General features: G+C 35.3%; 1 protein-coding gene across 1 annotated transcript; it reads right to left on the reverse strand.

Annotated features, from left to right (window-relative positions):
* Positions 1-6746: 6746 nt before the first annotated feature.
* Positions 6747-60696, reverse strand: LOC132124197 (vasoactive intestinal polypeptide receptor). Its single transcript, XM_059535101.1, has 13 exons — positions 60352-60696; positions 41133-41223; positions 38095-38205; positions 31014-31114; positions 27954-28051; positions 21417-21552; positions 15330-15483; positions 15122-15182; positions 14963-15035; positions 13510-13601; positions 12330-12459; positions 10947-10988; positions 6747-7525 (listed from the first exon to the last, which is right to left on the reverse strand). Exons 1-13 carry the CDS (start codon positions 60403-60405, stop codon positions 7256-7258), a joined length of 1413 nt encoding a protein of 470 aa, XP_059391084.1. The 5' UTR covers positions 60406-60696; the 3' UTR covers positions 6747-7255.
* Between the last annotated feature and the right edge of the window lie 10621 nt (positions 60697-71317).

A 71317-nucleotide genomic window follows, 5' to 3' on the forward strand; every position in this document is an offset into this window, starting at 1 on the left:
AGATCGTCCATCCTTTGAGTGAGAGTGTAACGTTACAGGTCGGCCGATCTGGTTTCATGGTTAAAGTGAACCTTTTCGACATGTTTCAGTGCTATTGTTGCTCAGTGCTCAGCAATGGCACAGAGGCGATGTTGTCTGGGGGTTTGACAGAAGGAGAATGGGATGGTGGGCGGTGCTCGGGGTGGTGACTGAAGGAGGTGACTGTGTAGTTCTGACGTCAACTTTTTACGGAAGTCACAACGGTTTGTGAAAAAGCAGGCTGTGTGCATTTTACTGTGGACTGACTGTTTTGAAATTTATATGGTAGTTAAATAGCCCCTAAAAGAATTTGCCAGGATTTTTCCCAATCCATTTTTCCTTCTTTCCTGAAAAGTGCTCCAGTCTCTGCTGCAGAGAAACACTCCATAACAGGATCTGAGCACATCCATGCTTTACTGGAGGAAGGATGATATTTGTATGATGAACTGTATTTGATTTCTGTCAGACATATCATTTGGTGTTGAGGCCAAATAATTACGTTTTAGTCTCACAACTTTATCCCAGAGATCTTTTGACAGTGCCTGGCCATCCATAGTCGATTGTTTGCTTTAGTTGCACTACCAAGTACTGAAAGCTCTTTTCTTGCTGAACTAATTTAAATGACCACGACTGAACACAACTGAAAGTCAAATGGCGTTGTGTTCCTTTGAGAAGGTGATTCAGAGTGGATTGAGTAAATACAGCTGGAGGAAACAAAAACTGTGTCTGTCTCTATTTCAGGTTGCAAAGCAACAAAATGTGATTATTTTATAGGGGGGTTGATTCTTTAATGTACCCATTGCATATTAGAAATTGTGTGTTTTCAGGAACAGAACTAGGCTAAGCGGGCCTTCAAAGGTTGAGAATCATTGATTTACATACTGCTTTAAAGACAAAATAATACAAAATTAAATTATTTACTTGCATTTACCTACATCATGTCAATGCAAACCATTAGCACCCTCCCGAGCCCTTAGTTTGAAAGCTTATGAAAGTATAGAATATACTAAATGTTGATTGTATAGAACGGTAGGATTTTCTACATAATTGTGTCATTAGCACAGAAAATCTCATGGTACCATAGCCATCCAATTTGGCTTCAATAAGAAAAGCTTAAAATTAATTTTGGTACCAAAATCAATAGTAACGAGGTAACGAGTAACGAGAATCAAGTGCCAGTATGCATGCATTGTATAAGTGGGTTTATGTGTTGGACATAGGGAAGAGCTGGCAAGCATCTGAAAATGACAATCAAAGCCTCACACACAATTACAATGACATTTACCCATCTGCCAACATGAACAAATACCTATTAACCGAGTTATGAATAGAGAGTTTCATTCAGTCAACCGCATATAGTAAATTAATTTTGAACTGGACAATATGTAGCAAATGGTAATGATTCAGATTCCTGCAAACATGCATATCTGTATGACTCATCTTTCTATTCACCCACACCATGAATTCTCTTCAATTAAATTTCACTTTCAAATGTGTGTGGATTGGAACCACAACCTTGGCTTTGAATAGCAAAACATTGATGTGAAATCCCAAAAAGCCTTTGTGTGAATGAATGGCTGAGGGCCAGTGCCAGCATAACATTTTCTTGACTCATAATATACACATTCCTACACTGTGCAATGTTTCTTGGCTATGAAAGAAGACTTTGAAGCTTATAATTGGTCCAGCACACAATTTACAACCAGGACAAATAATATAGCCCATGTTGAAATGTTAAATAGCAGCAGACTCAAACATATCAAGAGAATATTACAGGACTTAGAACCTGCAAGCTATACTGTACAGTCACACAGAATGCAGAATGGAAAAGAACACATGGCCTCTTGATTTGTTTTTAAAAGTTTAACAATTATAATTATAACAATAATAATGTGGCGTGCCTTTCAAGATGCTGCGCAACCGTCAAATACATTCATCTATAGAACATCCCTCATGGTTATTGTAGGCTAGTTAAACTATGGTAATCACAAATTAACCATGCTTTTGCTATAAGCCTACTAACCAGAGCTTAACCATAGTATTTGTAATAAAACTGTGGTTATACAAATGGTAATCGATCTGACAAATAATTTCTTGAGGGATGTTTACATATAAAAATAATTGAAGTAGAATGCAGTAGAAATCAAGAACCTGTTCATTCACACTGAATGCTGATATATATTATATATTTTGATTTACACAGTGTCTTGAAAACCCGATGTGCATGCCGAGATGAACGAAAAGTGCAGTTTCAGGTGTGTGTGGGACTCAAATGCATCTTATCAACACCACGGAGCCTGAGGCAAGTGAGGCTTTCTCTGATTGGATACTGTCTGAAAGCTCGAGCTCCAGTCACGGTTCCCAATCACATCTGTGAGGGTGAACTCACAGGCTCAAGCTAATTACCAGATCATCTCCCGTTTCTGCTGGAATCACTACATTTTTCTTATACTACGCCATGCTTTTACTGCATGGAAGCCACTGAATACAATGTTATACTTCTTTGATTTCACACGGAGGGCACCCAATGGGGGCCATTTCTTACAATTTCAGGTCGAGCCAAGCCAAAAATACAATGGCACAGATTTGGCATTCTTAAAGTAGGTTTGGTCCAGCTCAAAGCTTTGAAACTTGCTGAACAGCGGTTGTGCTGAACCTCCATGGGTACTTTGGCTCATGAATATTTAACAATGGGCATGAATACTGAAATGTAGCTTGCAGCTAGGCACCTGTTAACAGCCCTGATGTGGAAAGCAGCAAAAAAGAGCATCCAAAAGAATGACAAAATACTTTCTGTTTTATTATAAAACACTTCTGTTAACACATTTTCTATTTAGAAAATGTGCTCGTTGTCATAGAATAAGGTATATGTCACTGGCATTATTCATTAGCTTATTTGCATATGTTCCATTGATCATGTAAAACAAAGCTGCAATAAATCGCTGAATCCTTTGGATCAACAAAACAAAATTTCTGTCAGGACGACTATCGTCAGAATGATTGACACAGCATACAGTTTGGTATGGTGGAATGGTTCTTATTCAAATATCAGAAAGACAAGTGCTGACTGTGGTGAAAGGAGGAGTTGGGGATGGAGGAGGGTAATTTGCTCCCAAGCAAGCGATAAAGCTGCTGAATAATACTGAATAGCATTACTGTAGGAATGTCATGATAGGCGTCGTGTTCCTATAGGTAGATGTGGATCAGCTGAGAGTCAGCCGATGCAAACTTGACTCACGTGACCTGCCTGAACTAACGCTATACACTACAATTTAATGGTTCAATCAGGCAGAAATAGCACAATTACAGTTTCCCACTTTTCAAGGTTTATTTCCGAGAAACTTACATTGTATGGGTGAAGGGAGGCTGGGACAGATTAAATTTATTTTGTATCTTGAGCATTCTGACAGCTTTATTTTTCATGTGTTTTGTTATCAGTATAATCAGACCTCAGTAGAAGGATGATCTCTGACTGAAGCGGTGAACCTTTCAAAACAGAAACACAGATAAGAGGACTTAACCGCTGTGGTAGAAAAGAAAAACACATTAGAAATTAAAATACACGCACAAATTCAGTGTAGTAGGTGCCAGGTCTGAGAGTGATTTTTTTAAAATTCTAAATTAATGAGTAAAATATATATTAAAGGAACATCAACAACATAGAAAAAAAAAAGAAAATTTGCAGAAAAAAAAACTTATCATCCTAGATATGTTTATGTAGATAGAACACAAGACATTAATTGGTTGACTGGAGTCATGTGGGTTATTTGTGATGTTTTTGTCAGCTGTTTGGACTCTGTGATACTGACGGCACCCATTTACTGCAGAGAATCCACTGGTGATCAAGTGATGTAATGCTAAATTTCTCTAAATCTGTTCAGATGGAAAAACAAACTCTTGTATGGCCAAAGGGTGAGTACATTTTAATTTAGGAGTGAACGATTCCTTTAAATCTAAATTATTAGAGAGACTGTAACATTATCTGTGAGATGTTGTCACTACATTTATGCCTAAACTGAAACAGGCCTTTGAGAGTGGCTTTTAAAAGAGATATTAGACGAATGACTATATATATATATATATATATATATATATATATATATATATATATATATATATATATATATATATATATATATATATATATATATATATAAATGAAACAGGACCAGCTGACAATGAGGGGAAACCACACAGAGACAAATAATTTCCCACCATTACTGACATGAGTATGTGTTTTTTTTTTAGTGTTTTACTTTAGCAATTCATAATGTTTTCATAATGGTGTCTGATGTTTGAGTGACTGGAAATGGTTTTCTCGTGTCAGGCATCTGCACGTGTATACGTGTGTCATAATGTAGCCACGTTATGGTGTGACTTTAATTAGATTCACAGAAAAGATAGTCCAAAAATGATCAAATTACGTGTTAAGGAACTGAAATGTATGATGATAGCTCATTTCAGTGAATGCAAAAAACAATTTAAAACAAGTTATACATTTTTTATGAATATCTTTCCCCCCCTGTGGGCCACCTACAATGTTTACCCAAAAAATAAGCTTTGTGTATTTTACTACCGAGTAACATGAATTTGTGATAAATATTAGTTGGAGATGATGCTCTGCCTTTGACATTAATAACAAAAGATATTGGAATCATCTTCTCTCTTTTAAAAATTTAAGCCTGTGCAAATTTGCTTTTAGCATTGTTTTTCCAGACCTGTGGTCTCCAGATTTGAGGTTTTAAAGTTTAAAGGATTTTAAAGGGCATGCCATAATCCACATTAACTTGTTTATATTGGTTGATTCCTCATGTTTTGCTGAATGGCAAGGACAATAATAAAAAAAAACCTTAGATAAGGAAAAAGTCCAGTTCCTTGCAGGATGGACATTGAGTTGGCACAATGGATTGCTGCAATTATCCAGACAACTAAACAAAAGCCTCTAAAAGTAGAAAAATGTGTTTTGGTGTTAGCATTTGCTTCTATGCCCTTAATTTCATTTAGTGCTTACCAGAGGGCAAAGGCAGAACAGTTCTTCAAAGGATGTCTGGGATTTGACAGGCTCGGAGAAGAAGCTGTGTATTTTAGTAGAGTGAAATTTACACAGCTAATAATTTATTTAGCTGAATCTCTCTGGGGGGAAAGGACTGTGACACAGGGCTTTTTCTTGTTTTTCTTGAAGGCAGATGGAAAATAGAAAGGATTTTATATGGGAGTATCTGTTGTAACCCAATGGATGAGCAGTTCTTCTGTTAATAGTATTCAAGTGTGTAATTTCTGAGCAATGTAAATATACAGCTCAAGTTGTTTATTTAAAATTAAACATTTAAAAAACAGTGTAAAATGGTTCCAACTTTTACAAAAATACATATAGCATGCATCAAGCTTATTAAATATGGATACAAAAATATTCACGTGTACACACGACTGTAAAGAATTTGGGTCATGCTTTTTGTGAATTTATTACTTGAAATGTACCATATGTGTTGCATGCGGTATATGGACAAAGATTACTCACTTTCACAGCACAGATACACATTTGATATACACAACATCCAGTTTTTCTGCTCTGCACTTACATATTACACTTCACCTAAATTAATATTCAATAAACAGCATATCTACACATTGTTCCGAAACCAGACATAGCCTATACAGCGCAAATTATTAAAATAGGCACCTTTTCCTATGTGCATTTACATAAAGTTCACCAGGTACACTGCTTGCTAGCTTAAAGTGATATTTGTTCTTTTATATATTGAAAATTACACAGCAAACTGCTGTGCTACAAGCAATGTGCACAGCAGTTTTATTTAAAAATTTTATAAGGATATACATTCTTTATTGTGGTAGATTAGAGGTAAACTGGCTAATCACACATTTAAAGTAAAAAATATGTCATCGGACAATATTGGTCTTTAAATTCTTTTCATTAAATATATTACTATAACCTTTTCAAGAAGTCCTATTTGGTGTACATTCCCTTTATATATTCTATCAGATGTGACTGTACATGATTTTTTTACACTCCACTGGAAACAGAAACCACAATCCAGAACTATCTTTATGTGGTGCTGACCCAGTTTGAGTCACTTTCCGGGACTTCACAGGCCGTGATCTGGCTGCAAGTCCATCTTAATGAGAAAAACTGTGAGACTAGAACATTGGTATGACAGGGCGGCCTGCTTTTTCATTTCCCTTTAGCTTGTACATAAACACAAAAATCCTTCTGGTTGAACAAGCACTGCAAGTTACCAGTGAAACCAAAGAACGTAAAAAGAAAATGTTGTCACAGTACAAAGGAAATGGAAGTTTACAGCATTACTGCAAAGACTTACAATTAACATAAGTACTAATTCCATTGTTAAGAATAAACTTGTCGAAGTGTATTATTCCTTAAGGTTAATAATAATCATTGTCAAAGCCTAGTTACAGTTCTATCAAACTCCAACAGCGCCATCCTTGTCATCGTTGATCTCAAAATTTATAGTTTGTTCTTTGCACAAAAGGATTTGACATTAGACCATAAAACCATCAAGTCAGGGTGATACATGGCACAATGACACTCAAACAAGCATGCAAAATGAATGTTGACACCGCTGGGATGACTGATCTGGAATGATAGTGCAGAGAAGGGCATTCGGCTTCCAAATGTGCCTTAACACACACACACACACACACACACACACACACACACACACACACACACACACACACACACACACACACACACACACACACACACAGAGAGAGATCTGAAAACATCATAAAAAAAATATGAACAACATGTTTTGAAGACATATCACATTTGGTCTCTACAGTATATCTCCATATATTGGATATTCAACAATCCACTTTTGGTTGCCTTTTTTTTTTTTTTTAACTTGCCTCATAAGCCAAATATATAAGTGCAGTCCAGGTAAAGAATCCCTAACCTCTTTTTCCTACAGAGTATCATCAGTCATTCTTGATGTTGCTGTTTCTTCAGTGTCTCTGCAGATCTGAGTCTCAAAATGATGGCAAAACTGCAATCTCGCCACTCTCCAGAAGATCACTGTCGCTTTATTTACATGTTTAATATGTTGCAGTCGATGATCATTGCCTGTCCAATATTGTGTTTTTCATACAAGAACCTCATTAAAGACTCCTATGGCATCAAATTGTGCTATGTTCAGCAAATGTAAGGTTTAGCATATCTCCAAAAATTATAATACAGTCTGAAATTCACTGAATTTCATTAGGACACTTCCCGAACGTCTTCATGTCCTTTCACAGTCTCATTCTGGTGACCATAACCCATAGTTGTAGATGCTAAGACTGTGATGGATGTCTCATCTTGACATGCGGACGCACGGCGAGTCTTGGGGCTGCAGCGAGTCAGCATGGAGATCTGCGTGCTGAAGTTGTTACCATTGCTGCCCATAGATGGGTGTTGGTATTTGGTGTCAGGACCAAGAAACCTTTCAAGATGCCATCGCCTCCATTTCCTCTTGATCTCAGCTTGGACCTGAGAAACAGACAAGTTCCGATATAATCAATTGATGGTGGATAAAATGTATTCATTTTATGTATTCATGTATTCATGTACGAAAACTCTACAAGTTACATTACGTTACTCTGTAAATAAGAAACATTACGGAAGTAGAAAAATTGCTTGCAACTGTTGAAGTTGCTTGTAGCACAGCAGTTTTAAAGTGAAATCTCTTGTGACTGGTAAATTGTGTTCAGTTTTTCAGTTTTTGGGATTCTGGCTTCCAATGTTTTTACCGTTGATCAGACACGGTGCAAAGATGCTTTAAAAGTGATTCCAACGATATCATTCCTCTGTGCCGTTATCGTTCTGGTATCGTTTTGGACAGATTCTTGAAACTAACTGATATTTGGACAGATTTTTAAAAAGTGTGTATGCTGCTATCCAAACCTTGTTGTGCACCAAACAAGCAGAGTGAGACCCAACCTTTTAAGGGGTCTCAGTCCGCTTCCAAATAAACTCTGGTTCATGAGCCAAAGACATCCGTAGAAATCAAAAACGAGATGTGATGTCACATACAGCCAAGTATGGTGACCCATACTCAGAATTAGTGCTCTGCATTTAACCCATCCAAAGTGCGCACACACAGCAGTGAACACACACACACACACTGTGAACACACACCCGGAGCAGTGGGCAGCCATTTTTATGCTGCAGCAGTTGGGGGTTCAATGCCTTGCTCAAGGGCACCTAAGTCGTGGTATTGCCAGCCCAAGACTCAAACCCACAACCCTAGGGTTAGGAGTCAAACTCTCTAACTACTATGCCACGACTTAGTGGTTGAACAACTTAGATGCGTGAAGACGCATCCCTAAAAACAACAGAATGCTCAAGCATACCAGATTCTTCTTGTCATAAGTGAAAAAATTATCTCCCCTAAGCCACGCACTCTCTGTTCTAAGTAATAATCCTACCCTAAAAACAAACAATAGTGTTAATTAAAGCCAACATGAGATACAACACATTTGCAGAAGGACGCAACTGTGCCATTTTAGCTTGCATCTAGTATTCTTTACTAGTCTACTATTATTACTTAGTACTGGCTCCACATAAAAAGTGCAATGATGTATCAGGTGAGGTATTGAGTAAGTTTACTTCATCAGAAAAGCCATACATATGGAGCTGGTTATGCGATGCAAACCTCAAACTCTATTAGTTTACAAATCATGCAGTAAATGATAAAAGTATTTTTGAGGTAACATAGTATTGTGCAAGGAAAAGTACAACCCGAATTCCGGAAAAGTTGGGACGTTTTTTAAATTTTAATAAAATGAAAACTAAAGGAATTTCAAATCACATGAGCCAATATTTTATTCACAATAGAACATAGATAACGTAGCAAATGTTTAAACTGAGAAATTTTACACTTTTATCCACTTAATTAGTTCATTTAAAATTTAATGCCTGCTACAGGTCTCAAAAAAGTTGGCACGGGGGTAACAAATGGCTAAAAAAGCAAGCAGTTTTGAAAAGATTCAGCTGGGAGAACATCTAGTGATTAATTAAGTTAATTGATATCAGGTCTGTAACATGATTAGCTATAAAAGCTTTGTCTTAGAGAAGCAGAGTCTCTCAGAAGTAAAGATGGGCAGAGGCTCTCCAATCTGTGAAAGACTGCGTAAAAAAAATGTGGAAAACTTTAAAAACAATGTTCCTCAACGTCAAATTGCAAAGGCTTTGCAAATCTCATCATCTACAGTGCATAACATCATCAAAAGATTCAGAGAAACTGGAGAAATCTCTGTGCGTAAGGGACAAGGCCGGAGACCTTTATTTGATGCCCGTGGTCTTCGGGCTCTCAGACGACACTGCATCACTCATCGGCATGATTGTGTCAATGACATTACTAAATGGGCCCAGGAATACTTTCAGAAACCACCGTCGGTAAACACAATCCGCCGTGCCATCAGCAGATGCCAACTAAAGCTCTATCATGCAAAAAGGAAGCCATATGTGAACATGGTCCATAAGCGCCGTCGTGTCCTGTGGGCCAAGGCTCATTTAAAATGGACTATTTCAAAGTGGAATAGTGTTTTATGGTCAGACGAGTCCAAATTTGACATTCTTGTTGGAAATCACGGACGCCGTGTCCTCCGGGCTAAAGAGGAGGGAGACCTTCCAGCATGTTATCAGCGTTCAGTTCAAAAGCCAGCATCTCTGATGGTATGGGGGTGCATAAGTGCATACGGTATGGGCAGCTTGCATGTTTTGGAAGGCTCTGTGAATGCTGAAAGGTATATAAAGGTTTTAGAGCAACATATGCTTCCCTCCAAACAACGTCTATTTCAGGGAAGGCCTTGTTTATTTCAGCAGGACAATGCAAAACCACATACTGCAGCTATAACAACAGCATGGCTTCGTCGTAGAAGAGTCCGGGTGCTAACCTGGCCTGCCTGCAGTCCAGATCTTTCACCTATAGAGAACATTTGGCGCATCATTAAACGAAAAATACGTCAAAGACGATCACGAACTCTTCAGCAGCTGGAAATCTATATAAAGCAAGAATGGGACCAAATTCCAACAGCAAAACTCCAGCAACTCATAGCCTCAATGCCCAGACGTCTTCAAACTGTTTTGAAAAGAAAAGGAGATGCTACACCATGGTAAACATGCCCCGTCCCAACTATTTTGAGACCTGTAGCAGAAATCAAAATTGAAATGAGCTCATTTTGTGCATAAAATTTTAAACTTTCTCAGTTTAAACATTTGCTATGTTATCTATGTTCTATTGTGAATAAAATATTGGCTCGTGTGATTTGAAAGTCTTTTAGTTTTAATTTTATTAAAATTTAAAAAACGTCCCAACTTTTCCGGAATTCGGGTTGTACAAAAATAAGTCTTTATTCATCAATAATCTGTCACTGTAATTATAATTTGTGTAAAAAAAAAAAACCAAAGTTGTTTAACTGCCTCTAGTGTACAACTAAAAACTCCAGTGAAATGTTATGTTTTTCAAGTTTTGCACAAATGTAGTCACCAGTGAGCCTGGGTTGATTTTATAGTAAAACAGGATAATTTTACACATAGAAATCAGTTTAAGTTTGTACACTAGTTGTTAAATTTCATCTGTGGGGTACAAACATGTCAAACTATTTAAATGCACCTGGAATAAAGTCTGCACCTGTGGCCCTTTTATTTAATCTGTACAAGCAAAAAGGCCCAAGATGCTGTGAACATCAATGCATATATCAAAGTAATAGGCCTCCTTTGCCAGTTTGTCTAGGGCTATTTGCAGCCTGTGTGAGCTTGCTGAATCTAAGACAATTACAGGCTTCCAGGGCTTTAGCTTTTAGCTAGAGAAATCAAATGAAACTTCAATATAGGAAGAGGCTTCTGATCAGCTGTGACTGAGTGCACCTAAAGATTCTGTCTGTTTATCCATTCATCCGTGCCTCACCTCTCCATTCAGGAAACAGTAGAGTACAGCAACCACAAAACCCTGTTAAAACAAGTGAAAGCAACTTACTCATATGTCATTGTAGGTACAATGAAAGTCATTCATTACAAGGTCATTCATTCAAAGCATTACACACAGGAATTAGTAATGCTAGATGTCTAGAGATTCATACCGGACAGTCTAGTATGAATGTGGCATAAAAAATGTGGGTTGGTGAGTCCTGTAGCAGATATAAGTATATTTATCTAATGAGGACAGATCCTTCCTGAATTCATGCCAGTCATTCTGGTGGCTCTGCTTATGAAAGTTAGAATTGGGGCACTTTTTTGTCCTAAGGGATTTTTTTAATTATTATTATTCAAACTAACAGATTTTTTTCTCAATTTTTAAAAAAAATGAAAACCTTTTACCAAGCCTTCATACCCCCCCCCCCCCAATCCTTTTTTTGCCATTTTTGTCATATTTATAAAAATAGATTTATTGTTTTACTCTTTTCCCAGACCCAGATTGTTAATATTCAGATCATAGGGAATTTTTTTTTCATAAATAGTTTTATATTAAATAATTTAAATATTTATTGAACGGAAATGGTTTCAATACATATTCAAACTTATGACTGACTAAACTTGTAGCAATTGGGTTTTTCCTCTGATGAGGAGACATAAAATTTTCATAAAACAAAATTGGTAACATTTTACAGTAAGGTTCCATTTGTTAACATTAGTTAACTACATTATTTTTATTAACTAAAATTAACAAAAATTAATAAATACTGCAACAAACGAATTGTCCGTTGTTATTTAATGGTAGCTAATTAAGTGTCTTTTCTAATCAAGATCCATTCGTGCAAAAAAGCGTGAAAATATTGTGTTATTGTTCGTTTTTAGGATACAAAAATGCGCTAGCTTAAAATGCCTTAACAAGACAAAGGAACAAACATTTTTTAATAAAAAAATAAAAATTCCAACGCAAAATTTGACCAAAATAAAACATTTGCAAAGTGGTGGAAATGTCCATGACTTTAAAAATGACATTTAATAAACTGGTGAGAATGTGAATAGTGTTTATAAGAGAGTTTTATAAACATCCACAGGGCGAAAGTGGCCACAGTTGAGGAAACACCCAATTATGTCATTAAAAAACAATGGCCAATAGCTAAAGTGTATGAGACAGAGATACTCTATGGAGACAGTTTGAGGAGCCCTGAGCAATTCTACCAGACATCATTAAACTATTCTGCTATCTGAACAACACTGCTACGATTAGCCTGAGAGCATTTCCTGTCACTGGCAAGTATTGATATTTGAGCTCTACTTTTTTTTTTTGTGACTAGTTTGAGTGATTATCCTCAGACGATTATTCTCAGTGAATCCTCAGACGTACCTGAAATGACCCAAGAATGAGGTCAAACACAAGCCTTAGCTCAGTTTTTATGTTCTCAGGAATGAAAGCGAATATGATGAAGTTTATCCCAAAGAGTGGAATCAACAAAAGTGTGGATTTTGCCAGCCTCCTATAGAAAAGAAGAAGAAGACAAATAGCTTTATGGGATACTTTCCTGTCATTCATAACCTGCACACAGTGCGGGGCTGCAAATTATATTACTACCAGGTGATATCAAAAAGCATATTACTGGAATAACAACATTAGTGGTGCTGGGTAGAAAATTGCAGGTGCTTAAGAATTGAGTCTTGTTTTGTGTGAACTGAACAGTGGAGAGCTACTTAAGGACAAAGGACATTAAATCATCCGAACAGGGGCGGAGAGAGCCAGTGACATTTTAGATGATGAGATTGCAGTGCAGTGGGTTCTCGCTTACTGCTGGAGAGGCCAGCTAAAATATCCCCATATTTTATGCCCATGTTAAAATTACATAAGCTAAAATGTTTCTCATGTACCTCCAGTCCTCATCCTTCTGAACAGACCAGAATAAAGCAGAAGTTGTGCTTTAGATGCTCGTGTCCCTGTCAGACTTCATAACTATCTTAACCAACAAGAATCTTTTGGCCAACCAGATTTAGTTTTCTGCTGGTTTTGCTGGTTAGCTGCAGGCTTTCACCAGTTAGGACCAGCAATTAAATGGATAGTTTACCCCAAAATTCCATTATTTTCCATGCAATTACTAATTACAGCTCTTCAAGCTTCAAAAAGAATGCAAAAAATTAATCATAATAAAAGTAGTGATATGACTCATTTGCTATATTCTTCTAAAGTCATATGATAGCTTTGAGTGCGGAAAATATATTTTAAGAAATTTTAGTCACTATTATAGTCACAGGTAATCTTCTCCTTTGCTGCAGTTCTCGAATCTCATTTACATTTCTCAAGACGTCTCACACTAGGTTAACATCTCATTTAAAAGGGTAAAATGTCCTTCCAGCAGAGAGTTTTAGAATGACATGTGGGTAAGCAAATGATGACAGAATTTTCATTTTTGTGTAAACTATCTCTTTAAATTTGATGTTGGTCTTCTCAGCAGGGTGTAGAGATTAAATAGAACAAATTACAGAATTAATCTTATATGAATGCAAAAATCTGGTTTGAATGGGTTCTGAATACTTACGAATATTGGTTTGATTCATTTCTCCCAATGTCAGGACAGTTGATCTTCTGCCGCAGTATCCGAATGATACAAATGAAGAGGATAAAGTTCATCTGATGTTGGTGACAAACAACAAAATAAAAAAAATAGTAGTTGGTGTTATTTTGTAGTGCTTCATGATTAAGTACAAATTACTGAAATCACTGAGGGGTCAAAAAGCCAGTGGTTCCAAAGCACAGTGATTATATGTCTCAGAGAAACCAGGGACTGGCGACTATTAGCAAAAGTACAAAATAAAGCTAGCTCCTTGAGACGGCAGCGAGACAATATTAACTCTAAGTAGACGAGATGGACTGTAGTAAAAAACAAGCAATGACTGAGGAATAAGTATGTCTGAGTGGAGGGAGATGAGAAAAGCCTCAGTTTTCCAGCCTAACATAGCAAATCCCAGACACCATGAATAAATCTACATTGACATTCCACTAGAGTGGCATATTTTCAGTCTCTGTCATTCTTTCTCTCATGACCTTCTTTCTTTCCCTTAAATATCTCAAAAGAAAAGCCAATTGATATTTCATGTACAGTGGCACATTTGTCAACAGGTTTGAGTGTTCCTGACACTCAGCACTAAGCAAATCATTATATTGTAAGGGTATAAACAAACAGCCAAAACACAAAGGGAGACTCATGAGAGATTGATTGCTAAGATTTCACAATAATTACTACAAGAGTTTAGAATTATTGGATGATAATTATATTGTTTATGTGGAGCAGATCTAATAAATATCATGAAAATTGGCATTTCTTTTAGGGGAAAGCAAAAGTGTACATATATATATACTAACAATATATAACATCTTAATTGATATATAATAACAATCTAATAATAACTATTATTTTATTTTATAATAAAATTTTACCACAGTAAATAAAACAAACATTTTTTGTTTTATATTTATATAAAAATATAATAATAAATACAAAAATTACCAATATAAAAAGGAGAAAGCACTAAAATATATAAGAATAAAAATGTATTCAAAAATACAGAGAAAGCATTTCATTTATTTTATAAAGGGAGTCAACACCTACAATCCCTGCCAGAACCAAGAATCAAACCTCCAAACTTTGGGTTACAAATCCGACTCTTTAACCAGTAGGCCGCGACCTAATGTTTACACTAGAAGTCAATGAAGATGGATGAGATGTGTCCTAATATAGCAAGTATTGCCAAGACTGCAATTTATTTAACAAGTGACATCATAACTAAGAAATTTTTCAGAAGAAACAAAAAAGGAGAAAGAAATTACATACATTTTTCACAGGTTAGACAGTGGAACCTGGTCAGGCATAACAAGTATAAACTTATCTCCATGGCGACCATGAATGACAGCAATCATAATGTACAATAACAACTTTCTCTAATCATAGTAACAACAACATATCATACTTAAGGAGTGAAAAGGCATCTCACCAGAATTGAAGCTAATATCGGGGTTTTGATAATCCACCAGAATAGGTCGGAATTTTCAATTATATCCCAGCATCTGGGAAAAATGGCAAATAAATGTCATGTATACATTATTGCTTGCAATGACTAAGTATTTGTCTTGATTTATTTTGTAAATCTTACCCAATGTCATTGAAGTAAGCCTTGGCAAAGCTCCAAGCCATGATGAAAATCGTTGGGCCTCCTGTAGTAAAGTGAAAAGAGAGTGTATTTCAGTCAATACATCAGCGGCTGCCTCTGTATATGGCTCAATAACATAATCATTATGTCAAAGGTTAAACAAAAGAAGGTTAATAAAGAAACAGATGCACATAAATACTATGACGCCTACCCCAACCAATAAGAATGTACCACCAGAAGTACTTCCTCTCTGAGAAGAAGGAGACGGCCAACAGAGCATGAAGATACAGACCTTCCACTAGCAGCCAGAAGAAGCTTGCCATAATGCAATACTGGAAAAAGACAATCACAGCTTTGCATCCAACCTGAAAATCAAAGAAAGAAGATATGAAAATGACTTTGAGAAGTCATCCCCACCCTTGAGTTTTCTGGGGACATTCTAACACCAAGATCAATATTCTAATATAAAAAATGGATAAATATTAATTTCTCGATAAACCTTATTTATTTTTTATGATGGCGCAGTGGATTAGACACATGCCTTTGATGTGAGAGACCCGGGTTCGAATCCACTGTGAGACACCAATGTGTCCCTGAGCAAGACACTTTAACCCCTAGTTGCTCCAGAGGCGTGCAAACTCATATGAAATATGTAGCAATTGTAAGTCGCTTTGGATAAAAACGTCAGCTAAATGAAGAAATGAAATGAATCTTAAACTGCCTGTAGAGTATAATAGGATAATGTTCTGGATTAAATATAACTGAAACGTATCCTTTTTAGAAAGACTTTACGCACTCCCACTTTTGTTATGGTGATGACATCATCTAAACCCCCATCATAAAAAAAAAAAACCTTGACAGTGAAATTTATACATTTTCATTTCAATAAAATTTTTATTTAGGGCAGATTTCCAAGTTTTTATCAATAAAATGTAATTATTATGAATGGAGGCATGCTCCAGGCTGATATACAGATTAAAAACTAAAAATTTTACTTTAAATTTCCTTTTGCATTAAGTCTTTGGTACACATAAACTGTAATCTGTTTCTTATAAATGTCAAATAATTTAATTAAAAATTATAAATTAATTTGCAATATAATTTGCAAGTTATCATATATATATATATATATATATATATATATATTTCTTTCAAATATTGTTCAAAATCTGTCTAAATCTGTGTTAGTGAGCACTTCTCCTTTGTCGAGATAATCCATCCACCTCACAGGTGTGGTATATCAAGATGCTGATTAGACAGCATGATTATTGCACAGGTGTGCCTTAGGCTAGCCACAATAAAAGACCACTCTAAAATGCGCAGTTTTACTGTACTGGGGGGTCCGAAAAGACCACTTTTAGAGTGATGCCACACCTGTGAGGTGGATGGATTATCTCGACAAAGGAGAAATGCTCACTAACACAGATTTAGACAGATTTGTGAACAATATTTGAGAGAAATTGGCCTTTTGTGTACATAAAAAAGTCTTAGATCTTTGAGTTCAGCTCATGAAAAATTGGGGCAAAAACAAAAGTGTTGCATTTATAATTTTGATCAGTGTACATACAGGTGCTGGTCATATAATTAGAATATCATCAAAAAGTTGATTTATTTCACTAATTCCGTTCAAAAAGTGAAACTTGTATATTATATTCATTCATTACACACAGACTGATACATTTCAAATGTTTATTTCTTTTAATTTTGATGATTATAACTGACAACTAAGGAAAATCACAAATTCAGTAAATCAGAATTCAGAAAATTAGAATATTGTGGAAAGGTTCAATATTGAAGACACCTGGTGCCACACTCTAATCAGCTAATTAACTCAAAACACCTGCAAAGGCCTTTAAATGGTCTCTCAGTCTAGTTCTAGGCTACAAAATCATGGGGAAGACTGCTGACTTAACAGTTGTCCAAAAGACGACCATTGACACCTTACACAAGGAGGGCAAGACACAAAAGGTCATTGCAAAAGAGGCTGGCTGTTCACAGTGTCCAAGCACATTAATAGAGAGGCGAAGGGAAGGAAAAGATGTGGTAGAAATAAGTGTACAAGCAATAGGGATCAATAGGGATCAATCACAGACTGATTGACTCCATGCCACGCCGCATTGCTGCAGTAATTCAGGCAAAAGGAGCCCCAACTACGTATTGAGTGCTGTACATGCTCATTCTTTTCATGCTCATACTTTTCATTTAGCCAAGATTTCTAAACATCCTTTCTTTGTATTGGTCTTAAGTAATATTCTAATTTTCTGAGATACTGAATTTGGGATTTTCCTTAGTTGTCAGTTATAATCATCAAAATTAAAAGAAATAAACATTTGAAATATATCAGTCTGTGTGTAATGAATGAATATCATATACAAGTTTCACCTTTTGAATGGAATTAGTGAAATAAATAAACTTTTTGATGATATTCTAATTATATGACCAGCATGTGTACATGTATAGTTTTAATGTATACTTTTAATTCTCACCGACTAATTACTAATTCTCACTCTACAAACCACTGTAGGTAATTATGCATATATCATGTATTGCCTGGCTAGTGCTTGCATTGTTTGACTTCCAAAATAGCAATTTAAGCACTGGTAATAAACTTTCATGAAAGCAGCTGTTTTATTTGGGTAGAACCTGTGGGAGGTAGAGAGGAGTTTGTTGAGTGTGGACAGTGAGACATGGCAGGCAGAGAACTATAGACAAATAACTGTGAGACGAAAACACAGCAATGAAATCAGACAGGAGGGTGTAAGTGGCTGAAGGTGAAAAAGAAAAACAGAGCAAAGATACAGCATCATGCTGAAAATGCCATGTCCTCCTGCTCAAAATCAGAATAAATGAATGACTACTAACTTCTGACCCTTCAATACAAACAAAACCATCATGATGAGGTCTGTAGATGTGGTGCTTCACAACAGTTTGAACACAGTTAATGATCTGTGATGTTCATATCATTAAAACAACAATATAGGGATGGATCACTAGTTTGAAACTAGGGCTTTTTTTAAGCAAATAAAAACAAATATTCAGTTACTCATAAGAAAGCTAAAATGTTAATTTCTCATTCATTGCAATGTACATACACTATTGTTCACAAGTTTCAGGGTCAGAAAGACTTTTTTAATACTATTATTAAGCAAAGATGCCTTAAATTGGTCAAATGTGACATTAAAGACATTTTAAAATTCAGTTTTGCCATCACAAGAATAAATTACATCTTAATTTAAGTACATCTTAAAATAATAAACAAGCAAATAAAATATTTACATTTTGTAAACATCTTTTTTTACCACACCTTATAAATTAGTCTGTGCACATAAATATAGTCACATCCTGTGTGGTGAATGGTACTTAAAATCACCTGTTTTTAAGTTTGGTGAAGCCTAATTGTACAGAACTTGCTAAAGATGAATAAATCGAGAAGTTGTTTTGACACCCACCTTGAATTTGAAAGTATGTAGTTTTGCACATAAGAATTAAACTCTAAAAATACTTCTTCGAGCTCCATGATCCGAGGATCAAAGATTCTCAAGATTTACACATCTAAAACTTCATTCCTCTCTGCAACATGAGAGTGCATGCCTTACAGGCAGGAGGAAAGAATTGGGTGGATGAAGCAATCGACAGTTTAGAAAGCAGAAGGCTCTGAATGATGCTTTCTGCTTTCGGCGTGTAAAATAAGGCAGTGCAGGATGAATGGATCTGGCTCATAGCTCTAATACGCACAAATCTTCCCAAATTACTCTGAGAGCCGCAGCCTCTTGCTCAGGGCACGAAATCCCTGATATAGACAGAAAGCTTTTGCTTCAGGCTCGACCACACAAATGGCTAACAAACACCACAGAGGCGAACCTCTCAACAGCCTTTTATCATGCATTTATTATATATCATAGATAAAACCACGGCAACTAATTCTTTTTATAAAGCTGTTTTCTGGCAATCAGTCATTCTGTTTTTTCCCATGAGCCTACTGTTATTTAAAGGTGAGAATAACGTTAACAAGGCAGCTTGACACATAACCTAGCTGTCAATATTACCTGATTCCACAGGAGATTAGTAATATTTCACATGCAAATTAAGTCTTTAAAAGAGAATGAAGTAAGACTTTTAAGTGGCACTTTTTAACAACGTAGTTCTTCATAAAAATGTTAGGATTGTAATTTAATGGCTCTGTAAGGAGTGAAAGGAGACCTGGGTTCAAATCTAAAACAAACTGAACTGTCAGCTTTATATCTTCCAATTGTTATTTTATATCTCGCAATGTGACTTTACATCTCTTAATCTACTTTATTTCAACAACAACAACAAAATTATATCTCATTATTATAAAATTATTTGTATTAAAGCCTGCTTCATCTCCAGAATAATAATAATAATAAATTAAATAATTGTGGCTTTCTATCTTTCATTTGTGACTTTACATAACACAATTTGAATGTATGTCATAATAACAACTTTAAAAGACTTTATATCCCACAGATATGACTTTTAAATCTCACAATGTGACTTTCTATCTTCCAACTGTGACTTTTTATATCTCGTAAAAGTAACAACTTTATTTCACATTACTGTAATTTTATTCATCTCAATGTGACATTATCTTGTAAGAACGACTTTATTTCACATAATTGTGACTTTAAATCTCACAATGTGCCTTTATGTCTTCCAACTGTGACTTTATATTCCATAATTTAAACTTTATCCTCCGGTTTCATAGACAAGGCTTAAGCCTAGTCCCAGACTAAAATGGTTCTCTGGGCTGTTTTAACTGATTGATCTTAAAATATATCAGATTCATTGTTTTGTCTCAAGATGTACACCATTAATGTTTTTACCTAGGGCATATTTTTAAAAACTTAAAAACAAAATTAAATAAATAAATAAATACACAAAGCAAGTTTTATTTTCTTTACCCGAGGATAGAAGATTGTCTCTGAAATAAATAAATAAATACAAATCACAGACCTAAAAATGTTGTGGGAGCCGTTAAAAAGAATCATGAAGAGGATATAATGGAACCATATCAATAAGACAAGGCTTCCCTTTTCAACTGCCCTTGCATTCTGCAGGAGGAACCTGTTGCTTGCCTATTAAAGTATCTAGCTTGCCTGGTTTACAATGCTTGAACGCTTGCTTGTCATTTTTGCAAGAGAAATAAAGCCACAATATGTACTTCAAACATATATTTCACATTGTCACTTCATACCTCACAATGTTGACATCATGTCTATGAATTATTTCTCATAGTTGCATTACGGTTTATCACAATGTGACTATTCTTTATTGGTAACTTAATTTTCTACTTCAAGGTGGAAAAAGCTTTCATATACATTTTCATTTGACATTTTGTGTCATAGATAGATAGATAGATAGATAGATAGATAGATAGATAGATAGATAGATAGACAAATTTTCAGCAAATGACCTGAGTAGATGGTTACATTCAGACATGTGCATCATTTGTGGCACAGTGTTTCAGACCTTTTTATACCAACAAAAATAACTGTAAAAAAAAGTCAATTTTAAAGATTTACATAATCTCTTCAAAAGTTGCATTTAAAATCCATCTGGTTTAAAATTTGAAAGAGTCAAAACCTCAGATTGAAAGAACATTATACGCTTCTGAAGATCCCACAGACGGCCTTGATCTATTGAAAATTCCTGCTCAAACTGCAGACATTGAGAGACGCCAGATCTGAACACTGGACACGTGTTATAGCACACTCACTCCATACTCTGTGATAAGGAGCCATGTTTTCATCTTTGTCAAGTTCAATCAGTCGTCATGTTAACAGCTGGGTCATCTCAGAAAATTACCGGCAGTCAGACGATGCTGTCTAAATACTGTGAAACTGATTCCTTTTATTTTAATAGAGACACTAGTTAACCAGACACAAGTGTCAAAAATTACCCGAAGTTCACATCATTTTGTAATTTTGTGTAATAAAATTCTGTGAAATTGAGCTAACTTAAGGGGCTACAACGATAACAGTGGGAGTACATGCCATCCAGAAACAGAAGCAGTGGTTCAAACAGAGGTCACTCACAGCAGCAAGTGTGAAGTTATGCTCATGGATGTTTAGTAGCAGACATAACAGTCTAGAGGCCCAAGACCAGTGAGTAAGAAAAAATGTAAACGTGATCAGCTGGGATAGACTTTATTTACTAACATTGCTAGATAATTACTTGGTTCGCTGCGTGTGGATGTCACATGGTAATTTAAACTATTACAGACTCCTGGGGGACTTATTAGAAAATAAATAAATAGATTGCGCAATAATGAACTTACAGAGCCAGTGGAGCAGTTGTCAGACTCTTGAATAACATCATAGAGCACCGCATCTTTGACGAAGACTGCGATGGCTTTCAGAATGAAGGACACAAACAGGTGCATGTGGATGTAGTTCCGTGTGCAGTGGAGTTTCCTGAGGGGATACAAGGAATACAATCAGTCATGCTCACGGACTGAATTTTAAATATGTTAAGCCTGATTGAGAAGTCCCTTCCCTCTAATTACACCCTGTCCTTGGAACTAATAATAGAAAAATTGACAGCTAATTACACTACAAATGAAATCCTAATTGAGCTTTCTGGTCCGTGTAAGGGGTTCGTTCAACAGATAATTTGTTGCATTATGTTGTAGTCCATTTCACACACACAAACATGGGAATTCATAAAATCTGATTTAAAATTCAAGGTACTTGCTTGTTTAATGTCCAACATACTCATTTAATATTTTCAAGCTGAGCACATTGCATCTACCATGTGGAAAAAAGAAAGTCATGCAGGATTGGGAGCAACATGAGAGTGAGTGCATAATGGCATCATTTTCATTTTATGGGTGAACTGTTCTTTTGAGAACACATCCAGAGCCGCTTTATCCAAAACAGGCGTTTTTATTTTTTAAACAGAGAGACTCTGATATCCCAGAACACCCTGAACATTATGTCTTTTGTTTATAATGTCCATAACTCACACTAGTAAATCAGCAGACACTTTGTTTAAACACTGGTTTCACTTTGCGCTCTGGTGAGGTTTTACAGTAATACTCTCAAATACATCTACAAAGTTGTTATGCTGTAGAGATTGTTAGTTCACAACAAGACAATACAAAATAATCACAAAAAAATGTGTTGTTGGGACTACATTTTTGCAGCACTTTGTGCAGATAAGGGTTGCCTTTTTGAAATAATTTAAATAAATAAAGCCACTATGAGTCTAAAAGAAATACGGTTATGACTAAAACTTACATTGGCCTTCAAAAGTTTGGGGTCTTTAATGTTTAAAAAAAATCATTACAATTTAGAAGAACTGTTTTCTACTTTAATATATTTTATGTTATTTAATAATATAATTTATTCCTGTGATGGCAAAGCTGAATTTTCATCATCATTACATCTGTCTTCAGTGTCACATTATCCTTCAGAAATCATTCTAATATGCTGATTTGGTGCTCAAGAAACATTTCTCATTATTATCAATGTTCTAAACAGTTGTTCAGCACTTGTGGAAACTTTTCTTCAGAATTCTTTGATAAGTTCAACAGAACAGACTTTATTTTAATTATCGGAATTATTGATATTAATTTCTTAAAAAAATAATAATAATTTTAATGACCCCAATATTTTGAATAAAATAAAAAGTGTCAAGTTAAATACATGATGGTTTTGCATTTTGTCTTTACATACAAGATTATATAAGCCAGTTCCTCTTTATGAAAATCATGTTAATATAATTAACATGAATGCATGTAATGAAGACCTGTTATCAATTAAGAGTTCAAGTAAAAATGTTTTTCAATAGCTCATTATGAAGTCTTTCTTTTGTCTACCAATTGCATCACTACAGACAATACTGGAAGAGAGCTGAACTGGATGATGACATCACTGAATCATCAATGAACTAACTTTAACTTGAAAAATGACTATTTGTTATTATATATCAGCTTTGTTATAGTTATGTGGTCAGTAAGACGAATTCTAAGCCATGTGTGGAAAAGTTACTTCATTACTTCAGAAATCAATTTGTTTTGATACTGTGGCAAAAGCCTGCTGAAATGTGCCAAAAACATTATACAATACAGCAGGCAAAATCTAACTTATACAGCTCCTGGTTTGGATATTTGAAGAGATCCACTGTAGTATATGGATGATAACACTGAATTAAATATAAAACAAATGTGAAACAGTGATTGAATCAGTGTTGTTACTAAAACTATAAAGAAAACAAATAAATAAAAATGTTGATGTAAAATGTTTACAAAAAAGTATTACAATTACTAACTGAAATAAAACTAATAAAACTAAAATGCTAAACTAATTTAAAACTATTCAGAATAGAAAAAAACCAAACCCTAGTAAAAATGTCAATTGAACATTACAATATTCATAAAAACTCAAATCAAAATAAACCTAACCCTAAAATATAAAAATAACATCTAATTAAAACTATTAATACAAACTATAATAGTATATAAATAACACTAAAAATGTTGGATTGATGCCATTACCAGTGGTTATATTTCCGGCATTGTTTTGAGCATACAGTTTTTTTCCATATTCAAAAAAAAAAACATAAAAAGAAATACTATCATTGTTTCTTTAAACAAATGTTCTGCATTCAAAACAAATCAACCAACAGATTTTTTTGTGCATTACTGTAGATTTTTGCTTGCCGGGTCTTAATTATTCAACAGCATGTCAAGGATATATGTTACGTCCCCAAAATGGCTAAGGGCATGAGGGAACACAACATAACATAATATAGATAATTCCCGGATTAGTTAACCCTGTTAACATGTTTAAGGTGCTGGTGCAAAAGGACACAAGAGCAAAAAATCATGAAAATACATACAGTACAGACCAAAAGTTTGGACACACCTTCTCATCCAAAGAGTTTTCTTTATTTTCATGACTATGAAAATTGTAGAGTCACACTGAAGGCATCAAGGGCTATTTGACCAAGAAGGAGAGTGATGGGGTGCTGCGCCAGATGACCTGGCCTCCACAGTCACCGGACCTGAACCCGGTCGAGATGGTATAGGGGTGAGCTGGACCGCAGACTGAAGGCAAAAGGGCCAACAAGTGCTAAGCATCTCTGGGAACTCCTTCAAGACTGTTGGAAGACCATTTCAGGTGACTACCTCTTGAAGCTCATCAAGAGAATGCCAAGAGTGTGCAAAGCAGTAATCAAAGCAAAAGGTGGCTACTTTGAAGAACCTAGAATATGACATATTTTCAGTTCTTTCACACTTTTTTGTTATGTATATAATTCCATATATAATTCCACATGTGTTAATTCATAGTTTTGATGCCTTCAGTGTGAATCTACAATTTTCATAGTCATGAAAATAAAGAAAACTCTTTGAATGACAAGGTGTGTCCAAACTTTTGGTTTGTACTGTATATTTATTTACAGCACCAACGTGCACAAAGGAGAGATAAAAATACCGTGCCCAGGGAGTAGGAACCTGAGCGGGGCTAAATTAAAGAAATAAATAAAAACAAAACCCACTATCTAACTACATTCCCATCCCCACTAAACTACTACAACAAGAAAATAAAACAAAAACAAAGTCGAAGGCACTCAGCACGCCCTACCTAACCTACACTACGTAAAAACCAAAACATACAATAGTAGCACCCGCTCCTTACCTGATGTATTAACACTGGTTTCCCTAGGTGTTGCATAAATGGAAGTCACGTGACATACTTCCTACTCACTACTTCCTGGCCAGTTATAAAGCAATATAAAAAAAATGTAAGAACTCAAGTTCAACGTAAACCAAAAGTAACAACCACTAATAGAAAACAAACGGAACTCAGAACATAACAGTAAATAACCAAACAAACAGAAAAACAAAGAAGGCACGCCAACGCGTAAACCCCAAACAAAAACCAACAAAGCTCCTTCTCTCTCTCTATTGCTTCCGGTCTACGTCCGTCTTTTATAGTAAGGACGCCCATTCAGGTGTACGTCGTAATGATGGACAGCCAGCAGCACCGTCCTGAAAGGTGATAGCGTAGACAGTGACAGCAAAAACAACAACAAAACACCATATCCTCAGAGCACGTAACAACTTGTAAAAAATAAAAAAAAATAAAAAGTATAGCCTGAATGCTCTGTAAGTCACTTTTAATAAAAGTGTCTGCTAAATGCATAAATGTCATTTAAAAGGATGCTTTATATAAAGCTAACATTTGATTGGACCCATTTACTGTATTAAAATACAGCTTTCGAAGTTTTATGTAAATAGTACTTCAGTTTTTTGACAAATGTCAGTATTTCAGTTTTTACTAACTGACTATAATTTAAAAATGTTTTGAGTTAAAGTGTGTTTCCTTTAACCTAGCACTCATGCACAAGTATGCTGCCTCAGTTTTTTCATTTCACATGCTGTGATCTGACACTATCAGCATGATCATACAGGCCAATGTTGCGTCTCTGGTGCATGGCCATTTGGACAGATTTGGACACTACAAAAATTTGATCAAGAATGGTACAATTTAATTAGACCACATTAATTAGACTGTTTTCACCAAGCAAAGACAACTGGTGACCCAGGTCATTCAACAGAGTGGGAGCAAGTGTTCAATCCGGCAATAATGTCCTGAGGTGTGATCAGGTCTTCAGTCCCTGTCAGTCAAATCTCACATCAGACTGATATCCTATCGGTTAAGACTGCTTGAGCCTGCAGCTCGAGTGCAGATAGTGTTAACAGACAGGATTAGGACTGATTACATTGCTGGAAAGCTGAACATGAGCAGCTTTATCAAGGAATAGTGCTGCACTGCCATACTGGTGACACACACGAACCTTATTACTGATGGAAATGACAGCATTGAGGTGGGATGGGATTGAGCTTGGAGTAGTAATCATAAGTATCACATTTGTGTCCTTGAGCAAAGCACTTAACCCTAGAATGCTCCAGGGAGGATTTACGCTGTGAAAGTTTACAGCAAAACTTATGCACTTTTATAGGTCATCCTCTTAAACATTTGGTAAATGAGTTAAATACTGCAGTGTCAGATGAGGAAAGATGACAATGTGCATTTACTTTTAAACTGTAACATATTTAAATACAAGTTAACATGTGCAGGATGATGATGCATCAGCCAATTGTTGTTATAGGGAAAAAACTGAAACATTTGCTAATTTATTTGTCATGGAATAAAATGTAAAATTATTCTGTGCCGTTTATGGGTGACCAACTTACCACAAGGATCTAAATTTTTCTTTTTACTTCAAAATAAAAAACTATTATTTTCACTCCACAAAAAGGCATTCTGATGTGTCCTCAAATTCCTCTTTAACACACACACACAAACAAACTCATATTATACAATATAATACACTGTCAGATTTAACAGAGACACAAAATTAGATCAGTTAGTAATTGTTCTGCATTCAAAACAACAATTCCACAGATTTTGTTTGTAAGTGAATTACTGTGGTTTTTTTACTTGCTGAGTCTTAATTATTCAACAGCATGTCAAGGATGATTTCTATAAAGCTCCAACTTGATTGAAACCATTTACATAGAGGTTTTATTAAAAAACAGCTTTTGAAGTTTTATATATGTTGCAATACTCACTGCATAACATTGGAGTTTTCCTTAACTGACTATAACTATATTTTTTTAGTTAAAAGGTCAAATCCTTACCATGAATGTTCATAGCCAGATGAAAATTACAAAAATAGCAGTTACTATAATGAGCATATCACAGGAATGTGCCATGTCAAAACCAGAACCACCAGAAGAGCACCATAAGTATGTTGCACAAATGTATGCAGTGTGTGTATCCATAAATTATATTGCCTAAACCATCTGAATGCAAACTTAATCTGAGCCATTTTAGCCACTTAAAGGGTTTTAAACCGTGTTTATGGTTCAAAATATCACTACTGGGTTTATATGTGAGCACTAATGCACGTTGGAATGAGTCTCTGATGGTGAGGAGTCTTGTTTGGCCACGATGAAATGTGTAAGTTTGAATATACATGTAAGAAAGAAAATTTTCTCTGTCATTAGCAGACAGTTTTGCCCCTGGTGAGCTATATCAATCACTGTGGTGTCAAAACGCATGCATGTTGTTTGCTCTTTAATCTTCTACAACTTTAGTGATTCAGTGACTTGCTTCATGACTCCTTATGGTGAAACTGGGGTTAGCTACAATCACGCATGAAGCACTGTGTTCTGTGTTTAAAGCCTGTTAACCATTAGCTTAATCAAAATGACATTCTTCAATGTGAAACATTAGTAGGACTCCAACTGAGCCCAGTATTTGACAGCAAAAAAAATAAATTTAAATAGTAAAATAATTTTTTTTTGTCTAGAAACATTCAAATGAATTCTTATAAAATTTTTAAATTAGTATTTGAAATATATATTTAAAATATTAATATTTTAAAAGTATACATTTTAATAGCTACAACTGTGTTGCAAGCTACATTTACATCTCACTATTAAAAAATTGAATAATAAAGAGAGAGAGAGAGAGAGAGAGAGAGAGAGAGAGAGAGAGAGAGAGAGAAGCTTTTACCTTGTTTTTGTACCCGGTTCTTCGACCTCATTCATTTGATTTGTATAAAAATAAGCAGATGTAATTACTTCACCCTCAGCTTATTTTAAAGAACTGTCAGTTAGGCAGGAAGTAATTTTCCTTAGAAATAATTGCTTTGGGGAGGGCTTTAAAACTAGTTAAAGCAAGTACGACAGCATAAACATGACACATCTAGAGAAATGCAAAACTATTTTTGCAAAAGAACTTAATTCACCCCTGCACCAGCAAATACATGTTAGCATTCAGTTTTTAAGATTTCTTACCTGGACATACAAAGTATTACAATGGCAGTGGTGAGAGAAATGAGAGAAACACTATGCCCGATGGTGTAGCCGATCTTCACCGACCTAAAGAAACTATCCTGCAGAAAAAAAGAAAGAATACAGTTAACTAGTTCAAATAGCACAGAAGATATTAAATCTTCTTGAATCTACTGTTGGTTTGTTTGTTTGAAAGAAGAAATTAATACTTTTATTGAGCAAGGGCACATTACATTGAAAAAACATTTACAATGTTACAGAAGACTAAATAATTTAAATAAATCCTGTTCTTTTAAACTTTCGATTCTAAATGTTTCTTTAGCAGCAAATCAGCATATTTGAATAATTATTGAATGATTATATATTTTTGATCTAATAAATGCAGCCTAGGTGAGTAAAGGAGACTTTTTATTAAAACATAAAAAAATGTTATACAGTGTAATTGGTTATGGTATCATGTTTTTTTTAAACATCATTAAACATGGATTATAGCAAACCATTCTATTTAAAGCAAGAAATCTAAATTATTTTGCTTTATGTGTAAATCTACATTATTTTAACACCATACTGCTCCCAGTATGTATAATGACAGTGGGGTCAAGCATCAGACACGAATCAACAAAAACATAAAATTCCTTTTAAGTCCCATGCCCACATATTCCTAGTGGTTCAGAAGACCGTGCGTGCTGATTACCCATCCTGTTGATGTGAACACATGCTGGGAAAGCTTTCATTAAAGGGCAAAGGTCATTTGTTCTTCACTTAACTACACTCTGCTCAAAAGATCAAGGTGTTTCAATGTTATATAATACTGTACCTGCTTCAGTGATGGATTATTAGTATGTTTACAAATGCATTCAAAGCCTGACATGATGTGCAATGCTAAATAAAGGAACTATTATGTTTGGACTTGTTAGTTTGCACTAGGCAATAAAAGGCTGGCTGGAAAAGGAGGCTAAAAGGTTGACTGAAAAAGGGTAAATATTAAAGCTTGGGTTTTTTGGGTGAGGAACACTCAATATAACATGAGAATGATCGCTTTCTGTGGGCTAAAAGTTCAATACGTCAAGAGTCAAGAGCATTTCAGTGTTTTATAATGCCAGTGGAGTAGAAAGCACTAGTTTGACATAACTTTGAGATATTTTGCATGCATGACGCTCTCTCAACCACCTTAGAGATGGTAAAGTACACTGTAAAAAGCAAAGTAAAAACCTGCATTTTGTTAACTGATATAATGTTAAAATACCAACACATTGAAGTACTAAAATCTGCTTTGTAACTTTATAATACACTGATAACCACCAAAATCAAAGGTTGCAATGAGAATACCATATGTAGAATCACAGGTATATTTTTTCACAATCTGAGTCAAATACTAATATATAGAAGGTGCTTGTTGTCATGAACATAAATATAAAATACTATGGTAACTTGTGTTGCACGGTGCACCGATACTTCAAAAGTATCGCGATTCTCGGAAATGAAAAACGTCACGATTCCTAAATTTATTAGTATCGATACTTCAAAGAATGACTGCGTTCCAGATTTGTAAGAGACGTATTTCATGTTGGTATGTGCAACGCACGCTTCTAGTGCCTCCCTATGGATGCCTGTGTTTTTTCTCCTCACAAGATGTATCAGTTCATTCAGCTATCGATCTCGTTCAGTGAAGGGCGGATTCGTTCACTACATTCAACAAATCACATGCTCCGTCACATCTTGAGTAACTCTTTGACAGGATGAAGCAGTTCACAGAACTGTTCACGAGCTGCTCATGCGCTGCTATAAGCGCCGTGCTCGCGCGCTGCTGTGGAGAGAGGAACTTCAGTGAACGAGAAATATGAGTCAGTGGATTACCTGAACGGGAACGATTCGTTGACCTAAAAGATTCGTTCACGGACGAACCATCACTAGTGCAATTTCATATAGCCTATATTAAATATTTGGAATATATATTTTAATATTTTATTAGGTTCTTTGATAAGGTTACAATACGAAGGTCTAAGTAGCAACGTATCTTCCGTGATGTCCCCGATGCGCGGGTCCGGGTGGGTAAAGAAATTTTACTTTATTTGCGGGCTGGGGCGGGCCAAGTAATTTCATAAAAGCGGGACCCGCGGATTGAAAAAAAAAAGACCCGCGCATCACTAGGCTGCATGTGCGAGCACAAGTGATACTGTGGCCGCCAGTCCACGACTGGAAGAAAAAGATGACGCTCAAAAAAGCTCACTGGTTGCACAACTGACAGAATAAGTTACAATATCTCAGATATTGCTGCTAAATTTTATTTGCTTTTTTTTTTTTTACTTGAATGCCATTGCTTAAATTGATATTATTTATCTTTTGACATTTAATCTTCTTAGTTCAGAAACATTGTTTAATATAATCGCTGTTCATATTTTTATTCAAAGTTCAGAATCAAGATACATTTATTACTCTTATGTTTCTTATGATAAGATAATGCTGCTAAATTTATTCTTTCTTTACCTTGAATGTCATTGCTCTAATTTATTTTTTTATATTTTGATATTTCATATTTTGTTCAAATGTTTAACATATATGCTGTTCATATGTTCATTTATTAGTGTGTTATATGATTAGAATGTTGTCCCGATTTTAAAATAAAGCACAGCAATGATATTTTCCCCTTTCAGGAAAAGTATAGAAAAAGTATCGAAATCGCAATTCTTGACTAGGTATCGAAACAATAATTTTGGTATCGTGACAACACTAATGGTAACACACTTGACACTAAAATAACACTATGAACATTCATTTAACAACATAAGAAGTAATATAAAACCCTAATGTAACTGATAAAAAAAAAAAAAAAAAAAGTTAGAAGAAACAGCTATTTTATATGTGAAGGGTCACATAAAGGATTCTGGGAATGTCAATTCATGGTTTTCACCATAAATTAACAGTATAAAATGTCCAATTAGATTCATTACACTATAGTGAATGAACTCTTAACCAAATAACAGGTTGTCACAATAGCATTTTACAGTCTTTTACCATTAAAATTACAAGTACGCTCATTTTTATAGTGTAATTTGTACTTACATCGTCAACAGTGCCATTCAGATTGTAGCCACAATACACTGCGATTTCCATTGGGTCCATCTCGGTCCAGCCATCAGTAGTGCAGGTCTTTGAGAGGTTACCTGTGGGAGAAATTTAAAGGTCATTAACCTCAAAATACACATACTGGCTGCTCTGTTTAGAAGCTGCATCTGTTTATTACACTCTCGACTTTGACCGCAGTGAGCCCCGATAGCTGGTGTCCTGGAGTGTGTCCAGACAATTAAAGTCAAACAGCTTTCTGAACTAAAGTAGAGAAATATGGTCCAAGTCATCCCTCTCACTGAGGTGTTTCTTGGCCCTTCTCAATGCACAATGCCCCCTGAATGCATTACTCTGCATCCGATCAATACACAAAGGGGCCCAACAGAGGACTGTGGCTTACTAAGCGTATTGCTTTTATCTATGCTGTATACAAATATGAACAATGAATTATTGAGATGCTTGAAGGAGAATAACAAAATTTAGGGGTCACAGGATTTGTGTTGAGGAAGCTAAAAAAGTAGTGTAGAAACAATTTTCACTCAGAAATTGCTTGCAAATGTACAGTTAAAAAGGCATTATTAACACTTTATTACTATTAAAAACTTTTATGCAAATAACACATTGAATTAAACATTAACGTTTGAAGTAGAAAAACTGAAATAATATTTTCTTGTAAAACATACTCCAAGTATCTTCAAAAAATATCTTTTGAAGTGTACTTTGAAACTGTAATCACTATTTGAATGAGTTAAAATACAGTATAATACTGGCTGAAAAGGGAGATTGGGGCATTGTTTTTATAAAAACAAAATCAAATGATAACATTTTTGTAATTAAATTTTTTGCTGTCACAAAAAAATAAAAAAAGAACAAATCGAGAACAAAACATCCTAATTTATGTAATAAAATCTAAATCAGTACATGGTACTATAGGTATTTAAATTAGTGAATGGTTTGTTTTAAATCTGTCTATTCAAAACAACCAATTTACAAAAATGAGTATGAGTATGAATGATATTTTCCAACTCTACATGTGAGAAAAATAATTGTTTAGGAATCATTTCTCTTATTTTAGCTACACATGACAGAGAGGACAATTTAAGATAAATCCATTCACTAGAATGAATCCATTCACTTCAAATTAAACATATGAGAGAAGTGTTAAGGATAAATTGATTAACTAGAATTAATCAGACTTTCCAACTCCACATACAGAAGGGATCCTCAAACCTGGTCCACGAGATCCACTTTCCTCCAGAGTTTAGTTCTTAAAGGGGTCATATGATGCTACATGTACTTTTACAAGTTGTTTGAACTGAAATGTGTGTTGGCAGTGTACACAACCACCCTATAATGATAAAAATCCACCCAGTGTTTTTTTTTTATCTGCTCAAATCTTTACCCCTCAGAAGCCTGTCTGTGTGATGTCACAAAAACAGGCCCCTCCAATGATAGTTTGATTGACAGTGGTGTTTCAGCACAGACTGGACTAGAGCTGTAATCGGCCCTTAAAAGTTAGGCCCGACAGGACCCGAGCCCGACAGGTTTCGGCCCGAACCCGTAAAGTACCTTATGATTGACAGCTTTTTTAAAGCCCGAACCCGTTTACAGCCCGACATTATTTAAATGTGCGCACACACACAACTCTTTTCCCTTTTGTCAATAATGAGTCATTTATACATGTTTTAACATAATTTATTCATAACTAACGTAGACTAGACCACTTGGAAGTTGGTATAAAGAAATAAAATAAGTCCTCTGTGACATCGTAACATCTCAGCATTCTAGACATAGGCTCATTTAGCCTATAAATAGACCAATGCACCAATAAAAACGAATCATTTTTAACAAATTAAATTGAGATAAATTTTAAATTAAGATGGGTATTTGGAAATAACAAAATTAAGATAAAGGCTCCGCCGGATTTGCTTCACACTAGCAGAAGATATTCTTTTTCGCATCTTTCTCACGCTAATCGAAACACATCACATGACGGCTCGTTTACCTCGCAAACCGGAGCGCAAGCCCGAGCCCGGCCCAAGCCCGCATAAGATGATATAAATTAAGCCCGAACCCGACCGATGCCGGTTCGGGCAAAGATCTTCAGCTCTAGACTGGACTGGTGTCTTACCTTAGACCCGCCCTGAGTGAACTGTCATCAGTCTGCCATTGTTTCATTGCCAGAGCAGTTGTAGAAAATAATGTCGCCTAAACGATTGAGGTGTTTTGTTGTTGGATGTAATAATGAACATAGCAGTCATCATTTACTCCTCAGCTGCTGAAGACGCAGTCAATTACGTTTGTTTCTAAAGGGAATGTGCCCCCGATCTACATAAATGTGTCTATTTTCGCACAAATCATTTGTGAGCCAACTTCATTTAAAGATGAAGTGAGTGTTTTTTATGAATCTTTGCAAACTGCCTTTCCTAATAATATGCTAATTAGCAAGTTTCATGATGAATGCGACTAAAGTAAACATTCCTTCATGCAGCTAGGAAGAGAGGGGCGGGGTCAGCAGAGCTCATTAACATTTAAAGAAAAATGCTACAAAACTGAGTGCTCTGAAAAGAGCTGTTTTTTACAGGGTAAAAAAAGAAGGTGTTTTTCTAAAATACCATTGAGAAATTTTAACCAAACTATGTTACAGACTTTTCATAAATGCCCTAAAAATCATATCAACTTGTGGAAAATGGGAATCCTATGACCCGTTTAAACCTAATCAAACATATCTGAGCATGCTAATCAATGTCTTCAGGATCATTAGAAAATCACAAGTAGGTGAGTTTGATCAGAGTTGGAGCTGAAGCTAGCTTGTTACTGGAAAAGCTATAGTACTTATTACTGTTACACTACTGAAAATGAAGTTGAGACTTTAGAATTATACAGTACCATAATCTGACTTCTCCAAAAACCTTTTGTATAAGGGGGACATTCAGGGACTAGGTGTAGGTATCCCAAAAGGATGATTCATTTAGAGACAGCATTGTCTTATGGTCACCAGAGTTTGAAAAATTAGATGTATACTTCAGGAAGAAGGACATTTAGTTCCTCTTCAGTGCATTCATAGTGGGTCCCATCTTACAATGCCTTGTATTGATCCGAAACTAACCAATCAATTCACTCAGGCTTGAATTATAGGTGAATGAGTTCTTGTGTGGTTTCTCTTCAGTGTGCTTGTTATGTGAATGCTGAAAGAAGCTGTTTCATAACATTACAAATTAACACTGAATAGAGTTATACAACAGTGTTTTCAAAAGGAAACACAGAACACACTTTCAAAACACGAACAAAAAAATGTACTTTCCAAAGGAACAAATGCCACCAGAAACAACTTAAATGCTACATATCTACGCACAAAGACCACCTGTGCCTGCCCCGACAGGAAGTGACCTCCACCTATATAACATAAATGTCTGCTGCTGAATGACTCATAATGCAGGTACCCATTTTCCAAAAGTTCTAAAGATTTTTGGCCAATTACAGGAATTTTTTTTGATTTTTCCATACTAATATCTTCCATACTTCCATACTAATATCTCTATTTGGAACATGTGCCAAATGAGCTTCAGTAGAACAACAGTGAACTGCGGTCTGGTGAGAAGTTGTTAGGCTATATACAAACAAAGCTTTTAAGGGTTTGGCACAACAAAGGGGTAGGTGATTAATGACAAAATTGTAATTTTAAAACTGTATGCGTCAAGAACCGGGTGGACGCAATTTTAAGTTTTACCTTCCTCTTTGGAGTGTTACAAAACGAAACTACTTTGTTTTGCCTTCCAAAAGAGGACACAACTACAAATCAGTGGTTATGTTGTATTTACAACACTGTACGGAAACAGTTCAACTCAAATGTATAGATGTGTGCAGAACATTTAATGGAGGATGAGGATTGTTTCTTGAACCAGTAGCCTACAATGCGGCTGTGGCACAAGGTCTGTTTCTATAAAGTTGGGCAGTTCCAACTTTGCAAGGACAGTCTAGCGCTTCTGACTCACAGTCTGTAAGTACGTTTTTTTATATTTAAAGTATTTACCACTGATTCAAATGCGAGTTTTGAGCAGTGTAGAGTAGCGCTTGTTGTTTGTCATTTCTCCGATCACAAATGCAAGACATGGTTTTATGTTTACATGGCGCAATATGCAATGAAACATGTAAAAAGAAAGTATAAGTCATTATAATCAATAATTATGTCCCCACTGGATGCAACAAACGCCTCGTGTCATGGGTTTTATTGGTTTTGTCTGGGACAAAACCAATAAAACTGTGCTGGGAGATGGCATCACAGTATGGTAAGGGGCATAGCATTTCTGTCACACGCTTGAGGTATTCAGCCAATTACAATGCACTGGATAGCTGGCCAATCAGCGTGAACCTCGCTTTTCAGAACGATGAGCTTTGTAAAAACCGATGCGTTTCAGAAAGGTGGGGCATAGAGGAGCAACAATAATGTACATTATGTAGAAAATAATGTTTTTGCATTGCATTACAACAAATACACAACATAATGTTCTTTCTAGCAACATCATATAATGACCCCTTTAAGGGCAATTTTAGATTACTAAAAATGGAGGTAACTGCAATTGTTTTGAGATAGCTGGTGGTTCCTGCAAATTTGAGATGTTTTGTGGTCTGCAGATTCTATTTTACTCTTGAAATGAAACTCAAGAGTAATAATATATTATTATAATTATTGTGATATAATATAATATAATTATGTTTAACCGGAAATCGTTTTGAAGAAAAGAAATAATACAAGCATAAACAGCATGCATTTAATAAATCATTTTTCTCTTTTAGAATCTTGCATGCAAAATGCAAATAATCTCAAGACAAGCTGACAGAACATTATCAGAAAACTAGATTTGAAGAAATTATAACATGAAAATTGATAGGTATATCATGCTTATGATATAGGATTAAGATTCTTTTTCACTCGCTATAAACTATCCATCCATCTAATAGCTGATTCTACTCCCTGCTTGATCTGATATGCATATTGTTGTGAATATCAAAAATACATGGATTAAAATCAGCTAGATTTAATACATTGCATTTATACAAGCATGTTACTTAAAAACCAGCACCTGAAAGCTTGTGTAAATTTATTGAAGGGGATGTTTACTCTCTGCTTTTAGTGTAAGCTTTGTTTGTCATGTAAGGTTGACGCCAACCCATTCACATTTATCTATGGGTGCAAACACCCACATGCAATATATCCATTCTCACGCATTATTCCTGTGGACCTCCAGCTTTGTCGTAGGCCACAGAGATCCCACGAACCAAATTCAAAATGCCACATTAATCCTTGGTATTAAACTATGGACAGATTTTTATCATTTTGAAAAGCATCATTTTTCCTCTCCCATTCAGAGAGAGCATTGTATGGTGCTTGTAAGTTTTAACTGAAAATCCATCAGAAATGTGTGGGACTTAAGTAAAAGAAATTGCTCCTGAATAGTATTTAGAATATAGAAATGTATAATTTGTGACAATGCCTTCTGAAATAAACTTTACAGGATGTTCGACTATATTAAGCTTCCCAATCATAGGGAAGATTCATTTTAATAGACACTGCAGGTGGCATAGGAAATAATATATCACCTCACAGGAAGTGGAGATTAAGTCACTGGTCACTGCATATATATAATATAATATGGATATAATAAATATGATAAAAAGTACCTGTATTGACTTTACTTGCATTGACATTCACTTTTGCCTCAATAAACTCATAATTTGCCTCTTTTTAATGGTTTGTAAGGTAGTTCTTAAGTAGGTATGGGGTAGGATTATGCAAACAAAAATATTGTCACGAAAATTAAGGCATTACTATATAGCAAAATTATAAAATAATAATAAAAATAATAAAATTTAAAATAACAATTTATGTTTGTGTCATCAGCACTGGCTCTTTATCTTCACAACAACTTCAAACTCATTTCTCCAATGTTCTTTTAGCCTAGAAATGTCATTAGTTTGAAAACTCTCACACAGCAGCGATTGTCAACCTCTGTGTTAAAGGAAGGGCTGCATACTCTATCCAGACTGTTAGCTAAGAACCACTATGACCACATAGTGGTCCACTTTTAACAGTTCCATGTAACTAACTGCTGCACGAAATGAACAGTTGAAAAAAAAGGAAAAAGGATATTTCAAAGAAAAATTACAAAATTTTACATTCTCACAGCTGGTCACTCCTAAGGTGTTCAGTGTGTTCAAAAATAATTGCCTGAAATCCAGAGCTCCTCAAAGCAAATGTTCTCTCTTTTTCAAACTTCACTGCAGAAACGCTTTTTATCCTCACACACAGACAGTATTTCTGTTATATGGAATAAACTTTGGTTTCCATTAGATTGGACCTGATGCACATTCTGCATTACACATGGACATTTTTGCAAATCTACACGTATCTACAACATAGAGCTGCAGTTTAATTAATTTTTTTTTTGGTTGGATGTGGCTGAGACAGAATTCTTAGATAAACAAGTGTGACCTAATAGCAGTACATACTCAATCAGTGCGTCTGATTTGCCTCCTAATGAATTAGCCATTGCATCCACTCAAACCAGTGGTTCTGCATAAAAAATCTAACCCCCAATTACCAGCTGTACAGTATTGCATTTATATATACTATACAAGACTGCATTGTCTATAATTAGTTTAATGTCTGAAATATTCGACAAAACATGCTATTGATGTGTTTAGCCACTTGTACATTCATGACAAATTACGACTAAATTCCTGTTTTCTAGGGGGGAAATTATTATTATTATTAATATTTTTTTTTGACAAATAAGGGTTTATTCTAAAGTCACCATTTCCCCAAGCTAATTAATTTGCCTTGAGAAGTCTGATATCAAGGACACTACTCCAATGAGTATGTGGGAGTTTCAGATTAGCTTCTGAAAAACTTCAGACAATGAAGTGCCTCATAGCATTTGCTTTTGCATTGATGTTACAGCCCATGACTGAGGCTGACAAAATGACAAAAGACACTCTGCACATTTCTTCAAGAGTTACAGCTTTTGCTTAATGCCTTGAAGTTCATTAAATGTTTTTGATGGTGATTTCAACTTACCCTCATGATGATCAGAGAAGTGTCTGAAGTAATTTGGACAGGGAATAACCACATGTTCCCCAACTTTGGCTGATGGCCAGCAAGCAATAATATCCCACATCCCTTTGCAGCCTGGCAAAAGAATAAAGAACAATGCTTAGCATTAAGTCAATATCATAATACTTAATATAACTCGATGTAAATTGATATTTTGATAAATTGACAACACTTACATCCTGCAGAATTATTATTATTATTATTTTTTTTTACAAATTCATTACTCTAGAACACTGTCTAAATATAACTGAGGTTTATTTAAAAGTAACATGAAGGTTCTAAAACTCCCTTCTGTTGAACACCTGTAAGCACAATAAACTGAGATACGCGAATGTGGAAAAATGACAGCTAGTTTATGTTATTCATCCTCTCCAAGCTACAGAGGAATATTCCAGAAGCAAGTGGCCTGTTTAAAAATCCACCTCATTCAGGCACTAGGTATATGGATGTGAGGATGGGTCAGCACATCTTAATTTAATCGTCACAGGATTGTGGTTTAAATTGAAATCAGTTTGAAAAGTCCAGCTGTTGAAAGCTGTTTATGTTTAAAAACACTGACTAGGGAACTCTGAAGGGAAAATGTAGTGTAGAATGTACTGTCTGGCTACTAATTCTGAACTAAATCCACAGTCAATTGTTGGATAAAAAAAATGAAACAGGTTAGCTCTACAGGTTTAGTTCAACTTCAAATGCTGTTGTTGAATAGAACTGGTGTAAAAATAAAGGAAAATCCATTTTACAAAACGGAAAACCACATTGTTTTAGAAGGCTTTAGGAAATGGTAATCTGTGTCTCAATGTTTAGATTGAGTAACTGAAGCTCATGGAAGGCATGTGATTGCATCCTGATGCTCATGAAACCAATCTTGAATGAGTTATTCAGCATTTTCACCTAAAATATAGGAGGAGAGAACTCAATAGATCTTGCACCAGTTTACAGTACACTGTACTGTATATGTTTGCATTGAAAATAAGTGGTTAGTGAATGGTACCTAAACTGTAAGCCATATATCCTGCTTTTTCAGAGTTCAGATTGTATAAATTATGATGCAATTCATGTTAATTTTTAAGTCTGGATTTTTTTTCTGCCGTGTTCTACATTACACCAAATAAATTCATCTTATTGATACTTTCATGTTATTCAAAGTTCTACATGTCAAGACAGAATCACACTCATTTACACATATTTATGAATCGGAATATCAGATTGTTCATGAAATGTTATGCAAGTTTGTGAATATTCTAAATAAAAAAAGGAAAAACGAAATAAAAGCAATTCATCTGTCATACTGTGTTATTGTAGACACGGTGTGTCACGTGACAAGCCTGACGCGTCGCCATGGAAACTAAAATAACGGTCATCTTAAAAAAACGTACTCTGGGGGGACCGCTAGAATATTTTAAACTCACCACTGAAAAGGTTAAATGTATCAAAAGTTACAGTAAAAACATTTATTTATTTTTTGGTCATCAAAGAATCCTGAAAGAAGTCACAGCAGCGAAACTGTTTTCAACATTGATAAAAGGATCATGTGACACCAAAGACTGGAGTAATGGCTGCTGAAAATTCAGCATCAGAAAACAAAATTACATTTTAAAATATATTAAAATTAAAAACAAGTGTTATAAACTAATATTTCACAGCATTATTATTATTATTAACTGTAGTCTTGATCAAATAAACAAGAGACTCTTTAAAAAAAATTTACTGACTTTTGAACTGCTGTAAATTTCCCAAAAAACTTGCTAGTGTATTTGGGTGTTTGGCAGGGTGTTGATAAGTGGTAGCTAAGCTATTCTGGGTGGTTGCTGGGGAGTCTTGAAGGTTTCTTATGGAATTAAGTTGTTTTGGGTGGGTGCTAGAGAGCTGTTAGTTGTAGTTTACTGATATATCTGATATAGGTTTCTGGCCTGGTCTCAATGGTCTGATCCAATCTAAACAGACAGCTGAGATACAGAAAGCCTAGTTATATCACAACAAAAGACACTGGAAAAATGCAAGTAAAAATATATATTTTTTAAATCTCAAGTCTATCTTAGAACAACTCACATGGACACTACAGTACTTTCACTTCAAACAGATGAATGAATTGCTTGTGGGCACAACAGATTCTTTCATTCATCCCACTCTTTGTCCATGATTGGGGGTCTGACTTTTACAGCTGCCTTCCACTTAAAAAAAATTGCCTTTCATGCCTGTTTGCCAGTTCACCACGTCAACCTGAAGAATGAGTCAGTGGAAGATAACCTACTTCATACCTCAAAGGAGCTTCCAGATAATTCTAGATATCTGTACAGTGCAGTGGTCTCTAAACCCTTTGCTGAAAATCAGCTAGGCTGATGAATCAGTATTTTGTCAGAACGCTTACAGTCTCATCGGCATGTCCATGATACATCTAATTGACGAGGATGATGGTAATCAGCCTTTGAAAACAGTGCATTTTTTTGTGATTAAATTTTATTGTTTATATTATAATAATATGAGTATTCAAATACCTTCTAATACATAAATATTTAAAAATATGTATATAACCTAGCTTTCCCCATAGCGACTGAGGGATTTTACTAAACTTTATTTATTTTAAAAGATTTTTCTACAAAGTAAATATGCGTGTATGCATATGTAACAAACTTAACGTCTCCCACAATCTCATTTGCGTAAGAAATTGTCACGTGACGAATCTGCATTTTGCTGGACAATAGACTATAGAATAATGCTTGCCTGTGGCATAAAATTATATTCAGCGTTTTTAACAATGTACACGATCTGCAGAGAAATCCGGACACAACAGAAAATCTCAGAAGATGTCAGTGACGTGCTTGATGACTAAAATGTGTTTCAACTTAACTTAAACATATTCTAGATATGAACGTAAATGTGTTTTGTTTTTGGCCCTGTTTTAGCACCAACTATTAGCTCTCTGGGATCTACAGTTACATCAATGCAAAATTGTTTATTGACTGTGAAAATGGCACAGAGCAACGATATTTTGTGAATATCACCTGATGTGACGTTTCCTGCTGTTTTATTCTCGCACCTCGCTCTTGCCAGCTCAATCTCATTTACCACTTCACACATGTGTACAGCACCAACCTGCAAAAGAGACAGAGAGAGAAAGAGAACATTTCAGTTTTTCAAACACAGCACAACCTTCAAAGCTTCAATCTCTTTTGTCTCAGTGATTCACCACAATATTATTCTTAGGATAGTACTTTAAGATGTCAGCTTTCATCTTGAAAGGCTTTTATTATATACGCATATTTTCTGGATTGCAGCGTAAAGGGGGCTTATTTTGGCTAAATATTTACAGTGAAGGCCTACTGGGAATTAAATCATCCACTGCTTGAAAAATCTACAAACTGAACTACAGTACTTATCAGACTTTCAGCTTGCTATACAATATTCCTATTGACAATCTGACAGTCCAATGTACAACTATACGCTAGCGGCACAAAGATAAAAGACCACCATTGCACTGTGGAAATGATATCATGCCTGTAGGGGAGAAAAGGTGCGTGGGGCCAGTGAGTAATCACTGATGTCCGCTGCTGATGACAAATTCATGCTGACAGTCAGTGGCAGAGAGCCTGCGGGTCAAAAAGAATGTAAAAATCCAACGAACAGCTTGAGAAGGTCAATGAAGACATGGTACCATGGAAGAGGGGAGTAATGGACAGGGCCAACTGAATCCCTATACCCTTACCAAAAAGTAGTATACTATAAGTTTATTTTATTAAGTATACTTAAGTAAAGTTCAAGTATATTTTTAAGTATACTTTTTGTTGTAAGGATACAGATATCAGTGTACAAGTATACTTGTAAGATCACTATTTCCTTACTGCTTGGGACTAAATTGGCCCACTTTTAAGTATACTTTAAGTATAACAGTAGTTAACTTTGAGCACACAACTAGTTTACCTCTATGTTTTTAGTTTGTACTGCAACTATACTAAAAGTTAACTTGGGTATTCTGATAGTTTACTAATTAAATATTTGTAGCATTTTTAGTACAATCTGAATAAAATACTAGTTTAGTAGTTTAATACTGCAAATATACTCATAAGATTTCTTTAAGTGAATTTTGCATCATACTTTAAGTATACTACTATGTACCTATTTATGTATTAATTTGTATATATTTTTTTATATGAATATCTATCTGAACATACAACACATCAAAAGAACAGGGTACCTGCTTGTAAATAAAAACATTTCATTCTAGCTTCATGCATTCTTTTTTTTTTATAAACACTTGAATGTGGGTAAGTTTTATAAATAATAACAAAAAAAGAAATAACATTTTGAACAAAAAGCTGAAAAAAGACTATTCATTGGATTTAGAATAATAATTAAAATGTAGATGGAGTCAATCAACACCCCAAAGCTTGACAGTCATTATTACCTCTTCATTGGTCAGCATTTTATTCCATAACGTTACACAGTTTTGATGCTGTTTTATGTCTGATGATTGTGTTAGTTTACATGTGGATGCATCTCTTGTTTCGGTTTCTTCTTCACTTGTTTTTTTTCATCAAGTTTTTATTATTTTTGTCCATGGCAATATCATACAAAACACGGATTACAGATTTATACAAATACTGCATGTAAGGCCAGAATATATACAGTGGCTGAAATTAACAGAGATAGACGGAATACTAAATAGGGAAAGAAAAAAATATCACTTGTGTTTTTTGGGAAAGTCAAAAATTAAAAAAAGTCAATGTTGATTTCAGAGCACTTTCAAATCTAGATGAATTCAACTGACCATATCACAAACAGTTTAAATGAAAACCCACAAAAAGAACACCATTGTTTCAAAATATCCCTGGAATGAAGTCTGCCTGCTCTGTGACACTGTCAATATCATCTAAATGATGGAGCTGCATTTTATTATAAATATTTAGAAGAAGAGCAGAAGAAATGATGCTGAAAATATAGACACTATTTTTACTCAGTTTCAGCTGTCACTCTCCGGCACACTGGTGCATGGATAATAGGGTCAGCTCAGTGAGAGTCTGTTTCACTGCCATCATCAGTCATGCGTGCACCTATAATCCCCACCAGCAGAAGATTCCATCACACTTTTCATTGCATCATCTGACCTTGTGTGGCTTAAAACACTGTAAAAATAGGAGTGGAAGGGAAAAGTACACGCACACACACACAAAAACCTTGGAACAACACTGTAAATGTAGTTACTTTTGGTTAATAATCGCCTTCCTAGTCTTAAATGTGCTAGTCAAGGTTGGTAACATCATTTGTTTCCTGGAAACAAATAATAAAATGCTGGTATACATTAGAGAGGTTTCTATGGAGCTTCTCCATCTGAGGACAAAGAAGCCCTTTAGAGGTTGTTTACAATGATTTGCCTAAATTACAATAACAGTGTGCTATTCGTCTGATTATAAATCTGCCAAATTTCCGCAAATATTTTCTCTTAGAGTTACATCAGATAATGGAGGTGAATTCCTCCTTACTCTGCATTGCCATACTCATCAGGTGCAGACAGAGTCCACTGCGTGTTAAAACGACCCAATAAAGCAGTGGGTCAGGCATGGTGGTGATCGCTGATGGATTCCTGGGCAAGCGCAAACACTCAGCTTCACATATTTGTGTTTATGCTCAAATTATTTGCGAGAGTTCAACTATGTAAGTGGATTTGCCGCTGCAAAACCCAGCTTAGGCTGGATTGCTGTGTTTTGGAACATGATAGCGAGTCTAAGCTGGTCCAAGCCTTGTGTTTTTACACATTTTTTTCTCAAACAGCTCATTTCCAAAAATATCAGTGCATAATCCGCCTATCATTGGATATGTCTAGACTACACTGGTTTAAGATGATCTAGCTAGTCACCCAGCTTGGCCAAACAAGAGTTTTACTAGTTTAGTAGGTTGGCCAGTAGGTCTCAAAGCTCAAAAACCATTAAACAAAACCAGCTTTGGAGACCAGAAAACCACTTGTTTCAGTACTGTAGTTTAAAATGTGTTTTTTTTTAGCAATGGAGACAGACCTTTTTAACACTAAAGAAATCAGTCTATGAAGGTGTCTATGCAGTCAACACTTCTCTTTTAACTTTCATAAAAGAATATATCCTTTCTAAGGATCTTAAAACAGTCTTTATGGGTGATATTGATCTATTTATTTAATGTCAGCCGTGTGTTTCAGTGGCATTTAAGAGAAAGAGACAGAAGGGTGAGGGCTTGCTCCTTGAACAATGACCGTGCGGTGACTCAGACCTAGACCTTGGAGACAGAACATTAACCACACAGCTTCTCATTTGCACACCAAATGAGAAGCACACCAGGAAAAAAAGTATCGCAATATAAGAAATCAAATTAAATTAAATTAATAACTACATAAATGTCTCTGGACTTTTTATAAGCATTAAAATCTCTCCAAACAAAACATTTTATTTGATTCACAAGGTTGTCAAGGTTCTTAACATAAAAAATACATTTAAAAAAATGCATGCTGTTTTTAGTATGGATAATTTGCTCCATATTTCTGTTTATATTAGACAATCAATAATCAGTCATTATTAGATTAGTTAAAGCAATTAAAAATGCTTATTCCTCTCCTCTATGGACTCCTTGATTCTGATTGGTCAAACATGACATCGCGCAATTTGATATAATGGTGACTAAAAAGCATAACGGACCAATTTCCTACATAATTTTGCTAGTTTCATTCCTCTCATATCATTCTGTAATTAAAAAAAAATATTAAACTGAAATAAAATGTTATGCCCTACTTTTTCATTTATTCAAAAAGTCAATGTAAAATTAGAAAGAAAAAATCAAGTCAGCAGGTCATTATTGGAAATTAAACCCCTTCAGGTTGGTACAAGACCTGATCAGTTTATTTTGAGACAATGGCCAGCTAGATGAACTTTATCCCTCATATATCAACTGTTTAGTTTGTCAGTATCAAAATAATAAGACAGTAGGTCTGTGCATGCTTTGATCCAGCTCAAATCCTCAACTAATATCACTAAACACAGCATGCAGGGCTGATACACACACAGCTGAGCTGAATAATGAAGTCCTGTGCCTCAGATGACTTATCGGAACATCTGCTGACCTCTGGGATGAACCTGCTACGCTCGTTCCTGAGCCAGTTAACAGCGCCGCTCTGCTCAAGCCTGTTAGTGTAAGTGCAGACAGCAGCAGCAGCAGCAGATTCTGCACAGAGTGAGAAAGTAACAAAGGGCAAATTGGCAAGCAGATGTTCCCTAAAACTGTCTAGTGTAGTGTTATAGAGCTGGCTGAGGAACACAGATTCATTTACAACTTAAAGGTGATGTGACTATTTCATGACTATTTGGGAATGCTTAACAGCACTTTGGTAGCATTAATGTGCTGCCAGTGAACAATTTCTTCTCATTATTATGACTGCAGTTAAAGAGAACAGAACTATCAAGTTACATTGGGACTTTTGTTTCATTGCCTTTCAAGTTGTCATGTTATGTAAAGGTTATGGGAGGTGTTGGCGCAGTGGATAAGACACATGCCTTTGGTGTGAGAGACCTGGGTTCGAATCCACTGTGAGACACCAATGTGTCCCTGAGCAAGACACTTAACCCCTAGTTGCTCCAGAGGTGTGTGACCTCTGACATATATAGCAATTGTAAGTCGCTTTGGATAAAAGCGTCAGGTACAGTAAATGTAATTTTACTCCTCAAAGAAAAAGGACATTCTTTTCTTTTATATTTTCAACATTTAGATTTTAGATTTTGCCAGCAGCATATAATTATCTGGTCAAATTGTGTCTTCATTTCTGAGCCAATATCAAGTAAAGGTGGAAATGGTCTCTAAATCAGCCATCGGCCACCCTGATTTCCATGATATCGGCATCGGCTGTCAAAAACCCATATCTGTCGACCACTAGTTTGAAATAATTTAGACTTTTTATTTATTTGTTTTTTTTGGGGGGGGGGGGGGGCTGAATTTATGTGATCAAAAATACAGTAAAAATAATAATATGGAATATTACACTTAAAAAAATTTAAGTTTAATTTTCAGCATCATTACTTAAACCTCTTATTAAGAAACCACAACTAGATCCTAGTGAACTGGCAAATAATAGGCCCATTTCAAATCTTCCATTTATGTCTACAATTTTAGAAAAAGTTGTGTCTGCTCAGTTGAGCTCCTTCCTGCAAAAAAATGATCTGTATGAAGAATTTCAGGTCAGGTTTCAGGCCCCACCATAGCACAGAAACTGCACTTGCTAAAATTACAAATGACTTGCTTCTTGCGTCAGATCAAGGTTGCATCTCATTGCTAGTTTTACTTGATCTTAGTGCTGTGTTCGACACCATAGATCATGACATACTCATAGATCGATTACAAAACTATACAGGTATTCAAGGGCAGGCTCTAAGATGGTTTAGATCCTTCCTGCCCGATCGCTACCATTTTGTTTATTTAAATGGGGAGTCATCTCATTTATCAGCAGTAAAATATGGAGTGCCACAAGGATCTTACCAGGTCAAGAAAATATGGTCATATTACCCCAATTTTACAGTCTCTACACTTGTTACCTATTAAGTTCGGTATCAGTTACAAATTATTACTATTACTTCATTCCATTTATTTATTTGTGCTAATTGCACAATGTTTAAGTTGTTTCATGTTTGTAGGTGTCCAGGTACAGAAAATATAATTAAATTTAAATTATTAAATTATTAAAATAAATAATTAAATATAAAATAGCACTGCATAGTCTTCACTGTAAAAATGTAATTAACAGTCAAACCAAAATGTATTCAGAAACCTTCAACATTTCTTACATTATCACAGTTTATTTGCTCTAGTTTATAAAATGGTAATAAAATATGACAAGAACTCAGAGTTGAACTGTCAGAACAAATTCATCTTGATAATGTCAGATAACTTTAATAGAAAGATATGTAATCGATTACAATCAACCAAAACTTCAGACAACTGTTATTATGTCAATATTTACACAACTATCAATACTTTGTTGAACAATTACCAAGCAATGCTTAATTTTGTTCAGTCTGTGGTGTGAAAAGGTTGCATTAGCAGTTCAGGGAAAAAAACACGTAAGCAAAACATGGTGAGGTCAAAGTGTCTGGATAATTTTTGGTCCCATTTTGTTTTGTTTTTTATCAATTTCACTAGTAGTTGATGTATGAAGATTTTTCGGGTATAATATGTCAAAGCTCGCTTTATTTTGCTATACTCTCTTACCTAAATTAATTATAGTGTCTACACCTACTATTAAAACTTAAAAAAAAAATATATTTCTTTCATTTTCTTGGATTAACATTAGAGCAGCTAGTAGCTAAATTAGGCGCGGCCACTTTAAGAGACGATGAAGCATCCAATATAATACACATGCAATATTTTTCTCAACTGTTTACTTTCACTTAAGATATAACCGACAGTTTTTTCAAACATACTTTCCAAGACGGGTATTTTGACATTTTATTTTTAAAATAAATTTGTTTTAAAATTTATAAAATTTTATAAATAAATAAAATTTATTATGTTTTTGTCGGTACAAAAGCAAAAAGAGGCAAATTCTGTGTTAAAAAAGTGTTTTGAGACGCCTCTCTCTGCGTGAGCCCTGAACACCAGAACACCGTGGTGCTGAAATGGGCTTTTTCACATCCTTTTCTGTTTTCTAAACTGCGATTTGTGTTTGTTCGTTCAGGTGCAGGAGGAAGTTCGAGAAGAACTTCACAAAGGAGAGCTCGGTTCAGTGTCGCTGTCTGTCAGACGCGGCTCTGAGACTGTGAGATGCGTGCGTACCGAACACAGCGCGCGAGTTGAGATTTTCCGCGTCTTGTTTTTGAATGATTTAAACTCTTTTGAATGTTTAAATTGGAAAGTGGTCAGGCTTAAAACCCCATGAAAAAGATAAGCTTTCGTGACGACACGCAGCAGTGGCCTGTCCACTGTCCTGATCATCTTTTTAGGCTAGCCTCAGCCAGTCGGTTGAGATCATTGGGGGCCCCCCCTCGGCCGTGGGCCCCATAATCGTCACCACCTTTCACCTCACTTGCGACAGCCCTGCCTATAAGTTCCTAGGATAACAAAGTCCACTAAAGGAGGTAGAGCTTTTTCACATTTAGCTCCCAAACTCTGGAATAGCCTTCCTGATAATGTTTGGGGTTCAGACAGACTCTCTCTGTTTAAATCTAGATTAAAAACACACCTCTTTCACCAAGCATTCGAATAATGCATCTCATACTTTGTCACTGCAGTTGTATCTGATCAAATGCACATTCTTATTCTTTAGCTTGGGTTAAACTAATTAATTTTACTTTGTTGAAACAGCAGCTATACACATAGGGTGTCTCTATTTGTTTTTCTGTTTTGCCACGGTAACTAGGATTTACACAAGCTCCAGTTTGGATCCAGAACACCTGAGAAGGGTAGCACTTTATTTTACAGTCCTGTTCCCCATGTACATACTATGTACTTTTTATAGTAATTACAATAACTATGTAATAACTAGGTACTAACCCTGAACCTACCCCTTAACCTAACTCTACCCCATGTAGTTACCTTGTATTACCAGAACTTTCTTAGATAAATACACTGTAAGTACACTATAAGTACATGTAAGTACACGTACTGTAAAATAAAGCGCAACCCTGAGAAGAGATTAAGCTGACTCCCTCAGAGGACCTCAGATGATGCTAACCCTGAAACAACATACAGAAGTAACAAATATTGGTACTTACTATGCAATCACATAATAATTGCTGTTAATAATGTTCATCATCTGGTTGACTACGTCTTGTATTAATTTTTCTGAAAATTTCTGCCATATGCACATAAACTGACAGTCACCACTTATAAGCTACTACTAAATATTGTAGACTTAATTTTCTGTAAATTTGCATTGCAATGATTTGTATCATAAAAAGCGCTATACAAATAAACTTGAATTGAATTCAGTGTCACGTGATTCTTCATAAATTATTCTAATATGCTGTTTTGCTGCTTTATAATTATCAGTTATTATTTGTTATCAATTATTACTAATGGTTCTTATTATTGTCAATACTGAAAAACTTTTTAAAAAATAATAATAAAAAAAGCTTTTATTTGAAATATAAATAATTTGTAAAAAATATAAATATCTTTACTGACACTTTAATCAATTTAATGCAACCTTGTTAAATAAAAGTATTAATTTATATATTTATTTATATTACCCTAGACTGAATGGTAATGTGTCAATATAATATAAATGTATAATATGAGCAGCAAATCAGAATGATTTCTAAAGGACCAAAAGAAAGGAACCATAAAAATAGTTCACATTCTCTACTACATTCCAAGTCTTCTAGAGCAGAGCAGAGCATTGTGTTAAATGGACTGATATTATGGTAGGCATTTACATTTTGTGATATTAAACTGTCCCTCTAAAAGAGATGTGTAAAAATTATTTTAAATTATTTACTATTTGTCATATACACCAGGAAAGACAATAATGTAAAGTATGCCAGTCATTCATTAATGATAATGATGAGAATGTCAATAAAAAAAAAATAGATAGCATTTTATTTCTGTACTGTGTTATATTTTTATGTTAGTAAGTGGTGTTAAAAATTGCTCTGTGCATAATGATCTGGTGGGTTTATGGTGTGGTGTGTTATGGTGGGCCATTTTTAGCCCCAGTCCGCCCCTGTTGTCAATTCCAAGGCATCCAAGACATTTTTTCATATGCTGCCACCTACCCCGATTCTGGAACCCATTCTTGGAAAGTTGGTGAACCTGCTGATGGCTATCCCCTCCCATAAAATTGTTTTCCTATCATAATACTTATTTGAATCCATTCAGTCATCTCAACATCAGCACTTAATAAAAGCTGGTCTCCCAAGACATAAATACCTGGACAAAATGAAAAACAGCATCCTGACACATCTTGAATATAGTTATGAACCTTAAACCAAAATTCCTGTATTTTAGAACAGGACCACAGAGCATGCATCAGGTCTTTGCTCTCAAATCACCAGCATTCAGTAGAGATGTTTAGACAAAGCCTGAAAAGCCTGCTAGGAGTCCAATAAAAATGACTTAGTTTTTCTCAGTCACTTTGGTACATTTCTCAGATCAGAATTGAAATTCTCAAAACTACCTGTTCAATTCTCACATCATTGTGTCACTTGTGCACATCAAAAAAGCAGTTTATCATTTCTTTGAACAAGTTGCAAATGCTTTGGTACATCCATGCAAATGATTATGTACAATTCTCTGTTATTTCCTACATTATCAGTTGCTAATGTCATGTTGCTCAAAATTTATTATATAGTTTTTTGTGCAATAGTCTTACCCCCCAAAACATAGAGTCTTTAGTTCATCGTATAAGTCATTAAATGCAAAATGGTTAATCTAGTTTTTTTACACATTATTATTAGACTTTTTGTCAATCTGGCATGAATTGTGCAAGTGAATCTTTACTAATAAAGAGAATGTAGATGATAAACCAATGATAAACCATTTCTCTGAAATAGCTCAAAGGTTCATCTCATGAATCTTCAGTTAGAAAGCTTACAGTTTTTCTCAGTCACTTTGGTGCATTTCTCAAATCAGAAATGAAATTCTCAAAACTACTTGTACAACCTCCACATCATCTAGACATTTATACACATCATAAAACCAGTTTCTCATTCTTTTGAACAAGTTGCGATTGCTTTTGTACATTGATGCAATTGATTACGCACATTTATCTGCAGTTTCCATCATTATCAGTTGCTAATGTCATGTTGCTCAAAATTTATTTACATAGTATTCTGTGCAATAGTCTTACCCCTCAAAACATCTAGTCTTTAGTTCATCGTATAAGTCATTAAATGCAAAATGGTTAATCTAGTTTTCATAAACTGCTAAGCACACTTTTTTTTTTTTTTTTTTTACACATTATTAGACTTTTTGTCAATTTGGCATGAATTGTGCAAGTGGATCTTTACTAATGAAGAGAATGTAGATCAACCAATGAAGAACCATTTCTCTGAAATAGCTCAAAGGTTCATCTCATGAATCTTCAGTTGGAAAGCTTATACTGTATAGACAGAGGACAACACAAGAGTTACAAATTCTGAAAATTGACTTGTTTTCATCTTTGTGCCCATATTTCTTTTTCCTTTACTTTATCACAATGACATTGTTTTTTTTTTGTTTTTTGTTTTTTTTGGTCAGACCACTAGTAAAAGTGTAACTTGGAATTCTATCAAGTCTCTTTCAATCAATATCCCACATACCTTAATGTGTAAATGTGTACTTTTGAAATGATTATATGGCATACATAAGCATATGGCATATTGTTCGATACAGTAACTGTCATCCAAAATGTTGCCATGGTTTACATCATAACATCCCTCCAGAGTACACTTTATATTGTAATATTGACAACATGACTAAGCGATTTGACTGTCTTATCCATAAACTATGACACAAGGACTTGTCATTCTGATGGCACTGACATGTTCATTGACACAGATATTTATTTTTGAGCGATTAACTAAGGATTTTGAGCAGGAGACTGGCTTTTGCAGGTAATCCATGGTGTTTTGCTATTTGTACGAGTTGTTTTGAGAAATGCACTTACTGTTTTGCAAATTGTGAGTTTGATTCGAGAAATGTACCAAAGCGACTGAGAAAAACTGTATTATTTTAAATTGAATAAGTTATACTCCTACATTTCTTGACACTACTTTACAATTTTAACCCATTTTAATCCAACGTTCATCACTAAATGTACAATTCAAATCTTTACTCCAGACTGTTTTAAGTGCAGAATGGAAACTACAATCTACTGTACCTTGTCTATTAACCACAAGTGGTAAACTAAAACCTCATGTCCTCTACCATTTGCTATTAGAATTATAGACAAAATATTATCCTCTTCTGCAGCCTGATTACCACCAGTCTTAAAGGTTCCATATAATAGATGTCTAAGCAATAAATATCTCCAAAATTGCATTTTATTAAGGCCAGAGGTTTTGGTTAATTGGCTGAATGATTTCAAAGTGTCATTCTCATAAACATCCCTTAACTTCAAAATACCCTTATATATCCATTGCTTCAATTTCCTATCCATTTTTTGTTAATTCAATGGACAGGCATTGTAGTGGTGGAACGAGAAGTAGAATGGCTTGATTAACGTTAAACCAAGATGGGGACCTCTTGGGGGGGACCTCTTGGGTACCAATGAGCCAAATGTCTCAGGCTGAGGGCATAATAATAAAACAAATGTTTGGTAAGCCACAATCCTCCTTTGTCAACTAGCTGTTGCAACTTAATCATATGCAACCGTGGGGACTTATTATTCCAAAGTAATGACTTGGTTAACTTATCAAACTGTTTAAAATATTGCAAAGGAATCTCTACTGGGATTGACTGAAGTAGATAATTAATTCTTGGAAGGCAGTTAACTTGCAGAGATCATTCACCTTACCCCAAAGAGACAAATTTAGTGATGAATTTTTTTGTAGCTATGGTTCTAAAATCACTCTTACTAAATATTTAAGTTTATGAGGGAAGAGAATACCAAGGTATCTTATACATTGTTTGGGCCAATGAAAGGGAGCCAGCTGGAAAAATGACACAACGAAAAGACAAAAGAAGAACTTTATAGCCAGAAAGCTTAGAGAATGAATTGAATGAATCTCCATCAAACATATTACTGACTTTTGAGACTCTGAGACAAACGTCACCTACATACAGGATAAATTAATGAACTCTTTGCCCCACAGAAACCCCAACAAAGTTTGTAATTGCTCTTATAGCCAGAGGTTCTAAAGCCAAGCTAAACAGCAGGGGAGATAATGGAGATCCTTGACAGGTCCCTCTTGCTAGTGAGAAATAAGAAGAAATCTGTCCATAAGTCCGTACTGCAGCTTGGAGTCACGTATACATTTAATCATATCCATTTTAGAAAAACATTCCCAGACACAAAAGTTTTTAATGTCTCAAATAAATACTACCATTCCACACAGTCAAAAGCTTTTTCCACATCCAGTGAGATTGCTGCCACTGGAACATTTGCGTCAGCCACTGACCACAAAATATTAATAAGTGTCCTAATGTTATCTGGCCCATTTCTACCATGTATAAACCCCACTGATCCCCATGCACTAAAGAAATAATAACCCTGTCCAACCTGTTCACCAGAATTTTACAAAGTATTTTAACATCCACAGAAATTAAAGAAATTGGATGATAACCCTTACAATCAGATGGGTCCCTGTCTTTTTCAAGGATTTGGAGATGATTCCATTTTTAATCATGAGTATTAATTCATTCAATTTCATCCTCAAGGAAAGTCTTCGCTTGCCCACACTAAGATGTTTTTATATATATATATATATATATATATATATATATATATATATATATATATATATATATATATATATATATATATATATACTGATATATACTGAAATCAAGGACAAGTGCATCAAGACCGCCCATTAGTTAAGCTAATGTTTTTTTCCCTCTAATTTCTTTGATGATCTGCCAATTGTACATTTTGAGGGAGAGCAATCCCTACACAGAAAAAAAGATATTTTATCCATGATCTTGCTTACTTTTATTTTTTCTATTTTGTCTTTTTTTTTCTTTTATTATTTCTAAAAGAAAGTGGTTTGTCTTTTTCCATTCTCTGCAAGGTTCCATTTAGCATTTTTCAAGCAATTATAATTATAAAATAAATAATAAAATAAATACATAAATAAACTTCTACTAAAGACATGGGGCCAAAAATTCTGAGAGAAAAAAAGAACAGTTTTATTTAAACCTGGAAATAAACCAAGATTTTGAGCCTCCAAAAAAGCCATTGATTCATGTTTGCTGCAAAATTATGTTTTATGATGATAGCATTGTGAGAGTATGAGATGAATGGATGGATGGATGGATGGATGGATGGATGGATGGATGGATGGATGGATGGATGGATGGATGGATGGATGGATGGATGGATGGATGGATGGATGGATGGATGGATGGATGGATGGATAGATAGATAGATAGATAGATAGATAGATAGATAGATAGATAGATAGATAGATAGATAGATAGATAGATATTTCCTTTGGACAAACTGCACTTGATTTCTGCTGGATGGTTAACTGGAATGATTCTGATAAATGTATAACTCACAAGGGAAGCTAGCAAGGTCAGTGACATTGAAAGTAACAACAGAAACACTGGTCATCAGTGGATGTTATACTGATCAGCCCATCTCGTAAGTGGTCACAGTACAATTAAAAGCCAACCCCAACTACAGCCATTTTCCTAATTCTGCACACTCATCGCTTGCTAAGATTTCCTTTGCTAAGGTCTCCATGATTTTAGACTCATGCAAGGACTGCTGGTCTATAACGTGCAGGTTTGTTTACAAATATTCAGATTGACTGTGGACTTGTTATATTCTGCTGACCACAAAATATTGTTCCCGGTAAGAAGGTCAGACCTGTACCCTTTATGAGCAAAGAAGAGAAGGGAAATAGCATATAAAACTTGAATAAACAGGAAATACATCTGCTGCACACTCACACTACTGCTGTAAGTGAAACTGCCGAGTTAATCAGTCAGCAGACTATGCAGAGCAGAGTCATAAATGACCACCCCAGAGAAAACCATAAACTTCCTCCATGCACATCTGCTCTCTGCCACACCAAGAATTTAGATAAGAGAAGATTTTGGGGATTCGACCATTACATAATAACAACATGTCAGGTTTTGTTATTATAAAACTTTTATATACGACCAAAGCATGACACCGGTGCCATGGGGAGTTACCAGCAGCTGTTTAACTGATTTCACACTAACACTTTCACACTAAAATATGTCAGCAAAGCAGTCTAGATGAGATCAAACCGGCAATATCAAATGCAGATGAATGAATGAACGAATGACGATAGATCGTAATAGATAGAATGCAGGCAATTCACCCCCAATCCAGAAGGGGTGTCTGCAGCTATGCAACGCTGTTTGATAACTGCCAGCAGAAGAACAGCGAATGCCATGAGTTGCACACTTATAAAGAAAGCCCACTACTAGACAGTGATCATGTGCTGACTCTGAATGTATCTCTCACAGACTGGCAAATTAGTATACTTTAAAGGCTTGTGCACTCAACTGTTTGCAAAATGGAGTTTTGTGCTCATGTATCCTACCTTCCTCATTAGGCACAAATCCAAATATTCCATAGTATTTCCATATTTGCAATGTAACATATCTGAATGCTAAACTATTATTTATTATGTAAAAGTTAGGCCTTTGTATAACTCTTATTGTATTATTAAGAAAGCATCACTGTATAAAGGTCTGCTTTTATTTGTGTACACTCACAATGCAAATAAACAGTGCTTTTGTAAAATAAAGAAAACAAATAAGATGTCGCTCTCTATCATTTGAGTTTCCTTTCAGTGAACAAATTAAGCCTGTCACAAAAATGTACTGAAACTCAGCACATGTAGGCTATGTTACGTCTTACAGTTTTTTTCTCTTATTTATTTGTAAAATAAATAAATAAATTTCAAGAATTTATTCCTTGTATTTATATATGTACTGCAGATTATATATTTCACATAATTAGGTATGTGATGAGATCTCGTCTCACGTGATCTGGTGTGTTTCCTAAGATCCAACGGGTCTTGCAAGAACGTAACGATATCCTTGCAAAACAATTTGCCGTTTACATTAGAGCTGCACAAATAATTGTTTAAAGGTCACGAAACACCCACGCGATCTTATTCCTGAATGACAATGATTCAGTTATGTCTATTACAATTGTTTCACATCGCGAGTGTCACTGGAGTGTGAGAAGCACGTTTTGTCGCTGCCCATGTTTATGAATAATTCATGCTGCTGCTGAAACAGGTTTTTATGAATTGAGACACAGACTCCTTAATTGAATATCTTTTTTTTTTCAAATGAATATATTTCTTAAAGACTTAAGCAATCAACATTTTGTCAGAACCACTAGTTAATTATTTTGTTTAGTTTTCTAATCTTTTTTTCTTCAAAATCGTGAGAGAATCGTGATCTCCATTTTTTATATTTAAAAAACAGGATTATCAATTTATCCAGAATCTGGAAGCTCTAGTTTACATGTTATTTATTGTAAATAATTAATTAAAATAGAAGTTTAATATAATAAAGCACAAACTGATTTCAAAATGCAACAAAAAAAATTCTCGTCTCTTTCTCATTAACCCAAGTCTCATGTCTGGTCTCGTGGTATAAGTGTCTCGTCACACCATAATGTAACGATATTTAGTATTTTCACATCTAGGTGGAATTTTTTTTTTATTTGTACTACTGTCGGTTCAAAATAATTAAAAAGAAACTGAGCATAGCAGATTTTTTTCCCCTGTTGTACCGAAATCATATCTAACCGTGACCCCCAAATCGAGGTACTTACCAAACCGTGACATCTGTGTACTGTTCCACCCCTAATAGATAGATAGATAGATAGATAGATAGATAGATAGATAGATAGATAGATAGATAGATAGATAGATAGATAGATAGATAGATGATTGATTCTTCCATCCATTTATCCACTTTATAATTGATTGCTTATTTGATTTATAATTGCCTCAAAATATGTATCGATTTCCCCAATGATTTTTTTTTTTAAGACTAATGTCTGTGTCCAAAATCACCCCCTATACACTTAAATAGGGCACTATTTGAAAGGACAGCCATTTGAGTGGTGTATAAAACCGTTAATTTAATACCATAATGCATTCCAATAACAAGTGTACAACCGATCTAACCTTAATGGCTAGAGAATACCCAAAATGCACTGTGAGGGTCGTGCTGAATTAATTCCCACATCTCGGCAGTAATTGGCGCCTACAGCTGAATCATCTATTCATCAATTTTCCAAACCGTTATGTACATGTACATTTCTTTTAATTGATTATTAAATAATTTGGTGGAGGTTTATACATGCTAGTTTCCATGAAAGAGTCTTTTCATTACTACTGGAGATGGAAGTTTGCTAAGTTTTCTAATGTTTAATTGAAAACCAAGCACAAATTATTCACAGTAATTGCCTTGCACATATGGGCGTCCAGATAGATAGAACAACATGACAATCTGAGAAACACAAAACTCTAAGTGAGTGAAAGACACTAAACTTTTTATTTCACACCTGAAGAGTGTGATAAATATAGTGGGTTTTACAGAACACAGATGAGATAGACAGAAGTGCATTATGGGGTTTGGGCATCGGGTGGGATGTTCTTGGAAGTGGGGGTGTTATTAAACACAGGGACGCACAGTAGCACACAAACATACCAAATATGAAAAAAATTTAAGGACTGCAATGCATAAGATTTTTTTTTGTAGGCTATATATACTATTGTATATGCCTACATGTCATAATGGATAGTCATCGCATGTATCAGAATTAGGCTATCTATTTGCTCGAGCAGCTCTGTTTCATCTCAGAGACACGTTCTGTCTTTGCGCTTGCCAAATTCCGCCGTGTAAATAGCAAATCCGTCATGGCACGAGCGCAACTGGCTCTTAAAGGGAATGGAAGATAAGACTCTGATTGGTTTATTGCACGTTACGCCCAAAAAACACCCATTACTCATTAAGAGAATAGGGACAACCCGTTTAGACCATGCGACCTGGTGCGCCAACCAATTTTCCGTCGTTAAAATAGCAAAAGTGGATTTGGACACGCCCTGAGTGCACCTGCGCCGTGCGCTTTACACTTTGCGTTTAGATCGGTAAAATAGGGCCCGTAGTCTGCTGCCTTAAAGGTGATGTATGTAGGATTGACACCAAGTGGTTGAACTAGGTATTGCAGTCCAAATTCAAAAAAATGATGTAAACGGGAATCACTCAGGAGCCGTCCCAGCGGAGGGGAAAGATTTTACTCTATCGTTTTATTCCAAGCAACGGGGCCGTCCCGAGGCATGAAATTCGCAGGCTAGGAGAGGGTAGTGATGACGGGTGTAACTAAAAAGGTGCCATTGTCCTGTGAGGCGCATATTGCATAATCTTATTAACTGTTTATCTCCTGAACTGCAACTTTCTTTCCCACGCTATTCAGCGCCAATCCTGCCATTCAGTCAATTTCACTGGTTAAGGTAAGGTTTGGAGTAGGTTTAGGGGTTAGCATTTTTTGTTGCATAGTGTAGGAAACACTTTAACTGACACAACCAATAAAAACTTCAAAATTAGCTGTGGGGCAGAGTTTCCAAGTCAACATTTCTAGTTTCCAAGTCAACATTTCGCTTTTTCATTTAGTTTATCTTGGTGTACTAAAATAACTAAAACTAAAATAAAAAAAGAATTAAAACTATATTGAAATGTAATAACAATAACAAAATACACACCAATATTACCAAAAATTAGTAATTACAAGCCTCTAATTGTATTGCATCTGCTAGTTGCTTCTTAAACACAAGCTTATCTATATTTTAAACACATGCCTAGTTAGAAAATTGTCTAACGCATAATGATTGATTTCTTGTCTTTAAAATTTTGCCTCCAGGACCATTAGAATTCAGAGAAAGTGTGAAGCACACATTAATTTATCTTCAGTAAAGCTGAGTGTCAAGATTCTATCAGTTAGAAAACAAGCTCTGGTAAAAGCGTGTTGACCTTAGAATAAAGTAAATAAGTGAAGAAGGCGGTGGCAGACACCATCCATGAAGCTGAGGAGATGCCAACTATCTATCCAGGATAAAAACAATGACACAAAGCTTAATCAAACACTACAGTCCTCCAAAGGTAAACAGTAGTCTACGTAAACTCAAAACAGCAAAGCCACAGCTTCTTATATCACACAGCTCAATTACATGCTGATAATGTGTCTAAACTGAAACAAATACATTTAAAACATACACTTTGACGAGTCTTCTGCACTGCTCTCCATCAAGTGTGCTGCTTTTCTCCATTGTGAAACATCCTCTAATATGGCAGTCAACATCAATTCCCATTTTTCCTGAAAGAAATAGCAGCAGGAATGTCTCCTAAAGGATGCTTTTAGGTGATGTTTGGTACATTTAATTCTTGAGTCAGTACCATAATGTATTTTCATTTAGCTTGTGGCATCTAGTGATGGTGAGAGTGGCAGACCTCTGCAGCCTTTATCAGTGATTCAAGAGGGTGAAGAGTGCTAAAAGGGCAGATAAGAGGCTTTTGTGAACACTGATGTGTGTATGATTTACACTGTCAGCCAATTCTTCGGGTCATAATTGCCATGTGTGTAATAACTGAGCCAGAACTGTATGACATTATGATTTTGCAGTTTTGGTTTTGCAAAATGCCAAATTTTTCTGTTAATAAGAACATTAGTAAATCTCATGACAGTATGGAGATCTAGATCTAGTTTAGATGGGCATGAGATAAATCAAATTAATTAAGCAATCAAGTAGTAAGCCCATGGAATTAACTATTTGATATTCAAAAAGTATTAAATTACTAAAAATACTCAATTATGAAACACTTTAAAATTAAATTAATATTAGATAGATAGATAGCAACAACCATAATAATAATAATAATAATAATAATCAGATTTAATAAAGCTACTTTGTGAAAACCCATATGAATACATTTTATATACAGTTTGCAAATAATAAGCATTCGCTGAGATTAATGTACTGAGAGGTGCTATAGTGAAAATAGTGCTATAGTGTGCTATAGTGTGTAAAAATCTGCAAAATAATATCATTACCTCGCGTGGTTAAAAACTGTTATTGAAGCCTAAAATATTTTTTTATTCAATTTAACTCAAGTAAATGCTTAGCTACGTGCAGATGACTCCTCATTTCTGGACAGGTGCTCTCACACATTCTAGGAGGTTAAAAAGTAACCTATTTTTAAAAAATGTAACACAAAAAATAATCACGGATATCTTACATTAAAGACATTATGAATAACTTGATATGAATAACTTGATAAAGTCCACATTATCGTGCCTTTATAAAGTAAAAGACATTGCTCCTCCACTCGTGCCGTGCGCGCGCACTCCTGCATTGAATCAGCATCCAACTTCTCGGTGGCTTTCTAGTCCTATTTATGTGTTTTACTAAATATGCTAAGTTTATAATGGTATAGTCCTCCACAGATTAAATATACTTAACACCAAACAGATTTAATATCAATTAAATCACGTAAAAACGCCAACAATATCTCATACTGGATGCAATTAAGCAATAACCTAATCATTGTAAAATACCAATGACAAAAACAAACACTTACCGGAGAAAAGGAGCTCAATGTTGAAACCAATAAAAACCATTTTGGGGCGTCCATAGCAGCTGCTTTTTCTTCAGGAAATGTTCGTTTACCATGAAAAAAAGTTACTCCTGCTTTTCTTAGAAGCGCGTAAAAGCAAACTCAGTCAAAGTGTCTCATCGGACACGGATGAGGAGCGAAACCTAAGTTCAGATGAGGGAACATCTTAATAGCCGTGAGTGAGCAGTTCTCCGGGTGAGTGCCTCGTATCGTTGCTCGAGCTGCTGACAGTTCAGCGACCAATGAGCGAATCACAGTCAGACCAAGAGAGGAGCTTTACAGCTTCACCACTTGCGAGATATTGACAGTACACTCAAGAATGCAGCACTCTTGTTCGTCATCGGCTTACGAGTGTCACTGTTGTGTTGGTGCGAAAGCAACAGACATTTCAAGGTCTCTGCTCTTTGTGAACACCTGATTGCAGGAAATGACTCTTATGCGAGCTTGTATGGTTAGCAGAAGGCTGCCATTTAAATAAGTTTAATTATCACAGTATACACAGCATAAGTTTCCTGTGGGAACCCATTTGAGGACATTTTATATAGAGTGTGCAATTAATAAGCATTCACTGAGATTAATGTAGGAGTGCTAATTAATCAATAAAAATGCGCAAAAATCATTAAGATCGAGAAAACAAGATGCATTAAGACCTGGGGGGTGAAAATTTTTGGAATTTGAAGATCAAGGTAAATTGTACTTAATTTGTGTTCCGGGAAACATACAAGTATCTTCTGTTGCTTACGAAGGGCAGAACTAAATGGAAAAAATATATATATTTCAACAAAATAAGAATCTTCATCGTGTCCCAATCTTAATGCATCTTGTTTCCTTCTGGAGCATCAGTGAACGTTTGAACCTTTTTTAATAGTTGTGTTTGAGTGCCTCAATTGTCCTCAGTGTGAAAAGATGTATCTCAAAAAATCATACAATCACTGCTGGAAAGGGTTCAAATATGCAAAGATGCTGGAAAACTGAAGAATCTGCAGGACCTTAAAGATTTTTCTGAAGAACAGTTCTCAGTTTAACTGATCAGAACAAACAATGGACTCAAGCACAACCATCACAAAACAGAAAGACAGTCGTGGATCATCCAGGTAACAGCACACAGTATTAAGAACCAAGGGTTCCCAAACTTTTGAATGGGGTTATTTTAATAATTTCAGCCATTTTTTTTGTGTTGTTGACTAAATGTAAACATCTTACTCAGGACAGTACTAAATAAAAAAATAACATGCATTTAGTATGATCTCTCTTATTTTGTTAAAATTATTCACATTTTCACAGATTCTGCAAGGGGTTCCCAAACTTTCGCATGCCACTGTAACTATGAATTCAAGTTTATAATATAATATAATATAATATAATATAATATAATATAATATAATATAATATAATATAATATAATATAATATAATATAATATAATATAATATAATATAATATAATATATGTGGGTGTGTGTGTAATATATCTTTCCAATCGTCACGCATGTGTTTCTCAATTAAATTAATTTGATATAACAGAGGTTTAGAGATGATAATATCTTTCAGCGAGGCTGAGGCTGAACGCAGCTTGTCTTGTGATTAATAAGTTCATTTCTTTATCTCAGAGCAGAGCTCATTCTAATCATTTTCCATTTAAACGAACTAAATGTCATTTGGTGAAAAAATACTCACTGTAATATCTGTTTTGACACCGCTGAGGATCAGCCGCCCCACTTCTTCAGTGATTGATATGCTCTCTCCTATGCATGCAGATATTGAGAAATTGCCATTCTGTGTATGCAGCATTTTTACTGAAGCTTATTATGCATGTTTGACATCTAAACTTTCAAAAAAAAAATTGGGGTGAACTGTTCCTTTAACAGGACTGACTGACACAACCAGTCAACATTGCGTTGCATTGTAGTGTCAGTCATCATATAGATTGTGCATTTATTATTCTTAATTTAATCACATACCATCATTATTCCTGTTCAAATGTAGCTTTTTTTTTTTTGCAATTAAATGGATAATAAACAATCCTGGTGCATTTTAAGGTCTGATCTGAGTTTATGTGCAAGACACATACTCCCTCTAGAGTTTTAAGATGTTAAGATCACTTAAAAAAAATGAGAATCTTAATTGCATAACCATTCAAGGGTTGGACCAATGATGGCAGGTGTATTCTTATGCAGATTTATACCTTTGGGTACCATTGTACTTATCAGATCTGACTGAAAATAGATAACCATTTTTAGGGCATAATTTCCCCTTCCTATTGAAAACCCTTCACCTTTTCAGTAAATGCAAATATTGGTCCTTGGCAGTGTTCCCATGGCTGTGAAGAAATTGTTACTTACAAACGTACATGGCGGCAGTGATTTCAGGTGGCAAACCCAGAAAAGAGTTGTTTTAGAGCTTCAAATTTTGCTAATGGTATGGTAGATTTTCATTTTGATGAGGTATCACAGCAAGTTACAAATGCATTAGCAAACAGCATACTAGAATACTACTACTATTTCTGAAGTAGTATGAGTACAGTGGTAAGAAAATTTTTAACAAGATGATCAGTATAAATAATACTTATTTTGCCTTCTCGGAAAAATCTGATATTTAAACATAATTATACAAGAAAAAAATGATACATCATCAACCTGTTTAAAAAGTTCACACCCCCGGCTCTTAATGCATTGTGTTTCCTTCTTAAGCAACAGTGATTGTTTTTACAGAGCTTCTAAAATTTATGGCCCAAGAAGCCTAAAAAAAAATATTAGCCACTCAGTATAGGGTTTGGAAGTTCAAAAACTAGAAGGGAAGACTTCACATTTTAATTGACATGCTTTCATGATTATGACCGAAATGTGAGCACAAGATAATGTTCTGTCAAGATCCTGTTGGCCACATTCCACAACCAATCAAATGACGTGTACGGATAAAAACCTGTACGGATAAAGTTCCTTTGAGGTTAAGGAAAGTGTGAAGATTTAGAGGTGCCAGACAATTTTTTATCACCTCTGTTATTCACTGAAAAGAAGCGTATGTTTCCTTAGAGAGTGGGTGTAAATTACCACAGAAGTTACTTCAGTAAAGCTTTAGTAAAAGTAGCAAGCTTGTTATGCAAGCTTATTACGTGTGGAATAAAATGTGCCAGTCTGTAATTAACAAAGTTGGTTTGTTCTGGCAGAATGTCATTACTCATTGCTGCTTAAAATCACTCACTGTAACTTGTAAATGACTTGTAATTTTGCAATAGGCTCCAACATGCTACTTGGTTTCAACAATCACTTAATTGTTAAAGATTCAACTCTATGATCCCGGCTGCAGTAATAAGTAATAATGAACAAAAACTCTTTCACCAGTGATATAAATGATCTGATGGAAATCAGAGAAATATTCTTTACACACTGGCCTTGTATAGCCTACATATTCATGTATTTCATTATACAAAAGCATATGGATGGCATTTTGTGTAAGAACTTTAATATGTGGCCAGTGGGCAGCTTAAACAAAACAAGTGTCTACTAGTCATTGAAACATTCACTGATTCATCAAAACAAAAATTGCTTCATTTGGAACTATTCTCTTTGGTGGAGCAACAATATACATACTAACTGACAATATGTGTCCAAAATCGATGTAACTCGATATTAACTCACTGCTTATTAAATATGTAGGCCTATCAAAGCACTATCATCATGATATCATCATATCATATCATCATATATGCTTCACAGGGATGTGAGATGTTGCACTCAATAAACCTATTAACACAATTAGACTGGTTACACACAGAGAAACAAACAACACAAAGGCCCAATTTTACCATAGAACTGCTGCTATGGCAGAACTTTCACCTTGTCTATTTATAGCGTTCATTTTATGTGCAGTAAGCACACAATTGAGGCTTAGCGGGCAATCAAGTAACCATAATAATATGTGTTTGTTTACGGAATGGGGCTGAGGAATGAGGAGCCACACAGGAGACACTTTAAATCATGTGAAACAGGGTGCTTTGGAAAACACAACACCCTCGCACGTCACAGCGCCGGTGCTGTACTAAATAGCCTTGACAGCATAATGGACATTTGAAGAAGTGAATAGATATTTTTAGATCCACAGTGTCCACTAAATGTTACTTTGCCAAGTTTGTCTTTAGAAGTAAGTGTTGCATAGCTGGAATATTGGAAGTCTGTGAATGTTTGAGACATTTTGTAATATATTAAGTCTACTGGTAGAGAAATATGCTCATAAGTCTACCAAAGTTATTCTCATTTAGTTCTCTTTAACCCTGTCTAAGAATCTTTAAAAAAGTAGCACATTATGCATTAAAGAGTTTAGACTTTAAAGTGTGAAACTCTTTTCATTGAGAAAAAAATGTAGGGCAAAACTAGATCTGTATTCCCTGAGAATTGTTTTAATCGTTAAAAGTGAGCATTATGTAACAGTCAGTCAAAAATAAAAATTGTTCCAGAAGCAGAGAAGCCATATGCTTACTAATTTTCATACAAATTGCGATGTGTTGAGAGGCAGTACAGTGTCGGAAAAGTGGTTTTGGTTATTTTTACCCTGGATAAAACTATTTTTTTTAAGATATTTTGGTGTCCAAACACCTTATTTGTTATTTGATATCAGTCCAAAGCAGATGGATGGGTTATCTCATGCAAGGATCGTGATTGAGAAAGGATTTCGTCCTGGTTTGAGGTCATCTGGTAACACCTCGGTCCTTTTTAAGAAAGATTTTATTCCATGTTGAGACTGTGACACTGAGGGAAGGATAACGTAGTGCTACCTTTCCCAAGAAATGACCAGTAAAAGTGTGATCTACGGATGTCTAGGTGCAAGGGGTGCATCTATTTAATTCCTATACTAAAACGTATAAAAGATCTCCAGGCTATTATTTAGCAACATGTCTTTGATGTTGCTATCAAATCATTGTGGATTGTCATTTACCATCCATCTATTCGATTTCCAGCGCCACCTCCAATAAAGTGGCATCTGATTTGAACTTTCAAAAGATGCGATGGATTCTCCCAGAGGTCATTATCCTGCCAGCACGAAAGTAGGACTCTATAGATGGAGTACAGCATGGTCACAGACCACACTCCTAAACAGCCTATTTATATGAGGCTAATTAAACCACAAAGCTCTGATGCAGACAGCAACTCCATTTCTTTTCTCTGTGTGTACCCACATGTTAAAGGTTGGAGCAGGTGTGTTAGGATTCACCCCCATTAATGTTCTACCACCTGGTGTTAGAAATCCTTTTCCCGCTTGTTCATGGGAACTAGTTGCACTAGTTTTTGAGTCATTCTTTTTCTATTTTTAAAGTGTAAATTTGACAGGAAGCAACTGTCATACAAACTGTTTGCCAACATGCTCAAAGAAACTCAATTACAGTGGGACTTGTTACTTGTTGATTCATGACAGTCAATATTGCAGCATTTCCGTAGCCTAAAAATACATCAGTGTAAACTCGACTATTGACTTCAAAAATCCATTGAAGCTAACTAGCAGAGCCATGTTTAGCTCACATTAATCTGTGAATCCAATGGGTCTCTTTAATTAAAAAAAATATATAAATAAAAATTCTACTGTCTTGCTGGTTCTCTTAGAGCCGCATTTATGACTTTGTGAACTGAGAAGGTGACAGTGTAATTCTGCAGTACTGGCAGCAGGATTTTTTTTATTAAGGAGATTTACTTAGACCAAATAAATCTTAAAAGACTTCAATCCTAGAAGGAATGATATCGACTGAGTGACTACTCCAAGATGACAGGCAGTAGTTTTTGAGGAATTTTGATTTTGATAACATGTTGGGCTCTTAATGCAAAATGTCAGTGGCCTTTAATCAGCTTTACTGCCATGAGATCACAAACTTGTGGTTCAACAATTTTATATCCAGCTATAATTCTAGAGGTTAGTACGGTGGCCCAGTAGTGCACAACACAACGACATTAAAAAAGCAAACATAAGCTCACAACACAACGACATTAAGCCACAACACAAATACATTAAACCACAACACAAATACATTAACCCACAACACAATGAAATTCTCACAACACAACGAAATTAACCCACAACACAATGAAATTCTCACAACACAACGAAATTAACCCACAACACAACGAAATTCTCACAACACAACGAAATTCTCACAACACAAATACATTAAGCCACAACACAAATACATTAAACCACAACACAAATACATTAAACCACAACACAAATACATTAACCCACAACACAATGAAATTCTCACAACACAACGAAATTAACCCACAACACAACGAAATTAAGCCACAACACAACGAAATTCTCACAACACAAATACATTAAGCCACAACACAACGGAAATGCTCCCGACCACTAGGGGGTAGTTGGTCTGCAGAAACGTGCAATAGACTACGTATTTCCTGTGAAATCTCAGGGCGAATAAAAGGTTCCTGTCTTTATTCTGTGTGAGTGCATTACCAGCTGCAAACTTTTATCCATAAACGATGAATATGAAATAATATTTATACAAATTAAGTATACCACAACAATATAATTATTTAATGAAGAGTTCCATAAACATCTGTGAGGGTGGTTTACACAGCTATTGCTGTGACCTGTTTTGTGAGGCTCCTCAAAGGTTTTCACACTTCTCCACTGGATGTAGAAACTCGAAATAAGTGGATTCAAATTAATAATGTAAGATTTAAGGATTTCAACATCACTTCTGATACTTCAGTCTGCAGGCGCCTCTTCAAGAATGACAACAGCATGCGAATCTACACTAGGTAAGATCTAAACCTTTATTACTATATTAACGAGCACAATGTAGGCCTATTGTGAATTTTTTAATTGTCATTATTTATTTTTTGTCGCTGTGGTTGCCTGTTTGTTTAAAAACCTCTTCCGTGGATCAAGGCAATACGTGTTAATAGATGATTAACCCCAAAATAAAAAAATAAAGCTGTCATCATATACTCAACATTATGTCGCTGTAAACCCATATGGCTTGCTTTGTTCATTGGCATACAGAAATGTTGTAAATAATACCGTCAGTCAGCCATCTAGATAGACCCCACAGAATAAATTAAGAACAGTTTAGAATGACACGAGGGAGAATAAGCTAAAACCCCAGCTAAAATCTTTTTACAGACCTACCTTTTTTCCACTTGTATGTCAATACATTATACATTTTTAAGTATCCTTCAGGTTCAGTGTAGGCAAACAAACTTTTTACATTGTTTGGTGTGTATTTTCTGAAAACATGTCTCATCCAATCTAGATTTGAGAAGTAGATCCATTTAATGGCCTTTTGGAGCGTTATTGAACCAGCATTCCACATGGTTCGTGTGACCAGATCAAGGACAGCTACAGCGAGGAGAGAAGTTGGAATAACAAACAATGCAATATATATGCAAATATTGATATTGTATTGTTTGTGACAGAGAAAGAAGATGTTATATTTATTTTCACTTTTTAATGCACACGTTACATGCATGTATCATAATTATTTAACATTTATTTTGACAGTGTCAGTCTCTGCAGCCCTTCGATGAGTTCCCCCCTATTCATGGTCCACCTTTCAGTCGATCTTCCACAGAGAGATCTGGCCTTACACAAAAAACTTGGGATGGATTCATTTGGTTTTATTTGTACAGACTACAATATAAAATGTAAATTAAATATTATGTAAGTGCAAATATATGTAACTTTAATATGTTTTCTTGCTCACCAGTGTAGTGTAAACATGTAAATATCCACACTTAATTTTTTTAAACTTTGATACAGTTTTAATAGTTATGTAAAATACAAATACTAATAACTATGACAGTGTAATGGTGTGTTACTATATTTTTATAACACTACTATATTTATAACACTTCTGCCACTTGGAGGACTGCTAGGTCAGGCAGATCACTGGTGACATCACTGTAAACATTCTCTCTAAATTGACCATTAAGAAAAATAAAAACTTTCCACCATCATTACAAGTTGCATGCATAATGAATAGAGCCTTAATCATTATGATTGTGTTTTTGTCTTTTTTTCTGTTAGGGCTAATCAAATAGGCATGTTATACATTATGAATAAAAGCAAGATATGAAAAGATGATGTATCCATATTAGACACTTTCCTCCTACCTTAACCACTCAGCGAGTTTCCTCTCTTAAAAACAGGACCACCATCCCACTGACAGGACCTGGCTTGACTCTCTAGGCATACCAATGGGGCGTGTTAATATTATTAATCAAAGTTTATTAATTATGTCATACATTAATGAATTTGATCATTCTCTTACTTACCATTGTTCAAGGTTTGTGCCAGCTCTGCTCCCTTCAGTGCAGCTCTGTACAGGAGGAACTGCACTGATTCTCAGTTCTGAATAGTGTGCTGTCTGCTACAGTGCTGCAACAGTATGGATGGGAGTCCGTTAAAACAATCTGTGAAGATAATAACATTGGTTTACATATTTAATTGATTTCAGATACATTTTGAATTACTTTCAGTTGCATTTTAAATTATTACATTGTAAATTACTCTATATTTAAAATAAATTATGACACATAATTAATATTTTATATAATGTTACAAACATGCCAATAGACTGTAAAGACATCAGTAATATTTCAAAGGATGTCCCTATCTCCCTAGCTTTATCATGCTTGTGTTGGGGATCCCTGGAAAACTGCTATATAAATGTGAACAATTAATTCAAGCTTCAGGTTACAGATAATTCAATTTGAAAATATAACAATAACTGTCAGACTAAAGCCCCGTTCACACAATGAATGATAACTATTAAAGTCCACATGAAATCAAAATTGACTATATTTACTTTGTTCGCCTAAATTGATCGTTTTGTGCTGAACAATTCATCCATGCGAGTCAATCCACACAAAAAAATTTTTTGGCTTCATAATCTTTAATCAAAATCTGAAAATGCCCCTCCCCTCTGCATTGGAGGACCTTCACTGATGACGTAAGCTTGAGGAATTTGGTGTCTGCTTAGTCCGTAACCACACCCCTCCAACTGACAGTAGACAGGCTGCCTGTGTGTTTGCGAGCATTGACAGCGCGTGAAAGGAGAGATGGCGAGGAGGTGCATTTTTGGTTGTGGAACACACGGAACACTTTTCCCTTTCCCTAAAATTCCCTCGTTACGAAATGATCCTCTGTGTGTTCCTGTTCTTCATCTTCCTCCTCCTCCTGCTGCAAACTAAATTGCGGTGAATCAGGTGGCAAGTAATCCTCAACAACCGATTGTAAACTTGCGTTTAGATCTGCCTTCATTTTTTGAATTAAACACCTACTTATCTAGATCCAATCAGGTGCTAGTTGGAAAATAAGCCACGCCCACTATTTTCCTCATTTATTATTCCGTTTCTCTCGGAAATACGTCACAACACTGGAGAAAAGTCGTTTGCAACTTCCGTTTCACGGGGACTTTAAGATAACGATAGAGTCCACAGCAGCGAACGATATAATCTGTTTATTCTAAGCGAGCACACGCTCGTCTGCTGCTTTACATTCTCAAGCTCCTTATAGCAGGATTCTGATTGGCTGTCAATGTTTTTAATCGTTCATCAGCTGGAAAAAAATAGTTCTTAAAGTGATTCCAATGATATTGTTTCTCTATGTCTTTATCATTATAGCTGTGGTGTGGACTCTTTTTTTAAATAGATTTTTAAAACTAAATATCTTTATCGTTTTCTTTATAGTTTGGTGTGAACGGTCCTTTAAGATTTATTACGATACATGGCAATCTAAAAATGGCAACAGTATTTAAAATACTTTATATCAAGTGAAGAAGTTCCTATCACAGCAAACACCTACCAGAACCACCGATGCAAATCAACGTGGATTACCGGGAGTCCTGCTTTTATGTCCACTATCTCTTAAGAGTTATAAAAAGATGAGGTGGACGGAGTTTAAAGCTAAACTCTAACTTAGCCCTGCTATTTTTGAGCTGATCAAGTCAGTGCAGCAGCGTTATCCAGCCTTATTAGCTAGATTTGCTAGAAGACGATAGAACAATACTCACCCTAAAGTTGTTGATGTAACTTGAAACGTTTAATGCCCTTCTCCGCGTGATGAAATTAATTTACAGTCATCAGGGGAAGTTCTTGTAAGATGAAAAATCTTCTCCTCTTGTCAATTTGAAAGCTCTATGGAAAGAGCAATTGTTTCCACGCACAGCACCGGATTTAAATAAGCCCCCTCAGGAAAAACATTGTGTACAAGAGCAGAGCTAAACGGTCCAAATTGAAAATATTATCAATTTATTTTTTGCTCGATTCATGAATCGATACATTAAGATTATCAGGATATCAAAACATTTAATAAAAACACGTTTTTCATTTAAAAATCGATTACACATATTAAGTTACACATACGTCTCGATGAAATATCGGTGTTTAACTTTCAACACTGCCCCCTAGTGGTCGGGAGCACTTCCGTTGTGTTGTGGCTTAATTTCGTTGTGCTGTGAGAATTTCGTTGTGTTGTGGCTTAATGTATTTGTGTTGTGGCTTAATTTTGTTGTGTTGTGGCTTAATTTCGTTGTGTTGTGAGAATTTTGTTGTGTTGTGGCTTAATGTATTTGTATTGTGGCTTAATTTCGTTGTGTTGTGAGAAATTCGTTGTGTTGTGGCTTAATTTCGTTGTGTTGTGGCTTAATTTCGTTGTGTTGTGAGAATTTCGTTGTGTTGTGGCTTAATGTATTTGTGTTGTGGCTTAATTTCGTTGTGTTGTGAGAAATTTGTTGTGTTGTGGCTTAATTTCGTTGTGTTGTGAGAATTTCGTTGTGTTGTGGCTTAATGTATTTGTGTTGTGGCTTAATTTCGTTGTGTTGTGAGAAATTTGTTGTGTTGTGGCTTAATTTCGTTGTGTTGTGGCTTAATTTCGTTGTGTTGTGAGAATTTCGTTGTGTTGTGGCTTAATGTCGTTGTGTTGTGA

Source organism: Carassius carassius, chromosome 42 (genome assembly GCF_963082965.1).
Source record: "Carassius carassius chromosome 42, fCarCar2.1, whole genome shotgun sequence".
In the NCBI taxonomy this organism is placed as follows: Eukaryota; Metazoa; Chordata; class Actinopteri; order Cypriniformes; family Cyprinidae; genus Carassius; species Carassius carassius.

Excerpts from the sequence above, each read along its gene's own strand:
- LOC132124197 (XM_059535101.1), bottom strand. The coding sequence starts at position 60,405 with ATGGACGCCCCAAAATGGTTTTTATTGGTTTCAACATTGAGCTCCTTT. Across the intron at positions 15,484-21,416 it reads ACAACTGCTCCACTGGCTCT|GTTGGATGCAAAGCTGTGAT; the intron begins GTAAGTTCATTA and ends TTTGATTTTCAG. Across the intron at positions 7,526-10,946 it reads ACTGTTTCCTGAATGGAGAG|GTCCAAGCTGAGATCAAGAG; the intron begins GTGAGGCACGGA and ends TCTGTTTCTCAG.